This window comes from Rhipicephalus sanguineus, chromosome 10 (genome assembly GCF_013339695.2).
Source record: "Rhipicephalus sanguineus isolate Rsan-2018 chromosome 10, BIME_Rsan_1.4, whole genome shotgun sequence".
Classification (NCBI taxonomy): Eukaryota; Metazoa; Arthropoda; class Arachnida; order Ixodida; family Ixodidae; genus Rhipicephalus; species Rhipicephalus sanguineus.
Genome location: NC_051185.1, coordinates 25,885,590 through 25,955,623, shown reverse-complemented (window position 1 = coordinate 25,955,623; position 70,034 = coordinate 25,885,590). Strand labels below are relative to the sequence as shown.

At 45.0% G+C, this 70,034-nt stretch overlaps 2 protein-coding genes across 2 annotated transcripts; one reads left to right on the top strand and one right to left on the bottom strand.

The window, feature by feature from the left end:
- Positions 1 to 19,805: 19,805 nt before the first annotated feature.
- On the bottom strand, positions 19,806 to 48,574 carry LOC119406277 (cytosolic endo-beta-N-acetylglucosaminidase). The gene is made up of 10 exons (XM_037673011.1): positions 48,438 to 48,574; positions 48,050 to 48,201; positions 43,819 to 43,961; positions 37,959 to 38,276; positions 36,952 to 37,055; positions 29,735 to 29,907; positions 28,236 to 28,316; positions 25,434 to 25,488; positions 20,985 to 21,224; positions 19,806 to 20,094 (listed from the first exon to the last, which is right to left on the bottom strand). Exons 1-10 carry the CDS (start codon positions 48,572 to 48,574, stop codon positions 19,806 to 19,808), a joined length of 1,692 nt encoding a protein of 563 aa, XP_037528939.1.
- Positions 48,575 to 55,439: 6,865 nt separating this feature from the next.
- LOC119406276 (uncharacterized) lies at positions 55,440 to 58,364 on the top strand. Its single transcript, XM_037673009.2, has 2 exons — positions 55,440 to 55,592; positions 55,732 to 58,364. The coding sequence occupies exons 1-2, from the start codon at positions 55,440 to 55,442 to the stop codon at positions 58,342 to 58,344; spliced, it is 2,766 nt and encodes a 921-aa protein (XP_037528937.2). The 3' UTR covers positions 58,345 to 58,364.
- Positions 58,365 to 70,034: the final 11,670 nt, after the last annotated feature.

Sequence of the window (70,034 nt, the reverse complement as noted above, 5' to 3'; positions counted from 1 at the left end):
ATACCTTGCAGCGGCGTAATTACGAATGAGTTGCCTTTTCAATTCGTTTTTCCCTCAAGAACACTAGGCAACAACAAACGTGTCCTTGATTGTGGTTGCATGAAGCGTCACAAGATGTCGGCACCATCGTTCGCTAACCGGGTATTCCTACAAGCCTTTGCGTATACTGGGATGCCTTACATGTTAAAAAAAAACTCTATTGCGATTTTGCCGCAGCGGTGATTGAATCTTATCTCAACTAAATATAGTATGAATGCAGTTATTATCATCATTTAGTGGTTTTCGCAAACGTAAAGGTATACGATTACGTATGTCCGTAAACGTTTACGTATGGGAAGCTGGAACTTTTCTAGAACATGCATTCCGGTAACACGGTAACGTAAAAAAAGTATACGTAAAAGCTGTTGTCATGTGGTCGTGACGTTGACGAAGGCAGCAGTCGGCTTATCAAACTAAACTTTTTATTTGGGTGAACCTCTGCCCGGAAAACGAAAAGTCACACTACAAGCAATACACGGTGCAGGGTGATAGCGGCGAATAGAGCGTCGGCCGTCGATAAATTGATCATTGCTGGGATGTGCCGCCTTTTAAACTTCACGCATCGAACTTTCTAGCCTTATCACTGGTGGCCGCGCAAGCTCTGGATTAATCTTGTCTATTCGCGACCTGCGCGCAATCTTAACAAAACGATATACTACAATCGCGAAACTTCCCAAACACTTCGGCGCGGTCTGCGCCGAGCGTTGCTAACAGTCCTTGCGGGCCAAACCCGAATACATAAAATATAGACATTCGCGGCAATATGACTGTGAGCGACGCCGTAGTGGAGAGCTCCGAAAATTTCGACCACCTGGGGTAACGCGGTGCACCTAAATTTAAGTTCACGGGCCTCTAGCATTTCGCTTCTATAGAAATGCGGCCGGGTTTCGATACCGCGACCTTGGGGTCAGCGGTCGAGCACCATAACCACTAGCCCACCGCGGCCGCGTGAAGTTGTCCAACAAAAATGCCGTGTTGGTACGTCCGCGAGAATTAAGGAATGCGCATGCACTCTGCTCCCTCGTCATGAAGCACTTGCTTCGTCAGAAGGCGCGAAAAAATGAGTTTGGCATATGGTCACTTACACCGTATTGGTTTGTCGCGGCGTGTACATTACATTTAAAGGGGCCATGACACGGTCGCCCGACAATTTGAAGTTTTCATCGAAAAATAGTAGAGAGTCTATTATGCCTATACCTATTTAAAAATTGGACTGTAAAAGAATGTTTCAGTGCAAAATGAGCCCTAGAAATCTCCCGCTATAAACCCCCGGCTACCGCCGGCGACCGCCATTTTGGCAGGACGTGTGTGACGTCATGTACGTCACGGAGCGGAGCCGTCGTTTTCTCCGAAAGTTTTAGCAGCTGAAAATCGTACAATTTCAATGCCAAGCTGAAGAAACATGAAATATCTCTATTGAACACGCATTTGACCACGTAACAAAACTTCTTTCGCCGGAATGCAGACGCTCGCCAAGCAAGCAGTTTGTTACGTCACGACTCGCGAGTGCGTCAGTGTTGCCGGACTTTCAGGGCGCTGACATGATATGACAAGAACTTTATTGAAGTCCTGAGGAACTCTAATCTGGGGAGCCGGAGGTCCCCAGATCAAGTTGGTGGCTCCGCCCACGATGGGACTGGAAGTCGAAGCTCCGTCGCGATGTCGTGGGCTCTCTGCACGGCCTGGAGTTGGGTGTGGAGATCGCTGCTCTTCAGGGATTCCTCCCATTGCTCCTTCGCGAACGGAGGAGAGGCATTAAGGGCACAGCCAGAGCATGTGGTCGAAAGAACGTAAGTCATGGCCGCATTTGGGGCACGACTGTAAGTGGTCGGGGTCTATCCTATTAAGGGACCTAGGAGTGGGATAACGAACGTGTTTGCAGGAGTCTGAATGTGGTAGCCTGAGGCTTGTTCAGTTTGGGGTGGGGTAGTGGAAGTTTTTTCCTGGCCAGGCAGTAGTGGGAAATAATTTCGTGAAAAGTACACAATGAATCTTTATGGATGTCGACCTCGTTACGAGCCTGGCTATCCGTGGCAGCGCGCTGTTTAAAAAAATCTTCAATTATAAACTAAGTGCTCGACCAACTGCGCTAAAATTTCGCCAGCTTGTTTGTGAACGCGCAAGTATTAACCGACATAACACATATTATGATCGAAAATTGGGTGTCGTGGCCCTTTTAATGTAGCATTTGGTGGAGGTTGCTGAGATCCCCAAACAGACCTGGAGCTCCGCTCTCGCAAGTTGGCCGAAAGACTGCCGGACAACATGACTGACGCAGTCACTGCCCAGCCAGCACCACCGGCTGCCCCGTCCCCTTGCCCCGGCTCTACCCGTCAACGAGACCCGCCCATCTTCAGCGGAAGTGGTGAGCACGACGTCGAAGACTGGCTCTCCTTATACGAACGCGTAAGTGCCAGCAACAAGTGGGACGACGCCTCTAAGCTTGGCTACGTTATCTTTTACTTGGCTGACGTCGCTAAACTTTGGTTTACCAACCGCGAATCCACCATCGCCAACTGGTCAGCCTTCAAGACCCTCGTAACTGAAGCATTTGGCCGACCAGAGGTCCGCAAGCTCCGCGCTGACCAGCGTCTACGCCACCGAGCGCAGCAGCCTGGAGAGACATTTCCCAGTTACATTGAGGATGTGCTAGACCTATGCAGGCGGGTTAACCCATCTATGCCGGAAGACGAGAAGATCAGGCACATCCTCAAGGGTATCGAAGATGGCGCATTCCAGATGTTGCTGGCGAAAAGCCCGACCACTGTGGAAGTGCTCGTCAGCCTGTGCCAGAGCTTTGACGAATTGCGTCGTCAGCGTTCCATCGCCCGGCAAAGTCTCCCATCACCAGATTCGATCTCGGCCGTCGCAGTCGCAAACGGCAACGTTTGCCAGGGCACACTTACCAACCAGATCAAGGACTTCATCAGAGAGGAAGTGGCCCGACAGCTCTCCCTGCTACCTCATAGCGACTCGTCCACCGCAACCCTGCCTCCGACACTGCAGCAGGCCATACGCACCGAAATTTGTGGCGCCCTCCCTGCAGTTCCGGCCCCTTACCCAGCACCTCCACCAAATGTGATGAGGTTTATTGGAGTAATGAAGTTGCAACGAGGTCGCAACGAAAAAAGGACCGTACGGCAACGCAATGCAACGCTGACGGAGGCGGTACAGGCTCTCGTGCAATCAGAGCGCGGGTCGTGTTTTCGTCCTCTTTCACAGGCGCATACTCGTTCGTGCATCTGCTCCACTACAAGCCTATAATATCGTGCTAAGAAACGAGAAGCCTCATCGCTGCGTCACACGTTGACACACGCACGCACACGAACAGACATAAGCGGGTAATAGTAAATAAATGAATGGTTTACTTCCTACGTCTTGAGAAGCATGCACAAAGTCTGCATCAAGTTCACCTATGGATTTTTAAACGCCATGATCAAAGCATACATTGAAGTCGTGTGTTACGAAAAAAAAAGTAGTAATGGTCAGGCCGCCAGGAATTAATGTATCTTAACAACGTCCATTCGCGTACATGAAATTTTACTCTGTCAGTTGCTTTACAGTGCATCGCAATAAAGTGCATCGCAGGATATTTGGTGGACGTTCTTTTAAGAGAGTAAGCCTAGCGTAGCGGTTGAGAAGATGAGGCTAAAACATAGAACGTAACGAACACGAAGCTTAAGCTCGTGGATCGCCGTTAATGGAACACTACACAGAACTAGTAATACGGAACGTAAAAGGTTAAAAAATTAATGCCGCAAGGACAGTGACGTGGCCCCTTTCCTTCGGCAAACATCAATGTTCTTCTCTAGAAAATCTAACCAGGTGAGTCATCTTCGCCATTCATTATTATTTTTAAGCTAAGACATTGCGCCAGCGTCTCTTCAGTGAAAGCACTAAACCTCGCTTGAAAGTTCTCTCTTTTTTATTGTACTTGTTGTCCTTCTTAACTTCTTCTACTGAACTTAAGGCTCTTGAGCAGATTACCCTCCGTTGTGAGCCCTAATATGTAGCCCGCGTCTTATCTGGCTCGCTTAAGAGTGAACAATGACAAGTCCTGTCCAGGCTTTTAGGGTGTATACTCGCGCTATTCTCGCTAAAACATTGTAGACTCTTAGTATCGTAAGTAACCGTCTACACTGCCTCCTTTCGCTTTCCTTTGCTATTCCTTTTCTTCGACTGTTTTTTTATACGCTGTCAAGTTTTCACTCCTCTGGTGCGTCTCCATGTTGTTCCATATCGAAGAAGTTTCGTCCGTACGTATAGGCAAAAAAGATTTAATGGTCAGTGAAGTCTTTTTTTTTCTCTCTTCTTTTCTTCAAATTATGGTGAAATAATGATATTCTATCCGTGCTGCTCTGTGGGCTCATCATTCCCATCATTCTCAGCCTGTTTATGGCTACTATAGGAGGAATGGTACTCAAAACGAACTCCAGTTTACCCTATCCTTCGCGAGCCGATTCCGTTTTATCCCTGCGAATTTCTAAAATTCAGCACCGCATCTAACTTTCGGCCTTCCTCTACTGCGTTCCCTTGGTAACCATTCTGTTGCTCTTACTGTCCACCGCTTGTCTTTTCTGCGCATTACGTGGACAGTCCAGGTCCATTTCGTTCGCTTGATGTCGACTAGGATATCTGCAACCCCTGTTTGTGCCCCGATTCATCCTGCCGTCCTCCGAACTCTTATGATGTTACTCCGATCATATCGAGTTCCATTGCACGCTGCGTGGTACTCAACCTTCTTCTCTTTTCTAGAAACTACGTCACTTTATTATTTTTACTTTGTTTGCACGTACTTTCTCTCACCTCCGTTCTTCCCTGCTCGAATATTGATTTGTTATTTCAAAAAACATTGTCAAAATTCTCAGTAAAAGTTAATTTGATCTGATGTGTTTCTGGAGAATCGGATTTAAGAGGAAGATCTTATTTAGGTACGTGCAACACGGAGAAGTGTGATCAGACTACTGCATCGATTTGAATGATATTCACTGCACATGATAAAGTTCAATTCTAGTGGCAAAAGTAAGCAAGTGTTTGATTTATTCATAGAAATTGAGGAGCCATTCCATTCTGCAAAGGGGGGAGGTGGGGGGTGACCAGCGAAGCTCTTGTAGCATACGGCACATAGGTGACACATAATTTCGAAGCATAGCCGATCACACACCCTGCAACTCAATCCTCAATGTTTCTCCAGGATGTCCCTTTTGAATTTAGCGTTAGCTCCTTTAAAGTTTTTCATTGGGGCAGCCTGCGTCCTTTTGCCGCGACATGCGTCGTCATGCCTGGCTTGCCGCATGCGCTGGTCAGTTTGATATAATATATTGATGTTTGCATTGTTTTGTTAGGATGTCGATAATGGTTTCACGAAATTTGAACGAACTAATTTGTGATGTTTATTGTAGAGCTGTGTGCGAGTGTATCTTTTCTTTTGTGCGTTTTGCATAAATTATTAGGCACAGTTGACCGATTTGAGTTATATTTTCTTTTCTTGCTAAGATGAGAAGCTGTAAATTCGATAGTTCTGGCTTTCTTAAAATTTTGAGATTTTCAAATAAATGACAAGAACTGGAGTTTGGGCGAGTGTGTCGGAGTTCACACTTGGACCAGAAGCGCAACGAAACAATGACACAGGAAGAAAAAGAGATTCTGTCTGTTGGTTTCTTTCTGGTGTCGTTCGTTTTGTTGCGCATCTAGATTGAATGCACGGTATATGTATAAAAAAAAGCCGGGTACCTAAAAGAAGCGTGCTTCCTAGAATCAGTAGATTTAAAAAATGAATGAAGGAAGGGAATTTTGAAGGCTCGTTTCTGTGTTTGACACATTCAAATTGTATTTCAAACGTAATTAAGCCCCACAAAATGTTGTGCAGTGTTTGTCGATAAAAACCCATTTTTTTTTTCATTTCCAATTCACTTAACAGATAGCTACCCCCTAGCTAAAAGCTTTCTCGCGAAATAGCGTAACTCTTACGCACCTCCTAACGAATTGCACCGTGTGCATTCGTTAATGACTTGCACGAGCGACGAACCCAACCTTCGAGGATCCTCGCACCTTGAACCTCTTGGGGAAGCAGCTTGTCTTGATGAGACTGGCTTTGTAAATTATTCAGCGAAGAACCGAAGCCCTGAGACACTGCTACCGATGGATAAGGAGGGGGTGGGGGACATTTTTCTCCGGTTGCCTCCGTTGCACGCTTCGAAGGAGTTCACCTGGCTTAAATGGAACGAGTCATATTTCCTTCTTCCGAAGCCTTTAATTAAGCTTTGTTTAATTGAACGACCTCACCTTAGGTGCTCCGCCACTCGGGAGCGATGTACTTAGCAGTAATTAAGCGCCAGCCTGCTCGCAGAATGTGGCGGCAACTGCTTGAAACTGGAACTAGTTTACTATTTTGCAAGCAACTGACTCGACAATGCTGTCTTATCTCTTGTTTCTCGTAGCTCTTGCCCTCTGGGAATATTTATTACGGCAAGTCTCAACTATCGAGGCACCGCGGCGGTACAGATGTTACGGTGGTCGGCTGCTGATTCGAAGGTCGCGGGAAGGAAGCGTCAAATTATGCAAACAAACCGCTCGAACTTACCGCGTCATTGTAGGAGTTCCTACTTTGTACAACACGCGAATGACGACGGTGAAGCAGCCCTGCAAGGTAGCGGGGTCTCTCAGAAAAACTCGGATAATGAGGTTCGCATGCAAATTCCAAAGCCATTGCGCAAGGGTTCCTAATACGTCTTAACCATAGCAGCGTGTAACGCAGTTCCTAGCTGTTGACCTCACACAGTTTTGATATGGGAAAAGAAATCACGCTGCAACAGCATCGCGATTTTTTTTTTTTTTTTGGCCCTCGACGCCTCCTTGAAGAAGAGCGATGCTCCGAGCTAAGGAGCTCGAATTTACTACACCAGTGAAGGGCCGTCCAGAGGGCCCACGACGCGGCGGTGAGGCTTGGCCTCCCCGTCCCCACGTGGGACGGCCCGCGGCGCTGCCGTCCTGAACGGCTGCAGTGCTCCTCAAGACTGTCTTAATAAAGTTCATTGTCTGTCTGTCTGTTTTCGAGGAAGCACTGTCTTCCTCTTAGCAGTAGGTGATATTCTTGCCGTGTCAACGTACAAAAAAAAACGCCAGGCCTGCGCGGAAAGCGCAGCACAGTCACAGCGAAAGCTGGAAGAGCGGCACTTCTAGAGCCCGTTATAAACTCTCCTGTAGCTACTAATACAGGTACATTAGCAACGTACCCACTACGCCACAAAGCGTAATTTTTGGGAAGTTGGGAAGCACCCAGCACGACATTATCCGTTGTTCTGCGGAGAAGCGAGGTACGATATGTAAGCGATTATGTGCACTTTGTTGATGCGGCGGTTGATGACGATGAATAATTATGGTTGCGCCCTTTGTAATGGGCTGGAAGCTTTAAACAACCCACTAGTTACGTAATTCATATTGTGTGACGCCCAGTCGTTATTTAACTGTCCCACCACGCTTTATAACACACTTTAACCGGAGAAACGTAGAGCGAGAGAGAGAGAGAGAGAATTGACTTTATTGAGACCCTGAGGAAATGGATCATGGGAGCCTTATGGGCTTCCTTGGCAAACAACAGAAGTGCACTTGTGAGGAACCCACTAGGCTATAAATCATTGTAATTTTTGAGAAGTAGGGCAGTAGGCACTGTGCCATTTTTCGTCATTCTACAGACAGCCGTGGTACCTGCTAAACGCATGTAAGACATTATGCGCACTTTGTTGATGCAGTGCCTGATGACGACGAAGAATTATGGCAGAGCCATTTGTAATGGGTTGGAAGCATTCAACAACCTACTCGTTGCGCAATTCGCATTGTGTGACGCCTGGTTACAGAATTCGCGTTGTGCGACGCTTGGTGCTTATCCTACTCTCTTACCACGCTATATTGCATATGCTAATGTGGTTCCTCCCGAAATGAAGCCTGTATAGGACCTTTTTGCAAAGCAGTTTCAAGCACCGGCATGGCTCAGAGGTTGAATACTGGGCTCCCACGCAGAGGGCCCAGGTTCGAACCTAGTTCCATCCTGGAATTTTTTTTCTTATTTAGTTTTTTTTTTCTTATTTCGAGCGATACTGGTTACGGACACCGGCGGCGGCGGCGGACAACTACGGCACCAAAAACGGCCGGTGAAATGATCTCATAACAGCTTTCGCTGTAAAAAGCTGGGGCCCTGCCTGCAGTGATTTGTCAAAGCCGTCGCTGTAGTTTAGTAACTGTGGCGTTTTAGTACAGAAACACAGGTCCCGGTTTCAATGCTGGCCGCGGCATTTCAGTGATAGACGCTGTCAGATACTGATGGCGATATAGACGCGCACTTAGGCATAGCCTAAATGCATGTCTGACTGCGTCAAACAGTTCTCGATGGTCAACAGGCGCGGGCCATAGTTTAAGGTGAAACGGCGTTTCGGGACCGGTCTCTAGACCGGATTTGAGATTGTTTTCGAGCAAACAATCCTTGAGAAAAGGACTGTACCAGTCTCGAAACGTCGGGACCATCTTAAACCATGGCAACTGCCACTTAAAGCTTCATATAATTAATGAAGTTGCTGAAGCAAAAAAAAAAAATCACAGCATATCCACGGAGTGAATGATGATGAGTGGGCGAAGCTGCGGAGGTTCATCGGTAAACCGTGAATCTTCCGTGAATTCTGCCCAGGACATCGTCACCGACGTGAGATCGGGCGCGTTTATACTAAAGGTTCGATGAGAGTTATGACGACTTGCAGCTCACTTTAATTTTACATGCACGCTGTGAATTTTTATTGTTTAATCACGCACAGGAGAAATCGCACACACGCACTACCTTGGAGGTCAAAATCCAGTGCCTATATATACGGGGTGGTCAGTGAACGATTGTGCAGCGCGAGCGGTCGGTTTTTTCAATCAAGACGCTGCCGCGACGCTGCCTTCGTCGGCGCCGCTGCGCCGCGAGGCAAGATAGGGGGGGGGGGGGACCGTAGGAGAAGAGAAAGAGGGAAAGCGTAGGAGAGGAGAGGGTGATACATATCATGTACTGTCGCAGCGCATTGTCTTTATGGAGCCTTCATGTGTGCACGCCCCCTCCGTTTTTAAGACTGGTTACACACTACTACGACGGGGACGAACGGGTGCCGCTATAAGGACCTAAAAAAGACACATCAGACAGTCAAACGTTATCGGGGGTTGCCTGACAACGACGTGCCCCAGTAAATATTTCGGGCGTCTCCCCTCTAAACGCCAGCACTCAATTTTAATCTAATAATCTATTAGCAGAAACGACCGCTAAAATATTCCGCGTGTTTCATAACGAACATGGCGCTGAGTTTGCTTATTGACCCAAACAAGTTCCAATATTTCTTTTTTTTTTCTTCTTTGCATTCTGGTTCTTTTTTACTTGATATCACGCTTTGTCATGGGTGCTTTTTTCCGTTTGCATGGCTGGAATTTCAATAGAACTCTGTATTCATTGCGTGACGGTCACAGATTTATTCATAAATTTTACTAATAAATTACACTTTCTGTGTATTGCATGGTTTTCTTTATTTGTTCCCATACGCCGTGTATTTATGTACAGCGTGTACTCGGCATCTTAATGTCGTCCACTGCATATTTATATTCAATTCAATCGTGTCTACGCTTCACATTATCATGTAATATATGTGTAGTTTCCTACTGTCCTTATTTGTGTACGTTGACTGCGGTTCCTTCGATATTGCAACTAGGTGTAGTTGCACAGCCGACCCCAAAATTTCTCCGTGCTTCATACAACGATAAAATCAGTCAGTCAAGTTAAGTTGTCCGGCGCTTGTCGCAATAAGAACTGTTAGGGTCAAGCTTTGACTCGCTCCTGATATTTTGTGTCACTGAACGTGCTTTTGAAGAACACACTGTTTCAAATTTATGTTAAACGCTGAAGTACATTCGATGAGCGACCGCCAACCTCCCCAAAAGAAAGCATCGCGCACTTTTCAGAAAGTGAACGGAAATCAAGGTTACTCCTTGCAGGTTTTTTTTTTCTTTTTTGATATACTTCTTATATGCCTATAGAATTTTCTAAGAGAACTTGTGACCTTAAAGACCAAAACGCAATTTTTTAATAAAGTTCTGAATGCCGCTCTGATCGCTCTAATAACATACATTGCAATCTGATGAGCTGGATTTATGGAAGCCATTCAAACCAAACTTGACAAGATTTCTTTTTTTTTTTTTAGTCTCCGTGAGAACATCGCTCCATTTACATTCGTGCTGCCGAATATCACCGCTACCCGAAATCGATCCAAGCACTTGGAAATGCATTGGCGTGTAACAAGATCAGCTCCTTACGCAGCTTCGTGTGTACAAACAAGCAGTGAATGGCAAAAAAAAAACGGAGTACTCAGGAACAGGCGAGGTTTGGGCAAGCGTCGAAGGTGGCGATAGCTCCTTCTAACTAAGTGAAAGCTAACACTAGCAGCCTCGGAACGGCAATCCTCAGAGTGAATCCGAGATGGTGATTTAAGCTTCGCTTCTCGGAAACGATGTACACAACACACGAGTCATTTTGACAACGGCACGCACACATACAGCGGCGTATTCGAACACCACGCAAGCTCAAACTGCAGCATTTGTGCAATCAGCGAGACTCCTGGCGCTTCGCCGAAGGAAACACTTCGCGAGTGAGCATTCGTGGGATGCGGAAGTAAGTACCTATGTTTCGCGTCTCGCTCCCCAATCTGAGTGAAACCATGGCAATGGAGTGAGGTAGTCGTTCGCAGGTAATCGTGGGTGTGGATGTCGGCAAAAGAAACAGTCGTACTTTGTCTTGGCTGTAATGTATGAGAAGGGTAGTAAGGAAAGGTAGCTGCACCGGTTGTAGTCGCTCGCAGCGTCGGAACAGGTCTCTGGGCAAACGACCAGATATCGTGGTTTTCCGAAGAGCGCGAATGGGAAAAGAAGCAAATAAGTCGAAAGGAATAAGTGAAAATATTAAATATGTTGAGTGGATACAACGAGGACAGAGGTAAAGGACCAGCGCTGGTGTTCGTGTATGTATGTATGTATGTATGTATGTATGTATGTATGTATGTATGTATGTATGTATGTATGTATGTATGTATGTATGTATGTATGTATGTATGTATGTATGTATGTATGTATGTATGTATGTATGTATGTATGTATGTATGTATGTATGTATGTATGTATGTCCTGTGCTCAAGGACTGAAACTCGAAATCATTCTTTCAGTATAACGACTGCAATGAGGAGCGATTGCTCGTGATAAACACGTCATGTCGCTGCAAATCTGGCCGCCAAAGATCATTTTGGCTCTGTTGTCAGTGCTCGAATCAAAATTACGCCGATGTGACACCAGCTGTAGAGAGAGAGAGAGGTTTATTATGAGAGAAAAGCTTAGAGGTCCGCCTGAACCAATTTTCTGACCTGCTACTCAGCGTTAGGAAAGGGAAGGGGTTGGAAAAGAGAGCAGAGAGGTGTTCATGATCAGGATGAAGGTGGGGACGAAACGAAACCTGAATTTCCAAAAACTGTTTACAGTCTTTTGTCGAGCTCTGTCTCGCGCAAAATCTTGTTCACAGCTTTGAAAAAGTTGCGCTGATGACGACGTGTCGCTCCCAAAAGAGCTTTTTCCTATACTTGTTGCTTGACAGAATTAAAAATGAAGGTGGCCATCGATTTTCTTTGTATGCTATATCGCAGTCAGACGCACAAGTGGTGTTCAGTAGTCTCTGGAGCTGTAGACGCTGGCAACAAAATCATGTGCATACCTTAGCCCCAAAAGTTTTAGGTACAAAAGACTTGCACGAGCGGCTGTACACTGACAGCGATGTTGTCATCCGCACAAGAACAGTGACGTTGTGTGTCTGTGCTCCCCCTCTCTTTCTGTTTCTCTCTCCCTCCTTTTTTACTCTCCTTTAAATTTCTCCCATCACTTTCCTCAGTGTAGGGTAGCATACCGGTTATTGTTAACTGGTTAACATCCCTGCCTTTTATCTCTCTCCTGATTTCCTTCCCGTTTCAGCCCCTGAGAACAGTACATAACTGCCTCTAGGGTGCATCCGCCTTCAATCTACTCACCAGTATGCGCTCACTGCTGATGAAATTTTTCCATCCCTGGCGGGAACGTTGCAAGCCATCTCTTAGAGGTGAACATCGCTTCCGGCGCAAACGGTTCCTCTGGCGCGAACATCATCTGCTAGAAACGTGGATTGTTTGCAAGACTATGCGCGAATTCGATAATTAACTCTCTCGGGAACCAGAGCTGCAGATTTCCAGGCCATCGATCTTTCAGAATACGCGACACGTGCCGTTTCGTAATTATGTGATTCGCCGCAGGCTAACCCTTTGCAAAGAAGACTCCTGTAAATTAGGAGCTCTTCCGGGTTTGTTCTAACCGTAAATATGGCCCGCTGATTTGTCGCTAATAATTTAACCTAGTAGAAACGAGATAATAATATAATAATTGTCGTGCTTTAACGTTCCAGAACCACGATATGATTATGAGAGACGCCGTATAGTGGAGGGCTCCGGATATTTCGACCGCCTGGGGTTCTTTAATATGCGGCTAAATCTAAGCGCACCGGCCTCAAGCATTTTCGCCTCCGTTGAAAATGCGACCACCGCGGCCAGGATTCGATCCCGCGACCTTCGGGTCAGCAGTCAAGGAGATGTTTCGTTCAGTAACGTATATTAAAGGGACACCAAAGTGAAACAGTGAATTGGCGTATATTGATCAATTGTACTCTGTGAACTCTAATGCCTTTAATTTCACTATAGCAGGTTTATTATTATAGGAGAGAATTGAGGTCAAAGTTTCATATTTAAATTTCGCGCCGAAATCTCCGCACGTGACGTCATGTATTTCAAAGCGACATTTTCGTATTATGCTGACACTGGCTCAATGAACTAATCTCAAACTTCGTATGTGAAGTCTACGGCCCCATCAGAGGACAATTTGCTTCATTTTTACTGATTAAGAGCTACGTAGGACATGGTAGACGCCGTCAAAATCTGTGACGTCACGGCAACTGGTGCGGAAACTTCAAGGTGGCGTCTCCGCCCGCATTTTCTTTCTGCGCGTTTTCTCGCTTACTAGGAGCCTTCTCGCAGCAAGCATGGTGTTTTTGATATCGCGAAAGAGTAATTTATTAATACCAGAAAAAGTGTTGTCCTTTTCAGTGTCCCTTTAAACTCGCGTTATTGCTGACAAATTGTTACGAAGAATACGGTTCACATAGAATAACTTCAGTGTCTTGATATTCATGTTCATTACAAATAAATGTTCGATTATGTACACAGTGGAGGTCGTTATAGAAGCGCTTTTGTTAGTGTAGTCATTCCGAAACTTGTAGCTACAGCACATTCCATTAAAAAAGCCTACCGCCCAAGCGCTGTGGGGCAGATGGTTAACCAACGAAGCTGAAACGTGAGAATTCGGTGTTTTTCACTGAGTTAATCCTGGTGATTCGTTAATGCTTTTCTCAATTATTCATTGCGTCTGTCCGGAAATCTTAATCGGTGTTTGCCGCCCGTGTGTTCCCTTCTTCACTTTTAGTACACCAGTGGTGACTAGTGGGACTTGCCCATTTTCTGTGGCGCAAACGTTTTTGCACGCCGACGACTTCTTCACTTAAAGGGGACCAGTGACTAGTGGGGCTTAATCAATAATACTTAATAAATAAAGAACAATGCTTGTTGATGGATGGATGGATGGATGGATGGATGAATAAACTTTATTTCGGTCCCTCGGAAGGGTGGATGGATGCAAAACTTTACTAAAAAATCCTGAGGTGCGCGACTCAGCGTGTAGCGGGCCGCTCCCATGTTGTTCAATGTAAAAATCTTCTCGTTTGGCTTATACATAGCGCTCTTAACCATATAAATTTTAAGTTGTACTAGGTATATTAGCCAAGTAGGCAATAGGTGCAACTATTATTTATTATTTCTTAGTTATTTAAGAGCTGATTTCTTTACCTATTTATGTATTTGTTCGCTGATTTGACGCCATAATCTCTAAGCGTGTCCTCTCGGGTAGCCGAAGAAAACAAAACGAGATATCAGGTTTATATCGTTTTGCTACGCCTCCTGAGTGACATTAATTTGAACAAAAGTTCCAAATCGATGTTTTGAAAACCAACGTCTTGACTGGAGAAAAATAAAAAAACAAGGACTTCATGGATTCACGCTCCTTTGATCCCAAGATCTCGAGATTCAATATTGAGCTCTGAATGCGAAGGTCTTCGTTGCGCCTTATCAATCCGATGTTTGCTTCCGACTGTCGATACGGCGTTCTCAGTTCGCTTACGATGCCTTCGAACGGTCTCACGGTGCCTTACCCTTCTCACTACGGACTTCCAATCAGAGTGAAGCGGCACAGGGCAGTCCTGATGTTTGTAAAATTTAGTCTTACGTCTTTACTTTTTGAGATGAAAGCCTTAGATGCCTCATCAAACACGAAAACTGAACGTCGTAGGCGTCAACAATAATGCAAAAAAGGCATCATGCAACGACGTCATAATGTCATTGACGCCATGACGTCATGGTGACGTCATCACGTGATGATGATATTTTTGCACCACTCGTCCCCGACGTCGCAGGACGCGAGACGCCGACGGTCAAATTTCGTATTTAGTGATGGATATAAGGTTTTCGCCTTAATATTCGGCGCAACATCTTGCGAGCCTGGCGTCACACCTCGGCAACCCAGCAAAACAAACGATCATTTCTGCAGTTTTTGAAGACTACTGACTTAAGTGATCACCTCTAGATACAGTGCACTGCGCATGTGCATTCCGAGTTGCGTGCACTCGTACTTTCCGTCTCTCTCTCTTTCCCTTTACCCTCTCATTACCCTACCCACGTGATAGGGTAACAAACTGGATACAGTCTAGGCACTCTCGTTGCTTTTCTTGTACTCTTTCTCTCTCTCATAACATGAACTCGAACGAAAGCTTGTCCTTCGCATTACATCTTTTAACCTTAATATCAGACTTCATATATAACTAACTCGCTAACTAACTCATTAACTAAAGAAATCACGCGGCTCCTGATGCATTTTCCTGAGACGACTGCAAGGCGAAAGCCATCTTCTTTGTCTTCTGAGCCGATTGCACTGACTCAGCCCGAAGGCTTTCCGCAACCAACATGGTTTCGTGCGGCATTCGGGATCGGAGGAACCAGAAGCTTTCTGCTCCTCACGTAGTTTTGTAGAGCCTCCGGGATCGGCTCACCATGACCATGCGACGTATGTCATGTGAAGACGTTATCATGCGACGTCACGTTATGTGACGTCGTAATGGCGTCATGATTACATCGTAGGGTAACCTCATTACATGATGATTTTTTCCCATCACTCGTGTTGACGCCGCCAACCGTCACTTTTCGCGTTTGATGAGGCACCTATGGCTTCCGCCTTAAGAAATAAATATATAAATGTTCACTCGCGTCGGGTGTCAGCAAACCAGCCTGCCGGAATACTTACAGGCATTTTTTTACTGTTTTATTCTCTCTAGAGCGTACTCGGCTTTTCACCTTTTAGTGGAGACACTGCAGTCCTAATATGATTGAACTCCTTCCCACCAGTCGGGGCGCTCAGTGCCCATTCATCATTTTGGATGAGAGCCTAGTTACCTTTGCTTGTACTATCCTCACGGCGTTCGTAGAAACACGTCTTCAACTTTATTTTTTCCTAAACGCCTGGACCCTGCTAAAAGCGTCTTACATGGAACCGCTCCATCTTCTGCGACGCTGCGCGGCTCAAGGCGATTGGCTCGAGAAAGTTTTATCCCAGGCGTGTTCAAGTTGCTCGTACTTCCAAGGTGCTCTGTTCACGTCTGCGTTCTCGCGGTCGGCGTAATAAATTGTTCTTGCTTTCATTTTGGGATATCGCGCGTTGCGTTCAGCTTCTTTGAATAACTCAAAACAGGCCGGAATGCCTCGTAAAATGATCCCGACAGGAAACAGCCCCCGAAGCTTCAGCTTTCTCAGACATGTAAAACCAGACTTGTAGTGTGTTTCACTGACTTTCTTTAGTTTTAGGGGCGAAGCACCTTAGGACCTAGCTTTGTCGTCGACTCTTACTGTCCGCTGTCACGGTATATGGGAAACCGTTGCTATAGTCGAAACATATGTGCGTATGTTACGATTACGATTATAAAGTCTCAGATAAGTTATATGCAGCACTCAAAACCTTCCTGAAATATCTTAATAAAAATGAAACCGAATAGTAATTAAAGGCACTATGTTCCCGAAATTAACAAATTTGGCTATTACAGTTCTGAAGGATTTTCACAGTGGGATGCGGAAGGTGTCGTGCCTGACAATTTGTCTTCAACGAGAAACCCTGAAGAAATGCTTTCGTAAGAGCTTGAGTCGGAGACAACTTTAGAAGTCCGCGGCATTTCATCCTTAAAGGCGAAACAAAAGTGTGTATGTTGCGATTACGATTACGAAACAAAGTACAAGCAAAAACCCTTTATACTAGTCGACGACTTCAACGTATACATTATGGAAAGCGACTGGATTATGCGGTATATGATGTCTCGATACGCTCTACGATGCATTTCATACGACTGGAAACAACCAACAACCACCCGAGGAACATTCATAGACCTTGTCTTTGCCAACTTTAGATTAGATCCACTCGAAGAAGCATTGGCTCACAAAGACCACAAAGCAGTAATAATGAAGGAAAAACGGAATCCAGAACTCGAGACGATATACGAATTATAACAAGAGGATTGAAATAGAAGAGCATTAAAGATGAACCAAATAAATACACTTGTATATATACACTTTACGTCACTGAGTTTACATTGGCAGCGGCAACGAGCGGGGGACGTACGTACGGTAACATATCGGTACGATACCCAGAGTGCTTCGCCACTCGTCATGATTCCCGTTAGTGGAGATGCGGTGAATATTTTCTTCTCTTTTTTTTCGTAAACTTGTATGTTTCCTACGATACTAGGTATGCATGTGAAGTTTCGCCCCTATAAAAGCAAGCAGTGATATGAGCTCTTTCCATAAAAAAAATTCTGATGTATGGCACGGAAAATTTTTGAATAGGGATTGTCGCTGGAGCCAAGGTTTCCACAAGTGGTCTTGTCTTCTTGAAGTCAAAACCGCTTGTCGAAACGTTGGCTCCAGCGACGCGTCGTGTTCGAGGGTACTTCACCTCTTCAGGCCTCCATCTGCTCCTAAATTGCTACAATGGCAAAATTCCACGGCAATCTATTCGACCCGAGTCAACACTGTTTCGTGAATAACAAAAATTTGAAAAAAACGTTAAGATATTTGTAGTGCTCCTGCATAGCTGCAATATGCCATCCGCAAAGTGAAATGCAGGCCAATGTCAGTATGTGAGGTAAAGTTTCATATGTATATATATATATATATATATATATATATATATATATATATATATATATATATATATATATATATATCAGATGCGGGCATAACACTTGCCTCGTACTAGCCTGTATTGAAAGACAGCTTCTTTCAATGATAGATTTGGTTCTTTATGTAAATGGCTGCGTATGTTTTGCCTTAGCTTAGCTCTTTCGTTACCACGCCTATTCAAATCGATCACCAGTGATCGATGCTCTGAATCGTCAATTCTGGCATGTTTAATCTGTTTCTCGTGCACCTATCACATCCTACTAGTTAGTTCAGCCACTGCACTTCCAGAATGAGTTTGAATTTGCCCGCTTCGGCAACATAGTGATTTTTTAGGTGCCCCTCAAAGAAGCCCAGTTGGTCGAAACATCCAGAGCCCTTCACTAAGGCGTCTCTCATAACCATGTCGTGGTATTAAGACGTAAAATCCCAACAGTCATTATTATTACTACATTGATCAGTCCGTCGTCAGCTATGCGAAATGGTTACAATCCGGCCATAAATGTTTATACATTGTAGCTGTAGTGACGTAGATGCCACAATAAGTGACATTGCTTAAAAAGAACGAACGACGAGTAGCACAACTTTTGCAGTCATTCAGAAAGAAATGATTTCGCAAAAACCTCAGCACACATTGCGCAGGCGTCGTCTTCTCTGTCTATGGCGGGCTGTATTTTTTGCGCAATCCTTCCTTTCTGAAAGAACGAACAAACCCGTCTTTAAACGCAGCACTACATCCTGACCTAATTTTTTCTTCAACTCAGCTGGAAATGCTTGCTTGTACCTTCAAGAGCCCGCCTTATCTTCGAAGATATATGCTCTCCTCAACATTTCTTTAAAGGAAGCCGCTTCGTGCTTCCGCAAGGGAACTCTGAAAAGCCTCTAGTATGGCCATCGAGTATTTGGTTTTGAGCGTGGGGCATGCGCAGGCAGGAGTACTTCCTAGTGATTCCGCATACGGAAGCCACTTAGAACTATTATTTGTCCCAAATACGCATCATTCTGCTTACTTGGAAGAAGATCTTGTTTCATCTACGTCACTAGGCGTTGATTTGTTTATGCGAGGCACGCACAAAAGCGAACGCTGCGCTGCACACTCAGCAAACGCTGAAGCGGCAACCCCTTCTCCCATGTCGCGTTGGCGACGTCTTATGTCTTTCCTACTGCATGAAATTCGAGTCACGTTGCAAAGAAATGATAGCGACACACTTTGGCCAAGCGGTGCTCGGTTGCACACGATATTGCTATGAACGACGCGGAGCGCTTGGTGAATGTTTCCGGTATTGAGTTCAATATCGCGGGCACCGATACGGATTATCTTCGCATCGGTTTAGGTGGCCGAAAATGCTGAAGCGGCTAGACCTTGTTCAGAAAGCTATACCGTAACCCCTTGAGGGCTGCAAGGTAGTGAAAAGCGACCCGAGTCATGGTTCTTCCTTACGTCGGGTCTTATTCTATTTGAATTTAAAAAATATTTTTATTTCTTTAACGTCATGTTGGGATGCTAGTGTCTAGGTATCTGGACCGATACTTAGAGATTAGCATCCAAACAGCACACATCTTTATCACAAAGCTAAGATTTGTTTATTGTGTCATAATTGTCATTTTTGTTGTACTACCTGTCATTTACTTTGTATTATTCGCAAACTGTACTACATTTACTTCGTGTAATAGTCTACTTAGTAACTATTACAGCATCGCTGTATGCTCCTGGGTATGTTTGTTCAATGCATACTTTATGACAAGAGGGCCCCTTTCAGCTGTATGCTCTTGCACCTCATTTGTACGAATATGTATGCAGGTATATCTCTTGTGGTAGAAATAAACTGAAACTGGAACTCCTATTTCTAACGTATTACGGTGGGCTGCTAGCATGGCTGCACTGTCTAAAACGTTATCGTGCGTTCTAGTTGATTACACAGATTAGGGTTTACTGTACAGCAAAGCTGTGTATGACCCTAGTCATAAATGCACAAGCTACATGCTGCACGTCCAGCCCACAAAAATCGTGGTAGTGGAAGAGCTTTAAAGGAGTATATGCTAAATCGGGGGTCGGCCACCTTTCGGGGCGGAGGGCCGAGTTGCATGAAGCCGACACTGCGGGGGCCAGACAGCAAGTCAACGGGAGGAGGGGAGGTAGAGTTAAAGGAAGTGACAACATCAGTCTATCTGGCTATGTGTGAATATGGGGGTCAATGCTAAGTGGAAGCGATCTTTCTTTGCTCCTCTCTAATCCTATTAGACAGGAGCAAAGAAAGAGCAAAGAAGAAAAGGCGGAGAGCAAATGTGTCATGACGAGAGCATAAAACATTACACAGGTTCAGTGACTGTGCACCACTTAGTAACTACCATACTTGGGTGCATGGTTTAATTAACATACGACTCCTTGGGGCAACTGTGTTGCTGCTCACGGACTTTTGCCGAGTGTATGTCACGAGAGAGAGCTGCCTTGTCCGTCTCTTTGTTGAAGGCTTGAGGCTTGAATACATCTTTCCAAAAATCACTAGCAACTGAATTCTCTTCAGTGCCATCTCCGGGCCGCTTGATGATGAGTTCACCTAGAAGAATCTGGGTGGCGCCCCTACTTGGCAACACGAGAATGCCAATCTCCTCAAGTGTGGCTCCTTGCTCCCTTTTATCGTCAGCATGGTAGAGCCTGAAATGATTATTAATAGGATGACCGTGTTTAGGTTGTTTTCGACAATAATAATACCACATGTAGCGAAACTCTGTATGAAGCCTAGTCTTAGATAGTTTTCATATAGTACTAGTGCAGTTGCTCTGCACTTTTTGTACTTTGGCCTTGTTGGCCAACTGAAAGTGTTTAAAACTAGCATGAATTCATCGACATTGTGGACATCATACTCCACTGCAGAAGATGGATGGAAGAAGATGAGGAAGACAAGCCACATTATGCCGATCGAAGCATTATTGGGGGAAAGACAAAGCTGCAAAGGCACTTCACTATGCACAGATCCCAAAAGGAAACACTAGACCTGCTGCCATTATTTAATATAGGAATTTCACAAATTTATGTGCTTGTATTTCTTGCTGTCCAAAAAAACACTACTTCTCTGTTTTGCTTTCATTTTGCCGCCGATTCGTATGAAAGATTAACCAACCATAACTTTTTTCTGGCTATGTTCCATGCACAAAATAAAAAACAGTTGCAGAGGATCCCTAAGCTTATTCTTGTGAGATTGTATCATGAAAGCATTTGCATCTGCAGACAACGGCACACTCCCTCCGTAGACGCTACACTGGTGGCCACATGTTGCAGACGTCAGCTATTGCAGAGCGCCAGCTATTGCTTTTTCCTTGTTCACTTCAAGCTGGGACTTCTGCTGCGAGGACTACCCTTTCCTTCCCCACAGCTCCAGTTGGTTGCTGCAGCAATTGTTGGTGCCGGCGTCGGTTCCCATGGGAAAGGTAGAGTGCTTTCCGAACACTGCTTTTGTGGACAGCAGCTGCGTGCATGCTTTCACCAACCTAGCCAAGAAAGACTTATGGGTTAAAAAAATTGAACTGCGTATAGCGAGTACGCACCTCGTGACCCAGGGCTCAGATGAAGGCTCGGATGAAGCAGCCCTTGGCACCAATCTTTTCACATCATAGCTGTCTCCTGCCACAGCTATCATACCTAGGTGAAATTCTCCGGCTTCCCCATTGGGACTTGTCGCTTTCAAAACAACAGTGACGTATTTTGTCACATCGGTTGACAAACTCAGGTTTTTGAAGGTGTACTGCACTTCAAGTGGGGACAGTGGCAGGTCAAAACCAAAGAGCCTGTGAAAGAATTTTAAGTGCCAGCTTAAGTGGTGAGTAACGGTATTAACTATCACAAAGGTCAATAAATTTTTTATTTCATGAACACCAAACAATGTGGAAGTTTGGGCCAGTTGGAGATTCATGATCAAACTATACTGCGTGGTAGACAACACGGACAACAGGAAGACTGGGACAAGCGCAGACTATCAACTGAAGGTTTATTTTTTCTCTGCTACATATATACGAAAAAAACAGAAAAAAGATACAGAAAAAAACAATAAAGATAAAAGAAAGCTGTTAATAAAGAAAATATTTGTACACTGGATGCACGGGTCGAAATGCAGTGTACAGAATTCTGCTATCATGTGGAGCGTGTTACATCGGGCAGACTGGGAGATGCCTCAATGACCATCTGCGTGAGCACGCATGTAATGTACGCAATGGCAATGAGGGATTCTTGGCTCAACATGTCAGCAGGTGCAGTTGCTATGTGCAGTTCGAAAGCACAGTGGTGATGCATAATCAAAAAGATGAGCGTACCCGTGTAATCACTGAAGCCGAGAAAAGGGCGCAGAAACCTGACAACTGCGTTAGCAAACCGTCGGTTGCTCTCCTAGATAAAGAGCTTCAGTTCCTGGCAAATGGCGCACATGGCCAATGAGTCTACTTTCCAACCCATGCATCCAGTGTACAAGTTATGTTTTCTTTCTTTGTTAACAGCTTTCTTATATCTTTTTTGTTTTTTCTGTTTCTTTTGTATATATGTAGCAGGGAGAACATAAACCTTCAGTTGATAGTCTGTGCTTGTCCCCGTCTTCCTGTTGTCCGTGTTGTCTACCGCGCAGTATACTTCGTTCATGAACACAGTGCTAGATATCAATCTGTAGTGTCATAGAAAAACTACGAAGCAAAAAAAAAAAAGAGCAATCACTGGACATAATTTTAGTGCGGAAGCAGGATTTATATTATGTCAAGGTTAACTTTGTTATGTGTTTGCCAACTTTTGCAAGATTGCTGGAAATACTCAGAAGACTGCTGCAGTTGCATCTACCAGTGCTGGTTCAGCCACTTTAGGATTTAGAGCAATTTTTGTAGTAGAAGAAAAGCCTGTTTTGGAGTAGAAGCAACTGCGTTTTGGAGTAGCTTAGTAGCAGACAAAATGGAACATGCGATCACTTGGGGTAGTACGTCTTAACCTGGCTTTCATGAATATTCTTGTTAGTGTGCAGACAAGACATGCTGCTGCAATGTAAACAAGGAGACAAGGCAAACATTTGGAGAACAGCCATCAATCAGGCACTTAACACAAAAGAATGTCACATGCTGGCTTTACTGCATTGTACGAGACGCATGTTGCAGGGAAGCATTCGTCACACAGCGAGCATGGCACATATGGTTTCTGCTAATGACAGGTGTCAAAATGTCATTCCAAACAGGAAAAATCACCCCTAGCAGAAAACTAGCAGTGTACCAATTAAACAAGAAACACTCATTCCAAACGTGCACGTTTGGTCAGCAATTGCCTGTGTCGACAGTGCATTCGAGCATCGCCACACCTCACTATGGCTGATGCTCCGTCACACTCAATAATTATTAACTATAAGGTGCATAAATAATTGCAAAATGCGTACTTCTAGTGCAGGAGCAACAGTACAAGATAGCATTGAACACTGACCATGCATTGTGACCCCAAGTAGACGCTACAGGAACACTTAACCGCAATACATTTTCTCTAGAGCTGTGGAGCATATATATTTGCGATAGACTGAGATGGTGACTTGATGCTGGCTGTGGAGGGAGATGTAATGGGGGGGGCCAGGGTCAGCAATCGAGCCAACCATAAAGGGGAGGGCGAGGGATCGTTTTCTTCCTTTTAACTTTTTTTCCTGCGTGGAGACGCCGTTACCTTAGGAATCACCTCCTAAAATGCTGTCATATTTGTAGTACAACTCCGTGCTGCCTACGGACAGCAAAGTTGCAGAAGAGGGCGTGCCTGGCAAGATGACAGAGGACGACTGCCTGGTTAAATAAGAGAACTGTCAGCATCTTTTTTTTTTTGGGGGGGGGGGGGGGGGGACTGCCGGGTGACCGAACACTACACTGCATTGTAGGCAGGCGGAGTAGTGAACTCTGGCACAGTTGGCACAAGCTGCACTCAAATGAGCACAGCAAGGCACAGAGAGACGGGATTCTAGCAAAATGGCACAAATGGCGCCATTGGACGCACTAGACAGGCTCAGATTTGTAGACTAGGTCCTGTGGGAACCACGCCCACCGGCTATCGCGAGATAGCACCACGTGCTGCGCAGAGGCGGTGTGCGTGGCCCAGCTGCGCGGCTTAAAAGGGGCAGCCTGCGCGCTGTCCAGGGGAGAGGTGCCTTGGCTGCCAAGAGGGATGGATGCTGCCACCCACGCTGGCCGATTGCTGCTGCCAGATATCGTGGTTGCCGCCTCGCTGTCTCGTGTCCCGGGACCCACCCCGCCGTATGCAGCGTAGAGTTAAAACAAATTGTTATTTGTTGTGAGTTGAAGCCTCTATCTTCCTTGCTTTAACTACAGACAGGACGCAGCAAGCCCAGTACCCACAATGCAAAAAACTGAAATGTCGTTCCATGCATGAAACTCTTTTTGTTAGCATGTTTTTGCACTGAAGAATCTCAAACTTTATGCATTAACTCGTCTCTCATTTTATGGCAGTCTGCCAAACATCCATTGTTGCAGAGATCACTTCACTTAATGCACCTGTGTAGATACAGCCCCATGAGATCTCTGAAGTGCCCACCCTCCTTGGACAATGAATGTGTAGAGTGCTTTTTTTCCATCAGAAATGACAACATGCTGACAAGGTTAATGCAAGATGGCCACACATGACATATAAATTGGGATTTCTCCCTCCTGAACTTCACATTCGGATTTAAAAGATCAGCTTCAGTATGTTGTAAAATCGCAACAACAGGATATAGAAGAGGCTGAGAAAATGAGCATATAGGTACTAAGCTTGGAATGTGGTGAAGCATTTGAACATACTCAGGAATAGTGAAGTAATTGTAGCAGAATGTTTGCAATATCTTGGATAGCTGCTGAACAGTGGCAAAACTGACCCTAGCTCTAAACTGAAAAAGTGAGTTAATGCTGGTTTTTAGGTACGTAATGAAATTCAGAAGTAGTTCTAAGATGGAAAACAGAATAGAGGCGACAAGACAGGGTGCTAAATAATGAGTAAAATCTGTGTGAGAACTATAACGTACTGTTTCACTCTCACACAAGTCACTTAGTTTGGCATGACCTAGGAAAGGCTCGACTGATATTCAAAATGTACAACTATGCTGCCATTAACTGTGAAGAACCTGTGCAAGAAAATTTCTCCTACTAAACTGAGACACTGTTTTTCATGTTAAATGAAAAGCGGCCAAATGGACCTTGCACTGCATTTGGCCACTTTTCTCTTGGGGTGCCTCCTAGTCACTGTGTTGAAAATAAACTCTGAGTTTTGCACGGTTATAAGCTCCTTGCAATAGATAATTTTAGTGGCTATGTTGCCCGCTGCTGCCGATGCCGCGCGCAATAGGTGCTACTGCACCTACTGCACACGGTGAGAAAAACCCAAATTGCCACTGGAATCAAATGCAGGCGTCCTCTGAGGGAGGAATGAACAGACAGGGAAAGACTGCTGACCCATGGCAGTGCCTGCATCTGCTTCGGGGAAAGACGATATAGAGGTGCTGCGCGGACGAGAAGCCATGTGTGCAGTTATGCAAAGTTTACGAGCGAGATACACAGTAGTATTGCACCAAAGGTCATGCCATATGAACTGCACGAGTAGGTTCAGGAGTGCTGTTTCTCGGGCTAGTTGGAATAGCATACTGTATATTTCGATGCGCTTGAAAAAACAAGGACACAGTGAGGCACAGATAAACAGAAAACCACAAATGGACGTGCTATAGCAAGTGAGGTCTATTGGAGCATTCTGCCTACATTACGTTGCACCATCGAGTTAATCAAGGAACCATTCCTTTTGCGACAAAGCAACCAGCCGGGAGCTGACACACGCGACCCCTTCTTTGATTATAACTTGTGCCTCTATAATCTCTGTCGTGCTTCTATCCTTCTGTGTGCCTTACTGCGTCCTTCTGTGTATGCGCTATATATAGCAAATGAAGTTTATTCACGCGACAAACCGTATATACTCGTGTATAAGACCTTACCCCCAAAAAAACTAGAACGTACCAAAACCATGGCTTCCGAGATTCGCACAGCGGAAGGCTTGTCGATGCACTCCGATCTTGGGGGCCATAGAAAAAAACACGCCTAGTCACACAAAGTGCTACAAGATGATGCCAGTGAGCTTCTGCCACTCGCCGCAGACCATTATCACCATCATTAAGCGACCCGGCATTACCGCTGCTTTGCCGTTCTTATTTTTCGGTTCCCACCGAGCCCAGCGCCATTTGGCCTTTGTTATCTGGTGCGTTGTTGGGGGGTGTGTGGACTGCTTGCGGAGTCTGTTGCGTTGCGTTCGCCACGTCACTCTAGCGTCGTGTGGCAGACTGTGTGCTTTTGAGCGACTGAGTGAAGGCTCGGCTAGTCGACTGCCGAACGGACTTGGCCGTCATACCAGGACGCTTGACTAGCATGTTGCAATCGCTCGGCGTTTGCATAAACCGGCCGTTCAAGACAAACTTTCGGTGGTACTACACCGAGTGGATGGCGGCGTAGGGCAACAACAAAACAACTCCGACAGGACGACTGAAGCGAGCGCCTCTTCAGCAAGTGTGCATTTAGATCATGGACACGTGGCGTTTGTTATAAGTGAAGACCATTGCAAAGAGTTTTGAGGTCACGGGCTATCAAACGCAATAAACGGCACAGAGGACGATCAGCTCCGGGAACGCGCCGATGACCTTAGTCTGACAGTGGTGAGATTGCCGAAGAGCTGAGCTCGTCCGACAGACATTGAATAGACATTGACATTAGACATTGAATAGTGAAATACAGTGTTCATATTTGTCACCAGTTTTTAAATTATCTAACACAGTAGTTGCAGTGGCGCTACAGTGTGTTAATGTGTAGCTATAGGCCTGATTCGTGTATAACCCGCACCCGAGGATGACTTGATGAAAAAAAGTGCGGCTTATACACGACAATATACAGTAAACTCCTGTTAAGACGAACTCGGTTAAGACGAATTCTCGCTTATGCCTAACAACAAGGGACCATTTGTTTGGTTTCCTATAGACTCAATGCAAAAAAAAAATCCGCTTGAGACGAACCGCCTAACTGTACTCTTCTGTTAAGACAAACTTTCGCAGTGACCGACAACACTCTTGTCTCTTTTTTTTTCCTTCTAACTGTCAACATAGGAGCGTGCTACAGTTTTATCATCAAAATGTGGTAGCACTGTCTTTATAAGACAAGCATTTTTATTTGCGCTCAAGTAACATATTTGGATGCACTTGGCATGTTAGCATGTCTCTTTTTGGGGGCACTTCTGATAAGCTGAAATCCTGATAAGGCGAACAAATGACCGTGGTCCCTTCGAGTTCGTCTTAACGGGAGTCAACTGTACGTTACGCTATTGCACCATCAATTTAACGAACAACAATTCCTTTTGCGACAAAGCAACCGACGAAGAGCTAACACACGTAGCTCCCTAGCTTGTGCCTGAAGCAGAGAGTTGAACGGAAACTCATTTGGGGTTGGGAAAAGAGACAAGGACAATTAAATTGAACATTCGTGGTTGGTGTCCATTTTAATTGTCCTCATAGCTTGTGCTTCTGTAATCTCTCTTGTGCTCTTGTCTTTCAGTGTGCCTCACTGTGTCCTTATTTTTCAAGTGCATCCAAGTAACAGTAGGGTCATTTAAAGCTGCCCACCTACTGCAAAATACAATTCATCGGTGTCAGCAGCTGCGGCATCAACATAGTGTGCAGCTGCGTAGGTGCACATGTTGCCTTACACTGGCATAATGAAACGCCTATTCCAAGCTTAAATGTTGGCGAACCACTGCACAAGCTCTAAAGCTACCTAACCACAAAGGATCTGCCAAAATCCATCATCGGTAACAGCTGAATTAATAGTGGCTTTCTCTTGCAAAGAGTCAATGTGCAGTTACATGGCGGCATACAGTTGTAGCTTCACAGCAGATGCAATGCCAAGTCAAATGCAAAACATGGACTCTCTGCATTAAAGGTGTCCACAGCGTAAAAATTAAAATAATCTGCAATGCACTTCACGACAACATTTCGGTAAATGTGTGCACTTTAAAAAGCTGATTTGTATGCTCAGCACTTCCAGTAAAAGCCAGGTTATTAGAAGGCCGCCCCTCCAGCTTACGCTAGGATTGTGCTGCGTGTCCCGTTCAGGCCTGAAGTTACCTTATTGATTGTATAATTGATTCCTCTGTCCTCTTCCATTGCCAATTCAAACTTTACGAAACACGTGGTTGCACACTGTTATGCCAGGGTTCCCAACCCAAACTTCCTTGCTTCGGGAAGGCATTCAAGCTGGTAAAACGTCTGACGCAAGTGGCGTCAACATCGATAGATTGTCTGATGCAACCAGCGTCAACACCAGTGAGGTGCCTGATGCAAACGAGTGCCAACCAAGGCGGGAGTCTCATGCGACCCACGGCAACTCCTGCGGTGTGCCTGACGTAATCGACGGCAATTCCTCACGCAACGTGCGGCAAGCCCTCTCATACATGGATGTGATTCCAGCCAGCGACCAACGGCGGTTTCTGATTGGAGGCTTCAAACTACTGGCCGATGCAAGGAATCGGCCAGGGCTATAAAAGAACCAAGCTGCGCAGGGTGACAGGGACAGCAAACGAAGAAATCCTGGGTCGTCATCACACCTTAGTGTGAGCCCAATAAGCTGTCAGCCCCAGTGCCGAATATGTAACGCCTCTGTTTAGATGTATATAAATTTGCCTTAACTCACCATCACCTCGATCGCTTCGTCTATCAGCTCTGTGCAGATGCAGTCGCAAGCTGAGACACCCGATACCCAACAACACACAAGAAGCATTACCTTTAAAAAGGATGCGCAGCTTCAGTCGCGAAGGCTGATGAAACAGCAGAGCTGCTAGCACCAGCTTTAGCTTGGCCATTGCTGAACGTTCCAGAACGAATGTGAGACCCTCAGCTTTTCCAGGATGATTATCAACTGGAGCTCCCCTCCACACCATCTGCTTCGCCCTCCTCCTCTGTGCCTGGCTTCACCCTCTCCACTTTACTACCCTTTCTCTAGCAGGCTCAATAATAGGTCGGCAAAAAATGTGGAGCTCACTCAGACTCACTCATAAAATATAATTTGCCCTTAGGGCTCACCCGGACTCAGACTCACCAAAATTTTCCTCATCCGGAATCATTCGGACTAAGACTCACTGAAATTTTCCTCAACTGAACTCACTCGGACTCACAATCACCAAAACATTGCTCGCTCAGACTCAGACTCACGGCTCAATCTGAGTGTGAGTGGACTAATGAGTCCATTAAAGCATATTTAACTTTTTCAACCGTAGTGTCAATGCTCTTTTAACACCAAAATCTCACATGATTGGTGCTCTACTTGGCGCCTTTCATACCTTGAAATACGAGTTATCAGTGGTTGTAATTCAGCCAGGACACTTTTATTGAAAGAGATGACTTACACAAGATATCATTATCAACAACTTCCCGTGAAAGATTTTGCCGGAGGAAGGTCAAAAGAACCCCTCCCCCCCCTCTGCAACTCACACCTCTGATAAATAAATATTGAGATGGCGTATGCAAGCTAGCGCTTTGAAGTATGTGTGAGTAGCTGTGAGTATAAACGTGAGCCGACGTAAGGCCGACAGTTATGCTGAAGTTGAGTAAATTGGTCCATATGTCGGCAAAAAATGTGGAGCTCAATTAGACTCACTCAAGAAATATATTTCGCGCTTTGGGCTCACTCCGACTCAGACTCAAGAAAATTTTCCTCATTTGGACTCACTCAGACTCAGACTCCACCAAAACATTACTTACCCGGACTCACTCAGGCTCACTGCTCAATGCAAGTCCGAGTGAGTCGACTAATGAGATTTGCCGACGTATGGGCTCCATCCACTACACTAGGCTGCCCTTCCACAACTGTCCCCTGCCATCACTCTCACTGTCCCTTTATTTCCCATTCCCCCGGGAGTGTTTCGGTTGAGGTGTCCTCAGTGAAGAGACACTTATCCTGCACTACACTCCCATTTCTTCTAACCCTTCCTTCCTTCTCTTTATTAAGAATCACTCACCCTCCCACCCACTTAGCTTTATCCATGCTCTCTCTCTCGTAGTTGGGCTAGAAAGTGTGGATGATGGTTCCTCAGGTAAATACCTCTGCCTTAATAAGCAGCACCGCCGTCAAAAGAGTTGAATGTTGGGCTAGTTGGTATTTGATGACCAATTCATCATTAATAGTACAACGGAACAACAGGAAGGAATATGCTTTTTGCTGTGCCTGTGTTTGTCTTTCTCTCTGTTGTCCCATTTCATTGTGCTGTTTAAAATGGGCATTACCTCCAGTAGTTTTTTGCATTGCCGCTTGAGGTGATATGGAGACACCCTCCTCCATGGTACGCTTCATCCAGGTAGATGGTGGCTTCACACCTTCCATTACATAGCTCATAACCTTGGTCTCTAGGTTGAAGTCGCTGTTGATGTAGGTTGTGCCATCCTTTTGTGCTGACAACCTGCATCAAGACACACAGGAGGCATTCAAACAATGTAAGTACCGCTCTAGTAGAACAGGAGAGCTGGCCAAATGAGCACTACAAGAGCGTCACTGAACCTCTGGAGCTTCCACAGTAGTCGGCAGAAGGGGTTCAAGGGCTCAAAGGCGTGCACTGCAAGGTTTTGCTGCGCTGGAAAAAGCTGATTATTATCGCAGTTTTTCTGGCTTTAAAATGTGTATGTTTTGACAGGTCTACTGACATGGAAATTATCAGTTTTTTGCATCAAGTGAAAGGCCAAGCCCTTAAAAGCCAAGACCTATGGACGTTTATCATAGCCTGGTCGTAACTAAATTTCACTGTTGCATGATTACCAATAGTTTCATTATTGTTCAGCTTCTAAGAACAGAAGTCTGCAAAATAAAGGGAACAAAATTTCAGTGGCAACTAACTTGTGAATACTATTACCCCATACTATGATAGAAAGTGAATACTTTTTGAAGGCTCTGGTGTACAATTAAGTAACTGTACACTGCAAACACACTTAACTGTAAGTGCATTAATTACACCCAATACAGTCAGATGTACACTCGACGGAAGCAAATGAACACAAAATATCATATATGCCGTTTGTTGCAAACCACTAGTTCAAACTACTATAGTCGTATACAACTTGAGAAGACCGCGGCATCTCCTCCTCAAAGGCACATGCACACAATCTTGCATCAATGGGCACGCACTCCAGACTGACGTCATGAGCCAGACGGCCGGCGACTCCGCCTTCGAAGTACATTGCCAAGTGCATGAGCGGGCCTCTCCGGACTTCTGAAGTTGTATCCGGCTATAGTTTTGATAGCTTCCTTAGTTCTTTTTTCTTGTCCTCCACTTCTTTTTTCTTTTGCATGAAGGCGCATTCTCGCAGACACGTAGTAATGTTGCAAATTAGTCAATTGTTTCTTGTGATCCGAGCATGTAAATGTAAACATGTGCGTATATATGAACCACACTCAAATAAAACAATCATATAAACAAAGAATAAACGGTGTATCTAGAGTCACACTACAAGAGTAAATCCACATAAAAGTGATATTCAAGACCTCTTTGGTATACGGCACTAAAACGTGGAATTCTTTACAAAAAATCAGAGACAAATATAAAATTTGACTGCTTGTGACACCTATCCCCTATGTACTCTGAACTGCAGTGGAGCAGAGAAATGAACCTGGAATACCCCTCTTCTGCCACCTTGCACAAAGCTGTGGCAACTCGACAGATTTCGCATAATGCAAGGCACATTGATGATGCGGCATCGTTTGGTCACCTCTCCCATTCTACCACTGCGGTATTTATTATTGCGCCGAAAGAAACGCACGTATTTAAGCGACGAGCCTGAGCTGAAGCAGTTTTTGGACGGGCATATTGTTCTTTGAAAAATTATTGTAGTTAAATTTTGCAATAACAGGTTTATTCAGACAATAAAATGAAGGTCAAAGTTTCATTTTACAGCGTAAGCTGTTATGAGCTCACAACAGCCGATTTTGGTGGCGATGTCATGCGCCGTTGCGACTGCCAGTGCATGTTGCAGCTATCGTGCACAATGAGGGGGAAAAAAAAAGAAAAACAAAATTCGAGGCAACATTGAAAAAGGCAGTCTACATGGCAGTCAAGTATCCTACCACAGACCCGTGCTAGAGCTTGAAAGTTCTTTGAAAAAAAGACTTCCATCGCGTTTGGCAAGGAGTCGAGTTCAGAAGCGTCGAATCACACCAGGTGTCGCATCAGGTAAATAGCATAACGAGTGGTTGGTTCAAAGCTTCCCACTCAGGAGAAAGGGCTCATCACCAGCAACAGCACGAACAAAGTGTGCAGCTACATAGGTGCCCACATTGCCGTACAGATGCATAGCGGGTACTTCGCTGCTTTGCACTAGTATGCTCGTGATTTATGGCGTATTGGGTACATCGCAGCTGCACAGCAGCAGGTGACCTAAGAGTTTTCACGGGCTCTATGAGGGACCCTCACTACTCCAGCTTATGTGACTATGTTGCGTTCTCCACACAGACCTGGCATTTTTCAAATTTTGTGACGGCACGAGGGAACCTGAATGGCAGTGCGACGTCACAGATTAAAGTCTTCTTTTTCGTATTCTGGCCACATTGGCTCATCAAAACTTCCTGAAGCTTGCCGTGCCATGTTCTCTGGCTTGCTTTAGAACACAATGTAATTAGTTTCTAGCGATAAACGATGATGTAGACACTAGCAGATGCCTTCAAAACCCAAGATGCCTTGGCAAGTTGGTGTCGGAACTTCAAGGTATTGTTGCCACTTGCATTTTTTTTCCACATTTTCTTGCTTATTAAGCATCATCAAGTCACAAGAAGAGGTGCAATCGGTATTGTGAAAGGGCAATTCATTAAGCTGGCTTTCCCTTTCGTGTCCCTTCAATAAGATGCTAAAGTACGCACCCAGAATTTTTCTTCTGTGTCTGTGTGTGTATGTGTGCATCAATATACAAACAAACAAATTTTGTACAGCGGGGAAGAAGGGAAGGGGAGGTTGAACCATTATACCCGCCCTTTTACAATGCCTGTGCACCTGCAGTATGAGTTCAACAGTGACCTACTAGTGAACAGGCACTTGCACATCAGTTCTTTCAAAATGCTTGTGTGCTCAATGAGAACAAGTGACACCGTAGAAATCCCAATGCAGTCAAACTAATGCAATCTAGGCAGCCAAATCTCTCCCGAAACAGGTGTTGCCATATGCAAATATTACATCACCCAAACCATACCAATCAAAGCACTGGCATGGAGGGAGGTTTCTAACAAATGCTTTGCAGCTGAAATCACTTGTGTTTGTTTACAAAAGTGCATTGACTACTCAAATAATTTGCAAGCCATAGCAAGACGGCCCAAGTTAAAACAATATATCAAGTAATAATAGTAATTGTTGGGGTTTAACGTCCCAAAACCACGATATGATTATGAGAGACACTGTAGTGCAGGGCTCCGGAAATTTCGACCACCTGGGGTTCTTTAACGTGCACCTAAGTCTAAGTACTTGGGCCGCAAGCATTTTCACCTCCATTGAAAATGCAGCCACCGCGGCCGGAATTCGATCCTGCGACCTGCGGGTCAGCAGTTGAGCACCATAACCGCTGGACCACCGTGGCGGGTCAAGTGCAATGTTCAAGAGCTTGGGGGAATGTGATATGGCCATCGTACCATGCGTTAATTTGAAGGGCATTTTAGGGGCGAAGCTCCTTAAGGCGGCACCCGTTCGTCCCTCGTAGTAGTAGTCGTAGTGCGTAACCAGTCTTACGCTTTGACCTCCAAGGTGGTGCCGGTGGGAGATTTTTCCTGTGCGTTGTTGAACAATAAAAAATTCGCAGCGTGCGCGTTAACTAAAAGCCGAATTCTTCTGTCTCTCATTCCCCATTAGCAGCCATTGGCATGTTCCAGTACGAAACGTTAGTAGAAGTAGAAGTGTAAGTGTTAGCTAAAAGCCGACTTCTTCTGTCTCTCATTCCCATTAGCAGCCATTGTTTACCTACAAGGTAGTGCCTGGTGAGATTTCTCCTGTGCGTGATTAAACAATAAAAATTTTGTTCAAAACGCCGTTGATTGATGAAATAAACCAACGAAAGACGCCAGATGTTTTGTAAAAGCAAAACGAAAGAACGCCAGATGTTTCTAAAGCAAAACGAAAAGACGCCAGCTGCTTAACGAAAGACGCCAGATGTTTTCTAAAGCAATGGTTTTCTACACAATGAACATTCAAAGCGTACATGTAAAATTAAAGTGAGCTGCAAGTCGTCATAACCCATCGAACCTTTAGTATAAACGCGCCCGATCTCACGTCGGTGATGATGTACTGGGCAGAATTCACGGAAGATTCACGGTTTACCGATGAACCTCCGCAGCTTCGCCCACTCATCATCATTCACTCCGTGGATATGCTGTGATTTTTTCAAACAGTTCCTCACTGTTAAAAGTGCCAAAGGCACTGTGGTAGTGGCTTAAGGGGCTCTGCAACACTTCTACAAATAATCATTGAATTATATCGTCATCGAAGTTTGTTGCCTCACGAATTGATTGCTTTTAACTGATAGAGTATGAGCAGAGTTACAGAACTTTGTCACATGCTTTAAGCAATTTCTCCTTTCATCTCAACAAGCATGCTGAGAGCTACACATGGGGGGGGGGGGGATGACAAAGGAGATAGAAGCTACGTCAGCATGTGGCATGACCTTGAACCCCCCCCCCCTTTTTTTTTACTGCATCGGCTCACTTTAACAAGTGCGCTAGTGTAATTCTAAAGTGTGTGATTCTAGCAACATAGTGCACAGTGCAGGTATACGCTGCACTTCGTGATCGCTGCAGTAACTATCTGTACACAAATACCCAAATCGGACGATGGCAGTGTCCTCCTGCTTATGACGTAGTCAGGTCAATCCATCATACAATCTGTCGAGCGAAGAGGGAGCGATTTCTAGTTGCCTGTGAAACGTTGTTTCTAAATTTCCTGCCGAGTGCAGTGCTATTATATCTGGCTAGCATGTTCACAAGAGCCTCAACTTCTGATCAGCAGGGTTTTCTGACCATGTTTAAAAAGTGTTGCAGGACCCCTTTAAAGACAAGCACTGCACATTTGACAAGTGACTCATAAGGGGAATAATGCCCAGGACAACAGGATCATATAACAACTATACATATTGCTAGTGGTCATGTTAAACTATAGTTAGTAAATGTCACTTGCTTCTCCTTCAAAGAACATCTTCTGCCCGAATCCTTGGCAGAAGGTTGTGGACAGCGGCAGCTTGCACAAACGCCAATCCATGACTGGGGTTCTTGGTAATCCAAACACTCTGCACAAACAACAACACTTCTAAATTTCTGTACCCGAGACATACATGCAAGCTAATGCCATTAGGTGTGGTCAGGAACGGTTACTTGCTAGGTCAGTTGGTTCGTTGCAACTCATGTAACAGCATGCAAAATAGGAAAGGGCGACGACAGACAGTGTAAAGAGCCCTCTTTACACTCTGTCTTTGTCGTCGTCCTTGCCACTTTCTCGCGCGCTTACGTGAGCCATTACACATATAGAAGTAGTAAAAGTTCACCTCATACTTTCTTCATACAGAAGCCATTAAATCGGAAACTGCTGCACACTATGCTTTTGACGATATAAAACGCTACGATTACACTGGAGCAAATAATGGAAGTATTTCTTAACGCTAACTTTACAATAACTAAATAGCAAACAAAAGTTAAATAACACCAAAAGCATAACTGGGCATACTTTATGCCTATTCCAGTTTACTTGTGAAATGTATGTTTCAATGTGCAGCTTACCGTCTAACAATGCGAGTCATAATACACACTCTGCGGCCAAATTATTTGCAAGAACGCAGTTCCCCTTATATTGTGTAATGGAAGCCTGAAACGGTTTTGACGATTTTGTACGAACACATTGGGCCGGTAGAGCAAGTCCTAATGATAATTTACAGACCAATTTAAGCTGTGTGCGTAAACTGTGTAATTTATTACAAGGCTTTAAAGCTGCGAATCGCCACCGATCACAGCGGCTCAGCTGTGATCCCCGCCCACTTCCAGTGCACGTTGCATTTGGAAACGCGACGTCACGCAGGCAGCTGATCTGATTGGATATGTCCAGTCCCCGTCACTGAACCTCCTGTGGGCAGCGAGCGTCGTCTGCCTGTGTTACAACGTCCTCCCTGGTTACGTAAGCTGAGCGACAGTGTTTATCTCGAGGTTTCTTTTCTTGGACAAATTGAATTGCCCTAGCCGTGTTGTGTACCACATATCTAGCAATTGGTGACTTGCAGCTGCGACATCACGCAATGTTTGTGAGGCATCTGGCGAGCGGAATCCCTTCAGCTCGTCGCCGCAATGAACGTCGCGCTCTCGCTATCCGTTCAACGCCACTATCCACATTTCTGCGGCTGTAACTTCACCCCTGAAGACACAACCACTTTGCCCGAGTTTACGCTTATCGGTGATCGTTCTCGAATTCTTTTTGTTTGTCCGCATGCTTTTGCAGGTTGTCGCCGTACAGTAGAATAAAATAGGATCAACTGGTACTGTGGCCGCACCTGTCGGAGCAAATATTGCCCGCTGTGCGAGCGGCATGCTACCGGGCACACTGGGCCTCCGAGATTGCGCGCAACCTGTCAATACACAATATCGGAGGCCATGACTGGGCGAAGCTCAAACCGCCGACTGCACTCATGACAGCACTGTGATCGCCGGCGATGCCAGCGTGTCTGTGAGTTGAGGGTGCAAGGCGGGGTGAGGAGGAGGGTATATATATAATTGTTCGTAGTGGCCTTGCTACACAGTGCGTTGCTTAATTTCTGGTGTGAATGATTTAGGGATGCTCTTGCCTAAACGCTCACAAAACTTCAAAAAACCGTTTCAGGGTCCCTTTAACAATCAATGCCATCAGGTATGTCTCCAAGTCTCTCCATATGAATGACATTTAAACTTCAGTCACGAGAAAAAAAATTCAGTCCCTTCAGGCAACGCTAAAGTCGAGAGCACAGGTGAAAGCCTATGCTCTCATGAGACACTCCTTAAATTACTTTGACGTAATCAGTCGACTGCATTGTTCAGCCAAAGCTTTGTTAACGTCGTTTAGTGTTGCATTACACGTGGAATCAGCCCACATTTGATCTAGCGACACTGTCATGCGATGACGTCGTGTGACGTAATTTTGGTACCGCTCACGTTGTCCAGCCAGTGTTTTTTAGACATAGACATATCAGCCTTTTACCTTAATAAGTAATGAAACAATGCCATTTCTTATGCCTCTGCGGCAAAAGGATTATTAAAGATATGCTAAGGCCGATATGCCTTTTGCTTTTATACTGTGAAGTATTTCAACCATAAAAGCCATTAATGATTGTTTCTGCACATGGTTTTAACTCTTAACCGAAACTGCAGGGCCAATCCGTTACAAACCCAGAAACATACTATTCCTCAGTATCTGCTTTTAGCACGGCAATGCAGAATGTGCATTACATTTTCAACTTTCCCACCTCACCTGTACATATGGTAAGTGAAAGCTTTTCTGCCATGTGCTTCAAAGGCCCAACTAGCAAAAAATATTGCTGCCGAAAGTCCATGTTTCTTGATGAGCTGCAGCACCTGAAAAACAAGTTTGAAAAATGGCTGTGGAAACCGACTCGACAGTTTTACATGGCATGCATGATGTCATCAGCATACGCCATGCCAACTCTCTGGCAACACAGCAGGATAAAAAAGGGGTCTAGTACTTAGGTCCACAACGGCCCCTAAGTCTGGAAGAAAGCCTTTGTTCAAGTAGGCATGCTTCATCGAATGAAACTGGGAGCTGCTTTTTACCAAAACCTATGGAACCAACTGTGGTATATGTCTGCCGATTTTTCAGCCACATTAATTTGCAACTTGTTGCTCATGTACTATCCCACTGCTACGTAGAAATCAAACCTTTATAGAATGTTGCACTTCTAATGATTTCACCGGTACCTTTTTAGCACATAATGACTGATATGAGTTAAAATTATTTTTCGGGTTAGCTATGGACTCCTATAATACAACTTCTTTTGATGTTTATATATAACTGCATTGCATTTACATATTCTACTGTACTCCCATGGGAAGTGCCCTTTACAGCCTGTTGGCTCTAACGGCTACCTCTGAGTGTTTGTATAATCATCATCTGTATATATATAATGATACATGAAATAACCTGGAACTTATGGAACTGAAAACTGTGCATGTGCCTGCATCTGATGATGCCTAGTTGACCTGTCTGCAGCAACACTCAAAAGAAACGAAGAAAGAAAAGCAAGCAGTCATGTGGAAACATTTTCAGATGTTCTAGCCCTAGAAGATAGCTATGAAAGTGGTTTAAGACAGACAAGTTTAGCATTGCAACTTACTGAATTTTGTCGATGAACAGTGTTGGACATTGTTGAAGTTTAGACTAGGGTACATATTGTTAAAACAACACAAAAGGAACATCTCATGTGGTAAACTAATGGGAACCTTCGCTAAGTTTCTACATACCTCTCCTAAGTGATGGCCGCCAGGATACCACGTGTCTCGGGCATACAGGTCAATGCCCGCATAAACTTTGTCCTTTCCTCCTCCTGCAGCTTTTCCAGATGTGGCCAGCTTCTCCACTGTCCATTGAGTCGAAAGTATCATGCCGTCGGCAAGTTTAAAGAACGGAGCGTTCTCATCCCTTATTTCACTATGCGCCACTGATTTCCCGTTCGTGTCCAATGAGTCGTACCATAGGAGAATTGAACCAGGCAACGTCCGACGCATCTCACTGGCAAGAGCCTCCAGGTAGTTCCAGACTGCTGGTACAAAGCTGCTCTTCTGAAAACAAAAGGTGTGATGATGCTGTCTTTGTGATAAAAAGCAACTACGGTGCTGTTTATGACACCCATCTATGTAACACTTGCACACTGTATGTGAACACATGGCACAGTTATATGGTATGACCACTCCATCTCCTCAGACCTCTAAACTAGGTGTGTTCGTTATGAAGGGTCCACTTCTTATTGAACAAAGGTTATATTGCAAATTGAAATTGAATAATCAGCTACAGGGTTCTCCCTAGAATTTTTTCAGGGGCGGACATTTTGAGAGAGGGAAAGTATGTGTGTGTGTGCAGGGGGGGAGCATTTTAAGTCTTCAGACTTCCAGTTTTCAACACCCACATTTCATTTCTGGTCACGTACTCTTGGCATCTATGACGTGCATCGAAAACGGAAGCGAAGACACCTGAGTTCTAGACTGGCAATGGAGTTGATGAACTTTGAAACCACACGGCCACCTGTCAGACTCCTTTCTGCAAAACCAGGTGTGCGGAGGCACGGCTCCCTGGAGCTGTGCACGCACAGTTGCTATTTATTGACTAAGGTGACTGTTTGGGCATGTTGGTACGACATGATAGAACACAAAAGAAAGGCAGAGAAGAGGCTTGAGACACATGAGCGCTGTGGTTCCACATGCGTGCATTTCAAAGGGGTCAGTCGGAATGGTGGGCAGTGTATCAAAATCGATGGGCGGTAAACCAGAGTGGTGGACACTGAAGTGGAACGGTGGGCAGCATTTCCGCCCCTGCCCACTGTGGCAGAACCCTGCCAGCTAGTATTTGCAAATATAAATATGTTTAAGCCAGTTGCTTTATAGTTTAAATCCTCAAGTGTATGCAATTAAACATAAAACTGGTGTAAATGAAGTGGGATAAATTTAATCTCAGTAGCCGCAGCAGGCACTAAATGAATGAAGTTGCACATTCTACAGTAGTTTACATCTGTCAGCGAGAAAAATGTTCTAACCCACAATCATTTACACTGTCCAAAGAGTCCCGGATATGGGAACAAACTGCTTGAGTTAGTTGTTCTCAACAGCACTGTAATTGTACTTTTAAGGCAAAGGCCTTACACAGTAAAAGCTCGTTAATTTGGATTTCACCGGATCGGAAAAACGTCGTAATTAACCAAATGTGGACTTAGCATGAGCATGTTTTTGCCAGTACAAATAAGTTCTATGTCAGCACGTGAACCACGTTTACAGTTCTTTATCGTAGCAGCTCCCGCCACATTTGAACTTTGTAACACTGAGCGTGCATTGCATCAAGTCAAAACGTAGCTACTGAGTGCCGCATCCACTGTTCAGATCCTGCGTGGATGGACGCTGCCTATGATTGCATCGTTAACGATGCGATCATAGGCAACATCCACGCAGATCTGAAGGTATGTGTGCAGGCTATGCACACAGGGTCGAAACGAAACGACCGAGTACTGCAGCCACTGCGGAAGAAACCTGGCTCACTAATGGATGGCGACTATACAGTTCTGAAGACACAGAACAAAAACAAAACAACTGCTTGTCACAGCCACTGCGGATGATACCGCTGTTCCTATACCGACACTGTCATAGTGACACCCATGTAGTTCACAAGCGTTGAGTAAAAATGAAAACGAAACGAGTTTGCCGAAACCGCTGAAGCCTTGGCCACCCATAACACTATTGTTGATGATGGCCACGCCTTTCTGAAAGCCCACGGCCAATGTGGCGCCACACGTGATGGCAAGAAAATAGGCATCAAGCATTCTGTCTTTCCTGGCATTACAGTACAGTTTGTGCGGATGACAATGGTGATGCACACTTCACCGCCTCGTTTCGGTTGTCCAAAACGCGTTTTAACACTTTTACGTTGCACATTTGCGGTGCTTTGCGCTCGGCACGATCAGAGGATTGGTTGCGGCCAAATATGACCAAATTAACAAGAGTTTGGTGCCATTAAACAATGCTTTCTGGGATCAGAGCACACGTATGGACTATCTGATTTTTTTAATAACGAGAGCTGAATTAACGAGCTTTTGCTGTTGGTTTTATGAATAGAAAAGCCCATTGGTGTCAACCTAAACACCAATGGTATAAAAAGTAGTCACGTGATGTCAACATAATATATAAATCACAGTAATTTGTAACATCATTATGATGTCATCAGAGAATATGACGCCATTGATGTCATGTGATGATGCCATTGACGTCATGAGAGTATAGGCTTTCACTTGTGTTCTCCACAGCAACTAGTTAACATTATAAATGCTATAGGATATGAACGTCACTATAAATTAATGGTGACAACTGCTTTTTATATTGCAAAGGCATTTCATATTCGATTCCCTCCTGGCACTGTTCGATTCCCGTGTTTTGATTCAAAGATTACTATCAGCACCAGCTACTTTTTAGACTAAACGAGACAGAGTAGCCACAAAAATTCTGCTATGAGATCTTGCATAGAACTCTGGGTGGATGTTGTTAAGTGACATCACATTGCTATAGACTTCTGGTCATTCCACGAGTATATGAATGACAGTGAGGACTATTTACTAGAAGTTCGCTTGAAGGGCTCCTGAGCCACTTTTCCAAGTAACAACGGAATGACCCCAGTATCAGAGTTCATTGCCTCAGAAATTTTATGAATCCGTCAAGAACGAGCGGATTTGCATGGGTCTCTCGCATGCTCCATGTGCTTCCTCTCTCCCTTCATCTCATCGAGTGCACTAAAAGCTACACAGGGGAGGGATGACGTGCGCAAGAAGCTACGTGCGTATGTCAGCATGCTCGCTTTCAATGTGGTCATGAGTGTTAACTGCAGAGGATGCGATGGATACATCGCAGCACACCACAGCAGCAGCAGCAGCAGCGGTAACTATGCAGCTCACGATGTTCAGACCAACTTCAACTTCATTAGTATTCTTCTAGTACGGACTAAAAAAGTCGCCCGGGGCTAAAAGCTGCCATCAGCAGCTTGGCTGGACCCAGGAGCATTTTTAGTGCAAAACTAAACAAAGCTGACACTCTCAGATACGTGCTTTATGACAGGATATGTAACATTCAACAACAGACAACGTTGAGGCTTTTCTCTAACAGTGAGGCAATAAAAGAAAATGTGGTCATTTTTATATGCATCGTTATACATGAATATATATGTTTGCAGGTTAATGAAATAGATCTTAAGTTCATTGCAAGATGAATTAGTAGCGTGAACACGATAATTTAGAATTTTGCATATTGTGTTTAATGGACTGCAACTTACATTCAGTGCACAGTAGAAATCAATGTTCAGGATTTTGAGATCGCTAGTGATGCAAGAAAATCTCTATATTTCTTCCTTGCAAAATAATTAAATATTTGTAAAACACGGTATCAGTAGTACCGATCTACCCATATGATTTGGTATTTTTGTGGCAATGTTGTTGATCGCGGCTCTATATTAGCAATGTGGAGGAGAAGCACCTTTTGTAATGTAATGATTTTATTCATATTAGTTCACATTGTGGCTGCCCATGCTAAACTGCAATAATCAAGCTGCAAGGTGAACAATGCGTGATAAATTTTTAGCTTGGGCTTTATCAGCAAGAAAGCTCTACAACGAGATAGCACGCCTGCAACTGCAGAAAACTTGTTCCGAAGGCTAGTAAAATGAGCATCCCAACTCAGATGGCATGAAAATATGACTCCAACGATTACTAGTTCAGTAACTAGTTCTACATGTTTACCGAAATAAGTTATTGAATGTTCCAACTGAAAAGGTTTATTTCTGACTCTAAAAAGAATAGCTTTCATTTTAGTGGGGTTAATTCAGATCACATTTGAATGTGACCAATCATATAGTTTCATTAGCAATGCATTACACCTGATAATTTGTTTCTTTGCGTCCTTTCCAGAGAAGAGTATAGTGCTCTCATCCACATATACAAAGAAATCATTGTTGGGGTCCACATTTACTAAGTCATTAACATGTAAGTTAAATAATAGTGGGCCCAAAACACTCTCTTGCGGCACTCCATTTTTAACTGTGAAGAAAGAAGATAGGACATTGTCAGTACATACACACGGAGTTCTATTTCTGAGATAAGATTCCATCAAAACGAGTGGACGTCCACGTACTCCATACATTGATAGCTTATGTGTAAGAATTTCATCACCGAAGCAATCAAATGCCTTGCTAAAATTAATGAAGAGCCTGAGGGCATGGAAGCCAACGGTAGTGTCCATGTGCTTTTTTGGGTACATGACGCAGTTGATTTTGGATATGTGGCATCATTTGTTGAGAAAAAAGCGAGGGATTTCTAGACGACTTTGAAATTCAATTCTAAATTCCATGTTGCGAGCTGCACTATGTTTGGCTCACATGGCCCGGACTCAAACAATCAGTTTACTAGCAAATTTTGACGCTTTGTTTTTTCTTACTTATGTATTTTTGTTACCCCCTGCCCTCTGTAATACTAAGTAAAATGAAATTAAAATGTTTGCAGGAGCCTCGACCCGGCGGCACATTCTGGCCATGTTCAAAAGGTGCTGCAGGGCCCCTTTAAGCTCACTGAGACATTTCTCTATGACAGCGTCATATATATGCAACATGTTTACTGAATTCGCCCTTCATTTTCTCAGAAGCTAACTTGTGCAAGACTAAAAGCAATATCCGGCAGTAAAACGTGACCATCAAGCCAGATCCGCAGCAAGGAATCTTTTTCAGGGGAGGGAGCAAACACCCCCTCCACCAAAATTTCAGAGGGGGGGGGGGGGGTCCTAGGCCCCACCCCCTGGCTATGGGCCTGCATCAAGCATGCTTTATATATATGTGGCAAATTGAGCAGGGAGCACCAAAAAAGAATATTGAGAGCAATGGCTTCAGTTTGTGGTGATTCTGAGACCACAATAGGCAATGCTATAGCACAGAAAGAAATTTCACTGAAGTTCTTTAGAATATGACAGTACTTATCGCATGAGCCCGCTACTGTTGCAGTTAATTAGATTTAAAAGACTGATAAGTTCCCTTGTTGCTTAGAATTGCGAAGACAACATATGAAGGCAATAAGAGCAACTTAATTAATCGTGTTGTGTACAAGGGCGGATCCGGAGGGGTTTCGGATATCCCGAGCACCTCTCTCTAATTTTTTAATGTATAAAGTGAGTATGAGCGCTGGTGCCTTATGTTCAGCTTAAGATATCAGACTTCCCATAAGCGCCCCCCTTCACCCCTCCCTCAGAAAAATCCTGTATCCACTCCTGCTATGGATGATACATTTTGTCAAGAGCTCTTGCTCCCTATTTAGAAAGCTATTTCAATTTTCCACGTGCTCAGTTGAAGCTGCCTTCTCAGGTACACCATGTATGATAGAATATGAATCTTGCAAAACAGTTCTGTGCGGATGCTCACGAGAATCTGTTATACAATTTCACATATCGGAACACACTCGCCGCTGTGCAGCTGGCGCTGAAATCCATTCAGAAAGCTATTTCCCATTTCCATGTGCACAGCTGAAGTTGCCATTTTACAAAATATGTGACAGGACATGAGGCTGCTATAACTGAGATACCAAAACACACTCACCATGTCGCTGGCAGTGCTGATCACCCATCCATCAAATCTCGCTGCCTCTGCGATTGTAGCTAGCTTGGAAGCTAGCTGCTGGGTTATGTTTCCATCCATGTGTGTGAGGATGTCAGCATCCCACTTCATCCCTCTGACAGAGCCTGAAAAGCGAAGAGCAGTGAAAGGAAATTGTGACTAAAGGATAAACAATTTTTTAGGCAAGATATTTTCCCACACTTTGAAAGTGCAAATTTTATTTCCGTAAAAATTTATTCAGTAGAAAAGTCATCCGGCTTAATTTATTTTAGTTCTTACTCCAATGACAGCACAGACCACAGTTGAACAAAATTTTTTCAGGTTGCAAGTTAGTGCCTGTGTTGTTTCCAACCTTTTTTTTTAGTTTCCGTGTTTGTGTGTGCGCCATTAGCTGTCACAAATTAACAAAATACACTTTATTAAAAAGAAATATTAAGCATTGTTTTAAGAATGCTTCACAGACCTGATCTATAGTTGAAAACAAAAAATGAACAGCTAGAATAGATATAGTTATAATAACCTCTTAGTTATAATTGTGCCCAATAGTATATGTTTCGATGGCTCAGTATTCATGAAATAAACTCTTTCAAACAGAATCACAAGCTGGCGCAAAAACAAACTACACATAACGAACACATTGTAATTATCTAATACCATAAAATGCCGAGCAAGCGCTCCCACCCAAGCAAGCGCTCCCCTCCCTTTTTCGGGAGATCTGAAATAAGCATTAATGACTGAGCAAGCGCCCCCCCATCCCCCTCCTCCCCTGCGGCCACTTTTTTTTCAAGACGAGCATCGCTTGTGTAAAAAGTACCACAAGAATGAGTACACTGAATGCGTATCTAATGTTGTTCATGAAATTCTATTGTCATGTGGCCGATCGTATATTGGTGAAACCGCTCGCTGCTTCAATGGTTTGACAGTGACGAGGGGGAATAAAAATTCGGCAGATCCCACGCATTGTGGGAATCGATGTAATGCGAAGCAGCCAGCAAAGAGCTGCATACATCGCCTTGTTTGTCTTTGAGCCAAGTGAAATCATTCATGCCATGGCATCTAGTCCACCATATATCGCATGTTTCCCATGCACGCATGCATGCACAATCTAGTTACACCATGCCAATGAAACGCATATTCTGGTATATACAATGCATGACCTGTCGCTTATGTTCATCACGCACTCGAGTCGAGCCATACCAATTTCGGTATATATCCAGTTAACAAAACGGCCGGAAGCACACCATGACAGTGGCATGTAAATCATACCGTACATGACATGCATAACATGAGTCGCATGTTAAGACCTCTCATTTATGTTCGTCATACAGTCACATCGCGCAATATCAATTTTGGTATCAAGCGAGCGAAATGGCCGCGAGTGCACCACGAGTATAGCATGTAAATCATGCCATACATGACATGCATGTCATGATTTTCATGTTAACACCTTTCATTTACGTTCGTCATACAGTCGCTTCGCGCAATACCAATTTTGGTGTATATCAAGCTAGCGAAACGGCCGCGAATGCACCATGAGCGCGGCATGTAAATCATGACATACATGACATGTCACGGTTTTTATGTTACCACCTGTTATTCATGTTCGTCATACAGTCGCGTCACGCAATACCAATTTTGGTATATATCAAGCTAGGAAAACGGCCGCGAATGTGTCATGAGTGTGGCTTGCAAATCATGTCGTACATGACCTGCATGTCATGCTTCCATGTTACCACCTCTCATTTACGTTCGTTATGCAGTCGCGTCGCGCAATACCAATTTTGGTGTATATCACGCAAGCGAAACGGCCACGAATGCGCCATGACCATGACATGTCAATCATGTCGTACATGTCATGCATGTCATGATTTTCATGTTACCATGTCTCATTTACGTTCGTCATACAGTCGCTGCGTGCAATACCAATTTTGGTGTACATCAAGCTATCGAAGCGGACGCGAATGCATCATGAGCGTGGCATGTAAATCATGACATACATGACATGCATGTCATGGTTTTCATCTTACCAACTGTTATTCATGTTCTTCATACAGTCACTTAACGCAATACCAATTTTGGTGTATATCAATCTACTGAAACGGCCGCTAGCGCACCATGAGCGTGGCATGTAAATCAGGTTGTATATGACTTGCATGTCATGATTTTCATGTTACCACCTCTCACTTACGTTCGTCATACGGTCGTGTCGCGCAATACCAATTTTGGTGCATATTATGCCAGCGAAACGGCCGCAAGTGCACCATGAGCGAGGCATGTAAATCACGACATACATGTCATATATGTCATGGTTTTCGTGCCAGCACCTGTTATTCATGTTCTTCATAGAGTCACATAGCACAACACCAATTTTGGTGGATATCAAGCAAGCGAAACGGCCACGAGTGCGCCATCAGCATGACATGTAAATCATGTCGTACATGTCATGCATGTCATGATTTTCATGTTACCACGTCTCATTAACGTTCGTCATACAGTCGCTGCGCGCAATACGAATTTTGGTGTACATCAAGCTAGCGAAGCGACCACGAATGCATCATGAGCGTGGCATGTAAATCATGACATACATGACATGCATGTCATGGTTTTCATCTTACTAATTGTTATTCATGTTCTTCATACAGTCACTTCGCGCAATACCAATTTTGGTGTATATCAATCTACTGAAACGGCCGCTAGCGCACCATGAGCGTGGCATGTAAATCAGGTTGTACATGACTTGCACGTCATGATTTTCATGTTACCACCTCTCACTTACGTTCGTCGTACGGTCGTGTCGCGCAATACCAATTTTGGTGTATATCATGCAAGCGAAACGGCCGCAAATGCACCATGATCGTGGCATGTAAATCATGACATACATGTCATGGATGTCATGGTTTTTCTGCTACGACCTGTTATTCATGTTCTTCATACAGTCACATAGCGCAATACCAATTTTGGTGTATATCAATCTAGCGAAACGACCGCGAGTGCGCCATGAGCGTGGCATGTAAATCATGTCATACATGACATGCATGTCATGATTTTCATGTTACCACGAGACAGTTATGTTCTTCATACAGAAATGTCTCGTCATACCAGTTTTCGTATATATCCCTTCATTTAAACGGCCGCGAGCGCCCAGAGACCATGTCATGTAAGTCATGCTGCACATGACATGCGCGTCATGATTTGCATATTAGGACCAGTCATTATGTTCGTCATGAATTCTTGTCACGTCGTACCAATTTTGGTGTATATGAAATTAACGGAACGGCCGCAAGAGCCTAAGGTCGTGGAATGTAAATCATGCTGTTCATGACATGCGTGTCACGATTTTCATGATATGACCTGTCATTTATGTTCGTAATAAGGCCATGTTATGACACACCAATTTTGGTATACATCCGATTAACGAAACGGCCAGGAGAGCACAAAGTCGTAGGCGGCTAGATAGATAGATAGATAGATACGCTCAAAGTCGCAGAAGTTCGCTAAGAAATGCTTCGCATTTAAAACAGTAAATAAATAAAGCATTTCATTAGAAACATGGATGGGCATTTTTTTTTATTTTTAGCGGCTCCCCCGCCGCCATCTTTAATTTCGGACCGGGACTGAGCAAGCGCCCCCCCCCCCCTCCGAATCTGGTCGGATTATCCTTCATTGTAGGGAGGGCGCTTGCTCGGCATTTTACGTTCGATGTATTAACTAAACTGAAGCTGAATCTCATAGCTGTGCTTATTAGATGCATGGTTAGCTGAACATTAAATGAGGGGCACATACCATTTTGTCTATGCTCCCTCGGTAGCTATGTTCAACTATATTTTTTCTGCCCCTGGCAAGCCAAGAGAGATTATGACTAATCAAAAACGTTGTATGAACTGAGTGGCTCCTCAATTGAGTACATGTGAGAGATTGTCGAACAAGAACGTCGCTGAAGCCAACGTTTCAACACAGAGACTTGTTTTCGTCCACACACTACATGGTCCCCTTGTCGAAAATTGGCTTCAGCAACATTCCTCCTTTTAGGACAATGACTCATCAGTTGAAGCCTCCATCTCCCCCCAACTTGTCCTGTTTGTATTTCCACAATAAACGAGATTTACAGGTGGGTGGCCAACATAAACAGAAGACTTGATTTATTAAAGTGGTATTTCAAACTACTTTTAGTTCGAATGACCTCAAAAATCTCGTGCCACCCCATACCCCTTACCTAGTACAGGAATTCCATGAAGGTGGCCTGCCGAGATGTACCCAGGGGGTGGCATTGTGACAGAGTGCCGTGTCGAATAGTAGACCATCATGTGTATGTCCTGCCAGTGCCAGAACCTGAACGAATCTGGCTCAGTGCTGCCATGAATGAGCCTGCAAGGGCAAGAGTACATTAAAGAGGTTACTGTTCAAAGTGCATCTGCATGAAGTTGTGAGTCTGTTATGAATAAATGTATGCAAGCAACAAAGCAGCCCTACTGAAAATGTCAGTAGGCCTATATTAGCCTAAAAAATGTTTGGTATGCCGTTGGCATAGCCATGCACGATTTTATTTCTGGGGATGGGGGGCGCTACTACTGCTGCACAAAAGGGTCCCAACAAAAACCTGCCGTGGAGCGTGCGTTTGGTATGCCAGGATCTTTAACCTGTGACCTGGGGAGACGGGGGTGGATGGGGCAGTCAAGGTGAGAGAGACGGTGAGATTGGTGTACAAACAAGATGAAAGCTCTTCAGGGGACAGGGACATCTCTGCAGGAACAGACATTAGGTTCAGCTTTCCAGTGTGTGAGGGGGAAGGGAGAGGTTGGCCACACTAGCACACGTCAGAACTGCAGATGGGTAGCATCCACATCCATACCCATAGGCGTGCGCAGGGTTCCCCATTAGGGGGGGGGGGGGGCGCAAAGGTTCATCGCAGTGCCCCCCCCCCTACTAAGTCAATGTATGGGGAAGACTTTGCGCCCCCCCCCCTCTTAGGTTACTAGAAGGGTCAATGTACGGGTCGGATTTTGCGCCCCCCCCCTCTTAGATGATTAGGGGGGGGCGCCCTCCCTGCCGCCCCCCGTGCGCACGCCTATGTCCATACCCCCCACCACCGCCACTGTCAGCGCTTGGTGCAACCACTTAAGGTGGTGGTTCCACTACCACCATCTTGCCAATAGTTCGAAAAATGGCAACCGACGACGCAAGTATGGTCAGCGTCGCCTCGCGCGTGTTTTATATGTTATATGTCGCGCTAGGTGACGGAAATCGGCCTACAAAAAGCAAGGAGCACAAACGCGGACGGCGTCTTTCACCTACAATCGGGGCCAACTGTTGGCGTCGTTTAAACGACATGACGATAAGTGCCCCAGTGACAGCTGGCAGACTGAAACCGGCGTCGTTTCTCTCAAGTGTTTTCGCAAATACACAAACGATCTTGTCTCTCTCACTTACGTCCATGGAATAACGATTGAACATAATATGAACCAAACGCTTCGAAGCGTATGAATGCACTGGCACGGCCGCTGGATAAAAACAAGGTCGTGGCACTGGCACTGGCATGGCCGCTAACCTTTTTTTTGATGTGGCGACTATAGTTTTCTAGTTCCCTATAGTGGCGTTACAGATACGAAATTGTAAACAGTACGTTATCTAGGTTACCGAAAAGGTAACACGTTACCGGTAACGGCGTTACTGCCAACACTGAAGTACGGTTAGTGACGCCTCGCGCGTCTCCTGCGTGCCGCGCGAGGCAGCGGGAATCGACCGATGAAAAGCAAGGAGCATAAACGCGGACGGCGTCTTTCATCCACAATCGGCCGAGGGTTGGCGTCGTTTGAAGCATAGACTTTCCTAAAATGACCTAGAGGGAACTCTGGCGCTGCGATCGTTCAGCCACCATGGGAATGATGGGTAGTACACGGATTTGCCTATACTCCGCGACAACTTTTCTTGGCACCACTGTGGAAGCTACAGAGCCAAAGTGCCTGCATGCGCGCGCGCCAAGAAATAGTACCTATATTTATTTTCTAATTCGAAAAGTTACCTAGCTCGAATAAATAAAGATTTCTTCATTATAAAAAGAGAACGAGTATGGGAAGCCATTCGTGAAAAAATGTTATTGTAAACTTCAAGTTTGTTTCTGTCTTTATTTTTTCGACAGCACCACGTTTTCCTCACGCCTGCACCACATTTTCCTCACGCCTGCTCTCTCAGAGTCTCAGTTAACATGGCGTCCGCGATGCCCCTCGAACCGTTGGCCTGAACCGTGTGCGGCCGCCAACTCGCCGTTTCGTTCTCCGAAGAAGCTGTACTCTAAATGTGACAGAAAGTGGCTATCAAACCACACCACGCAAGTTATCTGCAATGTCATCGCTGGAGTGAGGCGCCGTCAGCGTGACTTGTCTGCAAATGCAGTGTGCCGGACTGTCGCCGAGCTCACCGGAGTGAGTGAGCGAACAGTTAAGCGTATCAAGGCTGAAGCTCTGCGGGCACCACTTGCCTCCCCGAAGCGCAAGAAATTGAATTTCTCGGGCCAAACTGAGAAGCGCATCACCGGCAAGACGCGGCTGCTGCGCTATTACACGTTTGCGTTGGCAGCATTGCGGCGCAAAGTGCACAGCTACTTCATGCGCAATGAAATACCTACGGCCGAGAAACAACGCTCTGTGAAGGTGTGTGACCAGCGAAGCTTGATAAAATAATCTGCGTCAGTCTCTTTTTAATTAAGCGTGAGCTCTCTTTAAATCTAAACCCAATTCAGCGGCATCATGGTACTTGCATTCCGTATTTATTCGAATACAATGCGAGCTTTTTCTCCAAATTTTTGCTACTAAATTCGCCCCTCGCGTTACAATCGTGATCGCGTTACAATCTAGCAAACGCCGTATTCAGGTTGCGGTGTGCGCTTGGTGGCGTTCATCATATTCCCATGTGTCTTATTTTGTTGTCTTCGGGCTTCACTTGCAAAGACTGTTTGGAATGCTCCGCGCAGACCGCGATGCGATGTTCCAGAAGCGCCACGATTGTTTTAGATCTTTCTGTTAAGATTGCGCGCGGTACGCGATTAGTCAGAGATTACGTGGCCTCCAGCGATAACACTGGAACATTCGATAGAACATGTATAAAAGCCGACACGCTTTACGACTTGTCAGAATTATTGACGGACGACGCTCTGACTGACTCTTTTCCCGCCCACAAGTTTGGCCAAATAAAGAGTTTCATCTTCGACACACCCACTGCTGCCTTCGTCAACGTAACAACCCTGTGACAATATACAGTACAGTAGGTAGATGCATCTACGCACACTGGTGTTCCCATTCTGCATGTAGACGTGGTGCTAAACGCTCTAGCGATGCGAGCAAGCGAAACCGAAACTGGAACTGAAATCGGCTGCAAGATGCCGAACTACTTGCGTAGTAACACAAATGTGCGGATGCCCCGCCTCCGTAGCCTTCGCTCCAATGCCAAGATAAGTTGTCGCCGAGTATAGTCTTCGTGCTTGTGGGCTTCGAACGCACTTGTGGCTTTGTTTATTGCTATGTTTTGGTTTTCTTTCGAATAAAAGAATGGATCGTTGTGAACTTCGTGACCAGATTTGAATCGGTGAGCCTAAAGAAGTTAAAGTGGTGAAGTGAAACTGCTGATTTTTGCTGAACTTCGTTTTGCGACAAAGCGGATGCAGGCGACGCGGAGCCAAACGGAGCCGAAAGAACGAAGTTTAGACAAATCCGTGTACTACCCATGATTCCCATGCTGGCTGAAGCGCGGTGCATTGCAGCTCCCATAGACACTAGCGCCAGAGTTCCCTCTAGTAAGTATTGTAGGAAACTCTATGGTTTGAAGGACACGACCAAAGACTATTGACAGTTGGCGGACTTTTTGTTTTTTGTTTTTTGTTTTGAAGGATAGCCTTGCCAGGCATTCGAAAACTTGTTACGGGCACCAGTAATTCGCGAAAAAAACGAAACAACACTTCCCTAAAGAGCCGAATGTAATGTAGACGTAAGCGCGAAAGCTAGGGCGTGGAAAAGCAAAAAGGCTGCATGATCCTGTCCTAAATGTCACTCGCTCCATGCATGCCCCCTCCCTTTCAATCATTCTTTTTCGTACTAATATTTTGACGTCACAGCCACGTGTACACGGACGATGGGCTGATACTGAATTCATGTTTGGCGGCATCCTTTTTTTTTTTTTTTTGGCTTGCCATTGTTACAGGTCTTGAGGGCAGACAACTCACTGATGAAAGCAATATCACGCACGACAAAGGACCGAGATGAAAGCCAACGTTGTAATGAGCTACCACTCAACAATACTGGCTGTAAGGTGCCTGAAGTTGCGGAATTGGTTGTAAGGACAAACGCTCGCTTCCTATTGCAGCCCTTGAGAAAGGACAGCGCAGCGTCTAAATACAATCGCTTGAAAACAAAAGAAAAAAAACACGCACACACACGCACACTGGTGCGTACAACAGCGTGCCCTCACACACGCACACACACATACGCTCTCACCCACACGCACGCGCTACGCTCTCACTAACGCACTCACTCACATAATATAATGTGCCTCAGTGAAATATTGAACAAAACATCAATCAAACGCTTCGCAGCGTTTCAGTGGAATTGCACGGCACTAATGACGTGCCGGGGAACACTGGTTCTAAGAACGCGTGACGAACGCGCAATCTTCCTGCATACCGAAACCATTTGCCGCTTGGTGAGACCGCCCCACCTGCTGACGTGGGGCGAGTGGAAAGGGTTTATCACTAAGCCCTCCTCCTTTTACGGTTGGTGTTTGTTACGCGCGGCGACTAGACTTAGCTAGTGAAGCAAACTATGAGGCCTGGAGATATAATTCATGCCTGTTCTACCCGTTTTATTATGTTTAATTGCGCCACTTTTGGCGAACGCTTGAACTCGCATAAAGCAACTTGATGTTTAATTTCATAGATGGAGCTACCACCAAAAAACGCCTGTGAGACTTATGATTCATTGAAAATATTTTGTTTGAAGCACTGAGTGGTCAAGTTAGTGAGCACAGGTAGATAAAAGACACAATATGCATCTACTAATGTGCAATACTCGTTGGCAATTAGCGTCTAAAAAAAAAAAGCGAGTTTCTACGGGACTGGTCAACAGGAAAATTACGTAAATTCACTGCTGTCTTGCAGGTTCCCTAATAAAGATAAAGGAATTTTCTCTTCATAGAATCATAGAAAGGGCCTTGCTTCTTCATTATGTAGAAGTTCACAGTATCAGCTTGTATAGTTTTGCCGCTTCATCGGTAATGCGTGACCAAGTACAGCCATAAACTGCCGCATTGACACAATAATAATTCATCAAGTTTTCGTCAGAACATAAAACAACTTCGCATGGAAAATAAGTGTAATGTAGTCTATGTAGCCACTAAATATTATTGTTCTGCTTTGAAAAGTAAAAAAAAATATTCTCACAAAAACTTTTGATATTTTGCCCATTTTAATTGGAGCGTAAATAAATTACTTATTATTTTATGGCTAATATCTCTTCATAGAAACCTTAAATAGCACTTCTTCTAAAGGCACGGTAAATTTGGTCTTGTTATGTTGAACAGTTTCGCCGTACTGGCAGTACAACCAAGGCTTGTACAACGAAAATGCCTTTTGTTGCTCACACTATTTTCATTGCTATTAGTTAACGCTTCCGAACAGGCATTAACACCAGGCGTCATTAGAAAGCGGAGATCATAATCTTTCTGAATTATTACAATTAATATTTATTTGTCAAGCGCAGCGAGCACAGTGCGTCCGCAAACAATGCGTAAAATGCGGAGGGGGGTTCGCCGGAGTGGGACCGCCACCTTAAAGCGCATTAGTGCCCCCAGCACGCCCCCCCCCCCCCCCCCCGGCCACGCAACGCTAAATCACCAGCATGACCAAAGTGGTGTCAATACCAAAGAGGATCCTCTTACTTGCTCACGTTACGCAACGAACGCTACCTATGCGTACGCTATTCTAAAACTGCGGCCTGTACACATAGGTGCTAGGGAGCTTTCGAATAGGGACCCCAAAGAAATAGCGTCGAGGTGACTGCGCATGCGCGAGACCAGAACAGCGTTTGGGTTTTGCCTTGGGGACGCTATTTCACGAATTTAGCGGGAGCCCCCAAAGCTTGCTGCAAAAGCTTTGCGTCAAACAGACATGACGGCACCCACTGAAGCTCTTGGCCAAGACTAGAGTGACCTAGCCAGAACAAAGAGGGGTGGGGGGGGGGGGGGGGGGCTTCAAAGCGCCGCAGACCCTAATCGAAAACTCTTGGCTCCTCCTTGACCCAAAGCGAGCACACGCAAAGGGCTTTGGGGCCCCTATTCGAAAACTCCTTATTATCTGAAAGCTGCTAGTGCGCTGAGCTTAATTCAAATATGCTCACCTGTCATTAAAGGACTCATTGTACTCGTGGCAGAAGATGACCTTGTGGGCCTCCGCACTCCTCTTAAAGGGCCCCTCACCAAGTTTGACAATTTTGAGCTAACGAGCTCAATGCATACACTGGGCGTTCACGATCACGTCTGCCAAAATTTGCAACGCGACGCGCCGCGGAAATGGGTCAAATTTCAAGGTGAACGCTGCTTCCCCTTACTCTCGCGGGCGCGCGCTTTAGAGAATGAGGGGATGACGTACATGAGAAAATGGCCCTACCACGGCCGCTACATAAAAAAAATGTAGCGGCCGTGGCCCTACGTAGATTGTAGTTCTGTGACGCCGCTCCTCTACGTAGACGACTGTGCTCGGACGTCGCCATAAGTAGCACGTGACACTGCGATAATTATTTGACACGACATGTGCAGTTTGTGTAATTTGTTGCTTGAATAGATTAATAAAACTTGAGAGAAATAATGAGACACACAAAGGGAATGTGTGCGTCTTTTTCATTTTTTTTTTCGTGAATTTCAGCGAGATGCGAGGCTAATGTGCCTCCCTTTCCCATGCGTTCGAGTCCCCGCGGTTAGCGCATCGAGCAGACGCCAGCCCTGGAAACGAAAGTAATGTTCTGGTGCGTTCGAGCACTCATTATGCTCATTTATTCTACCGCGTCCAAGTAAACGTTAATGCGGCACTGGCTCGTGATACCGCCACTCTCGTGCCCGTACAAATGTCTCAACTTTCGTGCCCGTCCCGCAGAAACAGGCAGTACACCACAGAGAACGCCGACGAAACGCCCACGGCCGCTGCATAAAAACAAAGGTAGCGGCCGTGCAACGCCGCTCGCGTGCTCGGGCTGGCTCGGGCACGTGACCATGCATGCGCATGACGTGTTCATACGTATGTGTCAAGTGAAGAGGGCAGGGAAGGGATTTGGCTTGCTAAGGCTACACCAACACCCTCTATAAATATGAAGGCCTTAGTTATGTTCCCTTTCCACTCGCGGGCGAACGCATGAGGCGGCGAGCGAGTTTTTCTATTCGCCGCGACACGACGCATCCGCGCGTCCGGATCGCGCTGGTGGCACTTTTTTTCTCTATGCTGGTGGGCGTTCATCGCGCGTCTGCCGAAACTCATTCCCCGGCGCGTCTGTACAGAAGTACATCGCTTCGCTGTCCAGTTGGCCGTGTTTTCTTCACTGTGAAAGGAATGTGAAAGCGACGACGCCGAGATGCCGTGCAAATGCTGTGTACCTCAATGCCGCGGTAACTACACGGGGGACACGAAGGTACACGTCTTCAAGTTCCCGAGAGACCAAGCTCTGAGGAACGCTTGGATTCGTGCTGTGCCACGGGAAAACCTCACGGTCACCGAAAATTCCAGGGTAAGTTCTTGTTTTTTCGTATTTAGGTGTTAGTTAATTCAAGTTATATATACGTACGTGTGTAAGTGGCTCATGAGCCGCACGTTTGTATGACAGGTAGCCATCGGTTTGCTGATTGGAGGTAAATTTTTTTTTCTAGGCATGCGAACTTCATTTCATGGACGAGGACATTATTCGAGTCGCGACGCATACAGATCAAGCAAGTGGCCGCGTAATGACAGTGCCTCTAGCTCATGTGCGCCTTCGCCCAGACGCTGTACCGTCTAAGTTCCCGAATTTTCCGAGCTACATGTCCAGAAAGACCGCGAGAAGGGAAGATCCTGACTCCAAGCGCGCGCGCATAGAGAATGCAGCCCTCCAGAAAGCCATCGCTGAATCCAACGAGGCGTTTATCAGAGCACGCGAGGAGGATAAAGTCAACAGTTTGAGCGAACTTGCCAACCACTTGAGGAGCCAAGGGATGAAGTTCTGGGATGTAATCGAAAGAAATGAAAGGCTTCTTCTCATTCACATCGTCGACGATGAAGCGCCGTGGTTGAAATACTCTGTTTGCGTGAAAGGAGACTTGAGCGTGACAGTACACGTCATGAAAACAGCCGTAAAAAAGCTAGGCGCAAATCTCTGCGTTCCCAAAATCGCTAGCAGTAAAAGGGGTATGGTGGAACTCCTGGAAGGCATCGAGAAGTGGGACGGTGACCTGATGTACAACTCAGTCGCGGAAATTTGCGTGGCGGTTTGTTTACTGCTAGATCAGCTTTGCACGTCCCAAGCAGAAGACGACGCCAACAGTATTCGATTTCTGAAGGAGCAAGTCACCTTGCACCTATCGAAAAAACAGCGCAGGCGCTACTCTGCTGATTTCATGATGTTCTGCTGCATTCTTTTCACTATATCGCCCCATGCGTACGCGTTCATGCGCAGCCATGGAAGCATCACCTTGCCGCATCCTATGACAATCAGATCAGTGTGCTCGTCTTATGGCATAAGTCATCAACAAGAGCATCAGAGCCAAAAATTCCTCAGCTATATGGCAAAAAGAATTTCTGACCTGAAAGATGACCAGCGCTTTGTCACAGTTACGGTAGATGACATACATATAAAACCATACTTTGACTACAAAGGGGGTAATATTACCGGCGCCGCGCTTAATAGAAATGAAGCTGCAAACTGTGCGCTCGTTTTCATGGTGCGCAGCCTGACGTGTAAATTCAAAGAAGTTGCGCACATCGTGCCAGTGCACCGAGTAGAGGCGGAGTTCCTGCAAAAGACGGTTAAAGAAGTGGTTTGCGGGCTGGAAAAGATTGGGTACCGGGTTATGTGCGTCGTCAGCGACAACAACTCTGTCAACAGAAAAGCGATGTCCCTCTTCGAATCACCTCCTCGTAACAGAATTGTGTACCAACATCCATCAGACCCTTCAAGGCCGCTGTTCTTCGTTATATACCCAGTGCACATTCTAAAATGCATACGAAATAACTGGATAAATCAGAAGAATGACCAAATTTTTTTCTACTTCCCGGAGATCCAAGGAGACACGCCAAAATCAGAGCGAATGCAAAAAGCGTCATTTGCGACAATCAGGGACCTTCACAGCAAAGAGTGTGACCAGCTGTTGAAATATAGCTATGGACTGTCGAGAAAAGCCCTCTACCCTTCGAATCTTGAAAGGCAGGACGTAAAGCTTGCTTTACAAATATTCAATGATTACTTACCAGAGGCGTTACGCGCTCTTGGAGCAAAGCACAACCTGTTCTCTTTTGAGGCCACTGCTACATTCATCGATATCGTACTCAAGTGGTGGAAAATTGTAAACGTCAAAACTCCATGGAAGGGAGAAAGGCTGAGAGATCAGTTCCAACAACCAGTGCTTTCCATTGATAACGATCCAAAAATTGCCTTCTTGCACATGTTTCTGAAATGGCTGGATGAGTGGAAAAACAAAGGTCTTGACAAGGGTACGACAAAGGAGACTCACGCTGCTCTCGAACACACTACCTCTGCGCTTATTGAGCTCGCTAGGTACAGCTTCGAAGAGCTTGGAATGTCGTATGTTCTTTTTGGGAAGATACAGACCGACTGCCTTGAAGATCGGTTTGGAAAATATAGGCAGTTGGCAGGTGCTCAATATCACATCTCCATCAGGCAGATATATGAAGTGGAAAACAAGCTGCGCCTGCAAAGTACCTTGCCTACAGTTTCCCCTGACCAGCACTGGGAATATGTCCGAAAACAAGTCGAGGCTTTGCTTCCCAGCAGCAACGTTGTTGTGACCAGCCAGGCTCTTACGAAGATGCAGGACGTCCTCCCAGTCCTCGTCTACGTTGCAGGTTATGCAGTATACGCCGCCCTTAAAAAGTTGAATTGCGCGCAATGCAGGGACTCGTTGACCGTGGACAGGGAGATCACAGTCTCTGTCACAAACGAACATTATGGTCTCGTGAAGCACCTGGACCGAGGAGGTTTAGTTTATCCATCAATGTTTGCACTTAACGCAGTTGCTCACAACTACGTTGTGGTAGAGCAGCTCGCTACAGAGCCAGCGCTGCTTATGATGCCTGAACAACGCCAGGTCGTCACGAAACTGACGCTACAATTGCTGGCTATTGAAGAGCAGTCCGACTTCGATACGTGTGAGAAGGGCCACACGATTGAACTAGTGCTTAAACACATCCTGCGGTGCAGCACCAACATTCTGATAAAGAACTTTTGTAGGAAGCTGAACGACAAAATTCTCGACGCTGCCGATAAATAAAAAAAAAAGGAAAGCCACAACTCTCGAGGCCAAATAACTGCATGTATTGCTTCTAATATAGAGCAAGTACAAATAGAAACTGAGCTTCGTAAATAAATGTTTTCTTGCTACAGTGTTCTTGACCTCTAATTTCTTTTAAATGCATGCATGATTGTTCTTGCAGAAAAGAAAGCTTCCGCGCAGTGCACCTGCGAGACCACCTCTCTTGAACAGCGCTCCTTATTTTTTTTCCGATCCGCCCCATCGTGTGACGTCACGCGGAGAGAGCTAAGGCCTTGCTACACGGGGCGAGTGGCAAGGGTTTGAATCTCGCCTCCTCGCATCATGGTTTCGCGCCGCTACAAATTATGGTTTTTCTCAACTCGTAATGACGCGATTTGAAAAATTCTTGCGGCATGCTGCTCTTCATTCGGCACACAACTACTTCCAGCGTCTAACTAAAATTTGCTATGTGGCCTGGTGAGGGGCCCTTTAACGGCATGGGATCTCGGTGTAATCTTGCACAGCGGCGGACTCGGGTCGTACACTAAGAGTTCAGTTCATCTAGGGTTTTAATGGGAGCCACTTCCCGTTCCTTATCAGTATCCGCGGCCACAAAATTGCGATTACGCGATACCGTTACACCCATAACGAGGGTTACGTAAAACTTTAGGGTTACGGGGTTACGTGCGTTAATAGACCTCTACTAACCTCTACCTGCCTCTACGCCTCTACTGCCTCTACCGGCCTACGTTGCCTACGTCACTCACGGACTCACACCCCGTGACGTCAGGTCACGTGACCTCTCGGAGCACGTGCAACGGCGGTGGTTGGCAAAACACTCCCGCTGCCGGCTCAGCGTTTGGCGCACGTTTTTTTTTCTTTTTTTCTTTTGAACCTTTTCCTTCATCTTTCGGTCCCAAGATTATTTGTGGTATGTGTCAAAGAACATATAAAGGTGTCGTGGACTGCGCGGCGAGAAATTTGTCACGCTGCTGGCTATTTAACTTGGAGAACTGAACCCACGTGGTGGTCTGTGCGAGGAACAGCGGCATCGTCTTCAAAAATGTGCCGCGTTTACTGTGGCGTGTAGTGTGCGTTGAAAGGCAGCGACGATATCGGTTCACCTTTGCGGTTCACAGTTGGCTGTTTTCGTGTGATATTCGCAGTTGTTTTTACAGAGATGCAATACCGACTTCGATACTCAAGCGAATTCCGTGAAATATTTCAATAAGCTCCGACATTGTACGGGCACTTTTGATCGCGGCCAGGGCCATCGGGATTACGCTCGGTCGTAATCATATGAAGCTGTTTCGATGCGATCGAATATTATTCATAGCGATTTATAATAACAGTATTGCACGGGCACATTTGATCGCGATCACAGCCGATCCGAATCGCATCTTTTAATCGTGATTGGTCCAAACTGATCCACGTCGGGTCTGACCGCGATCAAGAGATTGTGTAGCAGCACCTGATTCGGACCGAGCCTAATCAAGATCGGCCCTGACCGTGATCAAAAGTGCCCGTGTGACAACGGTTTTGCGCGCGTAGGAGGCCTGTACAATGCTTCGATCCAAGGTGACATGATGCGTCGGTTTAGCACCAAGCAGTTTTATGAACTTAAAAGGGATCGAGAGAGTGTCTTAGACGAAAAGTGGGGCCCTCTGTATAACTTTTACTGTCCATTGAAACACATATTTTTGCTATTTAACAGAGACGTGCTCTGCAGACTCCGAGCTGCTGTGGGCACCTGAGAGGAAAAGGCTCCTGTCTACAGCTGTGCCTTCACAACAGCTTCCCAAATGGCGGCATGGCCAGGCAGATCCATGTAGGCACCAAGCAGCAGCAGATTGTGCTGCAAGCTCTTCTAGTAGGAGTGATGAAGGTATGTCATTAGCTAATATGTAACAAAAACTTTTCACTCTCTATGTGTGATTATGTGCTGCGGAAAACATAAGAGTGCGAACTCCACAGTACTCCGCTGCACAACCACAGTAAAAACACAATGCAGGCACTTAATAATGATGAGCCGTCTATACTCGACTAGTATGGGGTTTCTCTTGGAACGACATTCATTGGGTGGGCAAAATTGTCTTCGTTAAAATATTCTGGTTCAAGAGTAGCTCCAGTTTTATGTAACGTTTTCACGGTAAGAGTTGATGGACGTGCCTAATGAAATCTGTATGGTCCCGTAAAAATCCAATTTAGATTTATGCTATGTTGTTTTCATCAATTACAGCATGCACAAATATGATAGATATGCGTTGAAGCTAATTGAAATAGCAAGGTTTCTTATGAGAGGAGTTCTTATGAGCTGTTTCTTATGACAGGAGTTCCTACGAGGGGTTTGCCTTAGTTCCTTGAAGTTGAGCTGACATTTGGTTCAGCTCATGGTGGGCTGGAAGTATATCACTACAAGTGCAAAGTCTATGTTGAACTACCAATCTACCGTCAAAAACATGAGCCTTTTTTTCTTAGCATTGTAAAGAAGCAAGCTTTATATAATTTTGATAACTTCTGCTCTGATGTACAATTTCATAAAACTTACAGAAGTGGCGAGCAGCCACTGAAGTTGGAAGAGATACAAGACCAGCGTTTGCTCTGCTACTGTTTCTTTCTTAATTTTGCTGCTCAATTATGCTATGTATGTGAGTAAACTTTTCATTTGAAATGTAATACGGGTGAAAAAGATCTGTTTATGAAGCTCTTGCTTTAGCGAAGCTTTATTTGTGCAGCCGTATCTACCGTTTTAGGCCTGGGCTTGCTCAACATGAGCCAACAGAAGCCTCATAGACACATGTGCAGTCCTTCCCACGATGGCACAATGCCCCTTCTAAAACTTGCGTAGACGGTGGTGCAAGATTTCCCTCTAGGCATTATTTGGAGAAACTCTGTCTGTAGGTGGGGGCATTTAACACGTCTCACCTGCCTTACTGAATTAGTGTACATGTACATATTGTAACACTTTGCTTAAGCACGAAATTTTCTGCTTATTAAAATGTTGTTGGAACAGCTCACACAAATGCTTGTTATTTCACAAAACAGGTATCAAAAGGTAGCCTCCTGCTTTCGAGCTGATTGTGATGGGACCTGAAACACTCCTCTCTGAATGTTTTTATCACTTTTTTTTTCACTTGCGATTAGCCTGCTCCAAGCAGCTGTCACCAACATTAAAGTGGATTGCTGCAAAAACATATTAATTACAGTGACGGGAAAGATTACTGTTTGTACAATTCATGCTACATGCAATGATAGCTGTTGGAATACTTTGAGGCCATGATTTTGTAGATAAATGCTTCATCTTCCTAAATTAATTACACAGCCTAAATCGAATTACACATAATGCTGTTAGTCACCTTAATTATTTACCAGTCATGGTAGAAAATAAATACTTGTTACTGTGGTGTTAGACGTTCTTAACTGTGCGAAATGGCCGGGACACGAGTAAGAAAACACGCCGAACAGCACAAGCACAGACTGCCAACTGTTTATTTTCTGCTAAGCAAGGAACGGATATTTCAACCAGGAACCTGGACATGTGATCAAGTGATGTTACGTCGTCATCTTTTCATCTTTGTTCGGGTTATTTGTTATGTGACAACTGGTTTATTTTTGTTTCTTTCTTCACATGCGAGCGAGATTGGTACCAAGTTTTGCGGTGTTCGTTTGGCCACTATCTTGGACTGCATTCTTATTCAGCAATGTTCGTATTTTTGTCAGCACATGCGAGATTCACATATTGGTCACATGTCCGGGTTTCTGGTTGAAATATCTGTTCCTTGCTTACCAGAAATACGCAGTTGGCAGTCTGTGCTCATGTTGTTCTGTGTGTTTTCTTACTCGTGTCCTGTTCATTTTGCACAGTTTAAGAATGTTTAACAGTAATGAACCAACTAGACCACCAGAACGTCTTATTGTTACTGTGGCAACTGTCATGCAGCTTTTTTAAACATTTTTCAGCTGCGAGTTTCTGTTGCATAGAAGTTCAACTGATTTCGTGATATCTTTCTACTTTGTTATTGTACAAGTGCATCCTGGAAGGCTGTCCACATCTTCGGTAGCAGCTATACCATCCAGCGCTGTGGGAGTGGCAGCTAATGAGTTGCATAATCCTCCTAAGAGCCAAGAGCATGGTAAGTCACCTCATTATTTGCATGAAAGATGTTAGATATATGATAGTATTAATATAAATTTGGGCTCCTTAAATGCAAAAGTACAATGCGAGACTTGTGTGAAAATGAGCATTATTGAATTCTTTATTGTTATGATCAAAGAAAAGGTCGGTGTTGTACATAGCAAAGGATGTAGTAAGTTATTTGCACTTGCAACCATTGTAGGAGTTCCTGCTGACAATCTGGAGCAGAGTTCACTTCGCACAGCACTTTGCGAAGTGGTAAGCGCAGCTGGTATGCCAACAGCAGTTGTTACATCCATTATTCTTGAATACAAACAATGTGACTAAAGGGCAATGCTGCCTTTAAAGAAATTAACTTGGACCTTCTGCGTGGACTATGCACACAATATTTCGAGGCATTAAGGCAAACTACCCACGAGGAAGTGCTTGTTGGTCATTTCAACATTTTATGCACTCTAAAAAGGAAGACATAAGAAACATACAAAGCAAGACAAGTACAGGCTTCGAGTAATGTTTTGTTGAAATGCTGCATATTAATGCAAAAGATTGGAGACTGGGCAGTAAGAGGGAAGAGAGGGAGCAATTATAGGAAGGAAAAGTTTCCTGATTTTAGGTACACATGGCAAGCACTCTGAGGTGATTTCAGTCTTTCTTTACAAGTGCTATTGATGGAGTGCTCATGCATTCCTGCCACATTTGCAAAGGTCTCAAAGATTTCAGTTTCTGTTTGGTTAACACATATATATATATATATATATATATATATATATATATATATATATATATATATATATATATATATATATAGAAGGTAATGAAACACTAGCCTCGCTGTATGTTAAGAGAGCACAGGCAACAATAATTAGCCAAAAATTGGCCGCGTATCTGCGTGCTTCGCTGTAAATGTCGTCTAAAGACGATAGAAGAGGCGCTGCGTGAGATATGGATGCCATCTGGCAATACGTCGGGAAACACGAGTGCTGTGTTGCGGGCTGGTAGTCCCGGCGCAGCGGCAGGCGAAGACCGGCGGTGACCAACGCGACCGGTGGGGACGCCGGCCAGACCGAACACGCTGTTTGGCACGATGCGCCGAAGGAGAAGAAACGTCCGCACTCAAGGAGTACTCTCCACAAACTCTCTTACTTACACGTCGCCTGGGTAAAACAGGAATGCCAGAGCGGCGCCCCCTGTCATTCGTGCAATGCAATACTGAACCGAAACCGAAACACAACATGAGCTTGTGCAGAGGGCACGGAGGAAGACAAGTTTCAGCGCAGTCGCATTTTCAGCGCACCTTAAGAAACTAGGGTTGTAACATTGTAGGCCGAGTAGGGCCAGAAGGACCGTCACGACGGAAACGTGCCTCCTCAGTCGTATTCGCCTGGAACGTTTGTGTGGCTTCGCGTTCCCTCCTCCGCTCCTGGCCTTTCCACAAAGCTACTGCCTAAATACGAAGGCCCCTACCGCGTCCTACGTCAAGCATCCCCAGTTAACTATATGATTGAGCCTGTTCAATCATCTACAAACCGCCGTCGTCGCGGCCGCGAGACTGTTCACGTCGATCGACTGAAGCCGCATTATGACCCACCAGTTGTACCTGTTTCTTAGGTCGCCAGGATGGCTCCTTTTCCGCGGGGGAGTGATTTGTAACATGGTAGGGCGCAGACAAGAACGCCTGCGAAAGAAGAAGACGAAGACGGTTGTTGTTAGCGCTCGCGCTTGCTCGGCTTGGACCGCTGATCGCTTCAGCTGTGGCAATCTTTTAATAAACGCGTTACTGTCTCAACGTTAAACGCATACCATCAAGGTCTTTAAAATTGGGTATCTATGTATTTTCTGTTAAAGGAACGCACCGCCTAATACTTACCTAGTGATGTTGCGCCTCAGATATGCGTAATGTTTGCTTTTTGATCAACAATGTACACAAGTATGAACCGAGTCAGCCGTTCACGATGGCTGGCCCTTGGGCAAGTGGTTCAACTTTGGCCGAGTGGCTGAATCGAGGGACGTGCCGACAAACAGAAAGACAGACAGAAGGACAGACAGAAAGACAGACCAAAATTTCTGCGTTTAAGTTCCCCAAGAAAGACTATCATCTTTAATAGCCTCCTGCGGTGTACGCATCAGTTGTAATGTGGTGCTCTAACATTATCATTGTTCCCTCTGTCTGCATAAGGTGTAATCTTTGACAGAACAGCAGAACCCTGTGCATGATGCTCAACCTACGCATTTGAAAGTGAGTTTTGTGCACTTTGTTGCAGGCCAGACTAGTATTGCTCTCATTTGCTATTTGGCAGGGTTGTGACAAAGATTACTGAAGATGCTCCACATTTATGAATTGGAGCAGCACAGGTGTTGTACTGGTGTTACTGAGGCGACATTTTTGTGCACAAATAGCAGACCAAGTCGGGTATTCGTTAAACAGCAGCAGGCATGAACAGTCTTTACAATGAAGGGGATAAGCGGAAAAAAAGTACATTCTTGTGCTTCTTCTCTCAGTGCTCAAGCGACACTTTTCTCTCAATGAATGTTGCTCAACTTGCCCAACTTTCAGCAGTGTTTAGATTGTCCGCAGGCGACATCGCCACACGCCTTTGCTGCGACTACTAGCTGTAGCCCCCAACAATGAGGAGTGTGGCCACCGCGCTTCTCCAGCTAGCCGCCTGCAGCCAGGATGTGGAGGAGATCATGAAGAGTACATCTACCATAAACAAAAGTGTTCAAGTGAACACTGAAGTGTCCAGTCCAAGAAACTTTAGGCTTCTCAGTGTACTTACTACTGACAAGGCTGTACTCGCATTTACTGGCATAAAATTTAGGACTGCATTGACAATGATAGCCATCGAAGTAGAGGCTATTGACCAAATGGTCACAAATACACCCGTGCTTGACCGTGTCGTGCTTGTACTGGTGAAGCTGAAGTTATGCCTGTCATTTACGTGTCTAGCAGCATTGTTCGGTGTCAGCAGGACAACATTGACGAAGAATTTTAATGGCACACTATCCATTCTTGCAGCGGTGCTTGAGGCAGCCATTGCTTGGCCAGCGAGAGACGAAATTTCACGAAATATGCCTGACTGTTTCAGGGATTTCAAGGAAGTACGCATTGTGCTTGACTGCACAGAGGTGCAGCTAGAAAAGTCACACTGCACCTCTTGTCGCATTCTCACGTATTTTTATTACAAAGGAATGCACACTGCCAAGGTGCTTGTGGGTGTCTCTCCTGCTGGCCTAATAACTTTCGTGAGCAATGGCTTTGGAGGGAGATCATCCGATAAGGCATGCGTAGAAAAGTCAGGTGTGCTGAGCAAACTGGACAGTTCCAGAAATGATGTAATAATGGATAAGGGGTTTAACTTGGAAGACATTTGTGGTCAGGTTGGAATCGGAATTGTCCAGCCACCATTTCTGAGGAATCAGCGCCAGTTCTCTGCAGAGGATTCGGGCAAAACCCTCAATATTGCCAGAGCACGTGTGCATGTAGAACGGGCCATCCAGAGGATGAAAGTTTTTAATGTGCTGAGGGGGCCTGTGCCTTGGGAGTTGGTTGGTTCACTCGACCAAGTACTGGTCATAATTGCTGGCCTTGTGAACCTCTCTTCTCCTATACTCTCTGAGAATAAATTTGGGAAAAACACTTAGGGGAATGTGCTGCTTAAAAACATTTCCTTTAACATGTATAACCTAGAGCTATAAAATGCTGGCTGTTTATGTACTTTCTTTATATTGATTTCAAATATCTGATCAGTCTTACAACTAATTGTATAGCTTTCATTGCGTATCATGACAATGTGTTAAGTGCAGGCATTTTCCCCCCCACTTTTTCTACCACTGCATATTTGCAATGGCCAATAGCTCATATTCCTCTAAATAAACTGTAGAATACCAAAAACTTACTATAGAAAGTGCTTTACAATATGTTATTCAGAGCAGGGGCATAGCCAGGGGGGGGGGCACACCGGGTCCGTGCCCCCTTCCCCCCCCCCCCGATTTTTTTTTTGCCATGGCATACATAGCACAAAATGACACTCGATCACATCTGCCTGCCCGACCCCCACTTCAGATCAAGGAGGTGCACCCACCCCCAACCCGCGAAAAAAATTTCTTGCTGCGCCCCTGATTCAGAGGGCTGAACATCACGAAATTCAGTGTGGTCTTTGTAGAAATTGTTGTCCTTTTATACTGCCTTGTACCATTGTATCATCTTGCGCCACCAGTACAATTCATTTATATGGTTCAGATAAGTTCACATTCTGCAAGTGTGGCTGTGTAGCCCAGTGGTTATGACACTTGCCTTCAAAGCACTGGGGCCTGCATTCAAACCAGCCCCACGAAAAATCTTGACATGCGTAAATTTGATGTCAGTGCTCCTTTAAATACTTTTATAAGTTTGTACAACATAGATATATCACAGTTAACACATTACAACCAAATGATGCTCGATCCATTAATAAAAATCCTATAGGTCTGCACCAGTGCAGAAGCTTACCCTTTTCAGTGCATAGAGACACAAATCTTGTTTCTCACGCAAAATATTGCACTATTATATTTTAACATCTGCAATATTTGAAGGAAACGAAACAACTTCCGTGACAGTGTACACATACATTTGTACAATATTTATGCACTCCATAACTTGTCCTTTTTATCCTCCTTCAAGATTGGTTGAGTATGCATGCTACAAAATACTACTTCTAAACTGGCAACCAAATTTATTTTAGGCTGACTTTTTTATTTTTGCCCGACGATCTCCTTGAGCAAACTTCCCGTCACAGTACTATAAAGAATACAAAACTTCACTGCGGCAGAACATTGGAACTTCAGCCAGAGAAAAGTTAAACACAGTAATGAAAACAGCAAATGAAGCACAGATGGCACCAGCTGTGCCCATGGCTATAACTAGAGTTCACCTATGTGGTAGCAGTAGTAGGCTCGTTACATTTGAGTATTACTAGTGAAGCTTATACCCTTGCTTCATGCAATTGTTTGGTAAATCGTTTTATATATTATTTTTGAGCCGGATAGCATAAAGGAACACTCTCGGTATAATATAATTTGGCCCAATTGGTGCCACCTGTTCCACCCAGTGCATATTCCCTGTAGTGAGTCAAGCAAAAAACAAGCAGATTTAGATGTTGTGTCAAGGGTTTAGAAGAAACATGCCGAGCTGTATCTGCGAAAAATAATTATGCTTGCAATTGAGAGCAACGTTTTCGCCATTTTTGACATAAGGCAGCTTCCTGTCTTGAACTAAATCAATGGCTGCCTTTGTTTTGCCAAGATCGGGGCTCTTGATCTCTAAAAAGATGGCTGGCTCGCCATTCTTAAATATGACGCCATCTGGTCTGTAGCCGAGCCATGGCAAATCTGGGTGGACTACAAATCCAATCCGTGTTACTGCATCTCCAGTCATCTGCATATACCTATCCAGAGCTTTTGGCTCGCATTCTTTGCCATACCGTGTGGCAGAGTTCCCGTGGAAAGTATCTCCATCATCTTTGCAATTTTGTTGTCCCATGAGCTGCTTTCTTTGAGAATGTGCGTGTAGAGAGAGTGACACTTCCCGTAATTCTCACTTTTCTTTCACGCTGCCACCTTGTATTGTCCTGAGACCTCGTCTCTATACAAATTTTTAAGGATTCATTATAAGTCACTGCAACGTGCTTACTATAAAAATCTCTCCCCTTGTTTGTGAGGTCTGCTTCAGTAAACTTGGAATATCCTGAATGCAGTTGAACTTCTAAATGCTACATCATGAAACAGCATAATAAGGTGCCACGTTTTGCTGTACAATGTGGCGCAGCAATGACTCTTCCTCATCGTTGGCATCTATTTCCATGGCAGGTACTTCTTGCTGCTGCTGTCTTCCATGGAAGTGTTTTGCCAATGCACTGTCGGGTAGCGTAGCAATCATTTGACGCCTGATATTCCCCGGCCTTGCTCAGAGAGGTGCAAGCAAGCGGGGGGGGGGGAGCCTCTACATGGCATAGGTCCTTGAGTTCTCGTGCAGCATACAGAGGAGCTGCCTTAAGCTTGCCCCAGGCTTGCTTGATATCTGTAGAAGTCAATGGCTCCAGATTCTCTATGCCAATCCTGTTAATAGAGAACAGGAAGTGACATGTTATTTTCAAATTTGCTTCATTTTCCACAAGTTCACCTATGTATGCATAGGTCGGAAAAAAAGTTGGAACTCACTCAGACTTGCCAACAAATATGTTCTGCAGTGAGGGCTCACTCGCACTCATATTCACCAAAATTTTCCTCAACCGGACACACTCGGACTCACTAAACTTTTTCTCAACCGGACTCACTCGGACTCTGACTCGCTAAAAATTGCCTCAACAGGACTCAAACTCAGACACATGAGCCGATCTGAATCTGAGAGAGTCGACTCATGAGTGAGTTTGCTGACCTATGTATGCATGTATGACACAAAATATTAAGGCGCGACAATGGCGTCCAGCACTTAGTGTGCTTGAGTGGGCTCGTTGGCGCTTGAGATGACGAGGCTAAAACATAAAACGTAATGAACGCGAAGCTTAAGCTCGTGGATCACCGTTAATGCAACACTGCACAGAACTAGTAATAAGGAACGTAAAAAGTTAAGAAATCAATGCCGCAAGGACAGTGACGTGGCCCATTTCCTTCGGCACACATCAATGTTCTTCTCTGGAAAATGTATCCAGATGAGTCATCTTCGCCGTTCATTATTATTTTTAAGCCATGACCTAGCGTCTCTTCAGTGAAAGCACCAAATATCGCTTGAAAGTGCTCTTTTTTTTTGTACTCGTCCTGCTTAACTTCTGCTGAACTTAAGGCTCTTGAGCAGATTACCCTCCGTTGTGAGCCCTAATATGTAGCCCGCGTCTTATCTGGCTTAAGAATGAACAATGTCAAGTCCTGTCCAGGCTTTTAGGTGTATACTTGTGCTATTCTCGCTAAAGCACTGTACACTCTTAATATTGTAAGTAACCGTTTTCTCTGCCCCTTTTGCTTTCCTATGTTATTCCTTTTCTTCGATTATTTTCTTCTACGCTGTCAAGTTTTCACTCTTCTGGTCGGTCTCCACGTTCCGTATTGAAGATGTTTCGTCCGTACGTATAGGCAAAAAGATTTAATGGTCAGTGAAGTTTTTTTCTCTTCTTTTCTTCAAAATATGACCCGTGCTGCTATTTGTGCTGCTCTGTAAGCTCATCATTCCCATCATTCTCAGCCTGTTTATGTCTACTATAGAAGGAATGCTACTCAAAACGAACTCCAGTTTACCGTATCCTTCGCGAGCTGATTCCGTTTTATCCCTGCGAATTTCTAAAACGCAGAACTGCATCTAACTTTCGGCCTTCCTCTACTGCATTTCCCATCCCTTGGTAACCATTCTGTTGCTCTTACTGTCCACCGCTTGTATGTTCTGCGCATTACGTGGACAGTCCAGGTCCAATTCGTTCGCTTGATGTCGACTAGGATATCTGCAACCCCTGTTTATGCCCTGATTCATCCTGCCGTCCTCCGATCTCTTATGATGTTACTCCGATCATATTGAGTTCCATTGCACGCTGCGTGGTACTCAACTTTT

Coding starts and splice junctions, on each gene's coding strand:
- LOC119406277 (XM_037673011.1), bottom strand. CDS start 48,574: ATGTCCCTGTCCCCTGAAGAGCTTTCATCTTGTTTGTACACCAATCTC. Junction 29,908..36,951: donor TTCACTTACCATATGTACAG/GTGAGGTGGGAA, acceptor GTCTTGATGCAG/GTTGTCAGCACAAAAGGATG. Junction 25,489..28,235: donor GCTGCGCATCCTTTTTAAAG/GTAATGCTTCTT, acceptor ATGGCCCCCAAG/ATCGGAGTGCATCGACAAGC.
- LOC119406276 (XM_037673009.2), top strand. CDS start 55,440: ATGCCGTGCAAATGCTGTGTACCTCAATGCCGCGGTAACTACACGGGG. Junction 55,593..55,731: donor CGGTCACCGAAAATTCCAGG/GTAAGTTCTTGT, acceptor TTTTTTTTCTAG/GCATGCGAACTTCATTTCAT.